This window comes from Peromyscus californicus, unplaced genomic scaffold, assembly GCF_007827085.1.
Source record: "Peromyscus californicus insignis strain IS unplaced genomic scaffold, ASM782708v3 Scaffold_4__1_contigs__length_199733344, whole genome shotgun sequence".
Classification (NCBI taxonomy): Eukaryota; Metazoa; Chordata; class Mammalia; order Rodentia; family Cricetidae; genus Peromyscus; species Peromyscus californicus.
The window spans coordinates 116293108-116365196 of NW_026294562.1; the positions used below are offsets into that span (position 1 = coordinate 116293108).

The 72089-nt window shown below is 37.6% G+C and overlaps 1 protein-coding gene and 1 pseudogene across 1 annotated transcript; both read left to right on the plus strand.

The window, feature by feature from the left end:
• Positions 1 to 7062: 7062 nt before the first annotated feature.
• Positions 7063 to 29857, plus strand: LOC128094099 (vomeronasal type-2 receptor 116-like). Its single transcript, XM_052712198.1, has 6 exons — positions 7063 to 7262; positions 20214 to 20493; positions 20865 to 21671; positions 25501 to 25725; positions 26140 to 26263; positions 28938 to 29857. Exons 1-6 carry the CDS (start codon positions 7066 to 7068, stop codon positions 29855 to 29857), a joined length of 2553 nt encoding a protein of 850 aa, XP_052568158.1. The 5' UTR covers positions 7063 to 7065.
• Positions 29858 to 51255: 21398 nt separating this feature from the next.
• On the plus strand, positions 51256 to 58091 carry LOC128123943 (vomeronasal type-2 receptor 116-like; annotated as a pseudogene).
• The last annotated feature ends 13998 nt before the right edge of the window (positions 58092 to 72089 follow it).

Here is a 72089-nt window from a genome sequence, read left to right on the forward strand (position 1 = left end):
CAGCGAACCTTGCAATCAATATAGATGGAGTAAACAAGACATTCCAAGACAAAACCAGATTTAAACAATACCTATCCACAAACCAGCCCTACAGAAAGCACTAGAAGGAAAATTCCAATTTAAGGAAGTCAGATACACCCATGAAAACACAGGCAATAGATAACACCACAGCAGTAAACCCCAAAGAAGAGAAGTACACACACACTACCACCAAAAGATAACAGGAACTTACAATCACTGGTCATTAATATCCCTTAATATCAATGGACTTAATTCACCTATAAAAAGACACAGGCTAACAGAATGGGTATGAAAACAGGACCCATCTTTCTGCTGCATACAAGAAACACACCTCAATTTCAAAGATAGAAACTACCTCAGAATAAAAGTCTGGGAAAAGTCTTTCCAATCAAATGGTCTTAAGAAGCAAGCTGGTGTAGGTATCCTAATATTCAACAAAATAGAATTCTAACTAAAATAAACCCAGGACCAGATGGTTTCAATGCAGAACTCTACCAGATCTTCAAAGAAGAGTTAATACAAATACTCTTTAAATTGTTCCACACAATAGAAACAGAAGGAACATTACCAAACTCCTTTTATGAGACTAAAGTTACTCTTTTTCACAAGCCAAACAAAGATGCAACAAAGAAGGAAAATTACAGACCAATCTTCTTCATGAACATTGATGCAAAAATACTCAATAAAATACTGGCAAACAGACTCCAAGAACATATCAAAAATATCATCAAGTAGGCTTCATCCCAGAGATGCAAGGTTGGTTCAACATATGAAAGTCTGCCAATGTAATACACTATATAAACAAACTGCAAGAATAAAACATATCATTTCATTAGATGCTGAAAAGGCCTTTGACAAAATCCAACACCACTTCATGATGAAGGTCTTGGAGAGATCAGGAATACAGAGAATGTATCTAAAAATAATAAAGCCAATTCACAGCAAGCCAACAGCCAACATCAAATTAAATGGACAGAAACTCAAAACAATCCCACTAAAATTAGGAACAAGGCAAAGCTGTCCACTCTCCCCCTGTTTATTCAATATGGTACTAGAAGTTCTAACTAGAGCAATAAGAAAACAAAAGGAGATCAAGGGGATAAAATTGAAAAGGAAGAAATCAAACTTCCACTATTTGCTGATGATACGATAGTATACATAAGTCACCCCAGAAATTTCACCAAGGAACTCTTACAGCTGATAAACACCTTCAGTAATGTGGCACAATACAAGATTCACTCAAAAAATCATTAGCCCTCATATATACAAATGACAAGCGGGCTGAGAAAGAAATCAGAGAATCATCACCCATTACAATAGCCACAAATAATATAAACTACTTTGGAGTAACTCTAATTAAGCAAATGAAGGACATGTATGACAATAACTTTAAGTCTCTGAAGAAAGAAATTGAAGAAGATATCTGAAAATTGAAAGATCTCCCATGCTCATTTACATATAGGGTTATCATAGTAAAAATGCCAATCTTACCAAAAGCAATCTACAGATTCAATGCAATCCCCATCAAAATCCCAACACAATTCTTCACAGACCAGGAAAGAACAATACTCAACTTCATATGGAAAAACAAAAAACTCAGGATAGCTAAAAGAATCTTGTACAACAAAGCAACCTCTGGAGGCATCAAAATGTTAGACTTCAAACTGTACTATAGAGCTACAGTAATAAAAACAGCTTGGTATTGGCATAAAAACCGACATGTGGACCAATGGAATCTAACTGAAGACCCTGACATTAATCCACACACATATGAACACCTAATTTTTGACAAAGAATCCAAAACTATACAATAGAAAAAAGAAAGCTTCTTCAATAAATGGTGCTGGCAGAACTGGATGTCAACATGTAGAAGATTATAAATAGATCCATATCTGTCACTGTGAACAAAACTTATGTCCAAGTGGATCAAAGACCTCAACATAAACCCAGTTACTCTGAACCTAATAGAAGAGAAATTAGGAAATATTCTTGAACACAATGGCACCTGAAATCACTTCGTAAATATGACACCAGTAGCACAGACATTGAGAGCAACAATTAATAAATGGGACCTCCTGAAACTGAGAAGCTTTTGTAGGGCAAAGGACATGGTCAGTAAGACAAAACACCAGGCTATAGAATAGGAAAAGATTTTCACCAACTCAATAACTGACAGAGGGTTGGTGTCCAGAATATATAAAGAACTCAGAAAACTAGACATCAAAATACCTAACAATCCAATTAAAAAATGGGCTATAGAGCTAAACAGAGAACTTTAAACAGAAGAATCTCAAATGGCTGAAAGACATTGCTTAACATCCTTAGACATCACGGAAATGCAAATCAAAACAACTCTGAGATACCATCTTACACCTGTCAGAATGGCTAAGATCAAAAACACTAATGACAGCTGATGTTGAAGAGGTTGTGAAGAAAGGGGATCACTCCTCCACTCTTGGTGGGAATTCAAACTTGTACAGTCATTCTAGAAATCAGTATGGTGGTTTCTCTGAAAATTGGGAATCAATCTTCCTCAAGATCCAGCTATACCACTCTTGGTCCTATATCCAAGGAATGCTCAATCATATCACAAGGACACATCCTCAACTATGTTCATAGCAGCATTACTTGTAATAGCCAGAATGTGGAAACAACCTAGATGCCCCTCAACTGAAGAATGGATTAAGAAAATGTGGTACATATACACAATGAAGTACTACTCAGCAAAGTAAAACAATGACATCATGAGGTTTGCAGGCAAATGGGAGGAACTAGAAAATATCATCCTGAGAGAGGCAACCCAGACTCAGAAAGACAAACATGGCATATAGTCATTCATGAGTGATACTAGATGTAAAACAAAGGACACCCAGACTGCAACCCACACCTCCAGGGAGACTAGCTTGTAAGTACAACCCCAGGATAGACAAAGGGATCACTCAGTGATAGAGAAATGGATGAGATCTACATGAGAAAACTGGGAGGCTGGGGGGGTAATGGAGGGCAAGTGTCAGGGAAAAGAGAGCTTAGGGGAGCGGGAGGTCCTAGCTGAAACAGGAACAGATTAGGAGAACAAGGAAAGAGATAACATGATAAATGAAGAAACCACAGGAATGGGGAGAAGCAGGGTGCTAGGAAGGTCCCCAAGAATCCACAAAGATGACTCCACTATAGACTACTGGCCTGGCAATCGTCAACAGGGTGCCTGACCTGACCTACTCTGGTGATTGGATGGGCAAACACCCTAATTGTCATGATAGAACCCTCATTCAATGACTGATGGAAGTAGATGCAGAGATCCACAGCCAGGTCCCAGACGGAGCTCCAGGAGCCCAATTGACCATAGAGAGGAGGGATGCATTGAGCAAGAAATATTGAGACCATGATTGTAAAAAGTACAGAGACAACTAGCCAAACTAGTGGAAACACATGAACTGTGAACCAATAGCTGAGGAGCCCCCATGGCACTGGACTAGGCCCTCTGGATAAGCAATACAGTTGTTAGATTGAACTCTTTAGTGGGCCCCCAGGCAGTGGGACTGGGACCTCTCCTTAGTGCATGAGAGGGCTTTTTGGAGTCTGGTGCCTATGGTGAGACACTGTGCAGCCTTGGTGAAGGGAGGAGGGTTTTGGACCTGCCTCAACTGAGTGTATCAGGCTCTGCTGACTCCCCAGCAGAGACCTTTCTTTGGAGGAGGTGGGAATGGGGGGCCTGTATTTTTGGGAAAGGCTGCGGGTGGGTTGAGAGAGGACAGGGGAATCTGTGGTTGATATGTAAAATGAATAGAAAATCTCTTAATAAAAACATTTTAATTTTTTTAATTTAAAAAAAAGATTCATGTTACATTGGACAATACAAATCAAGAGAAGGAATAAAGTCCAAGAGAAAGCACAAGAATCAGAGATCCATTCATTCAGTCACCTAGGATTCATAGACCTAGGATTCACAGAAATAACACTAAACTGGGAGCCATAATACAAATACAAAGGACCTGGTCCTGATCCATGCAGGTCCTGTGTATGCTCTCTCAGTCTGAGTTCTTATGAACTTTGGACATGTTGATTTAGAGGAGCTTGTTTTCTTGTCTTCCAAACCCTCTGACTCTTACCGTCTTTTTGCTCCCCCCTGTGAGGAGCCCTGAGCTCTGAATGGAGAGATTTATTTAGTGCTGATTGTTTCAAGATCTCTCACCTTCTTTATAGTGTCTGGTGGTAGAGCTCACTATTTGTACTCATCAGCTGTAGGAGGAACCTTTCTAATGACAAGAAAAGAGACACTGGTTTTTAAGTATATCAGAATATAATTAGGAGTCATCTTATCACTATTTTTTTTCTTTTCATAAATCTGTATTACTTAATTTTATCCTATGTCTCTGTGTTATCTAGACTCAGGGTCTTGAGCATGTAAGCAGTGTAGGGTAAGTTCTATCTTGTGGGGTGGGACTTAAGTCAAATTGGTTATCTGTTGGTTACTAGCTTTTTGTCACCGTTCCCCCAGCATGTCTTTCAGGCAGTATAGCATTGTGTGTATAAGGTTTGTCGTTGGCCAAGTGTTTACATTTCACTTTTGTGAGCTTACAGAGTATTTCCTATACCAAATACAGTGGAACATGGGAGAAAAGCCTCTATGCAGGAACTAGCTTGATATCTCCATTTTCAATGAGTTCTGAAGGTGCCCTCTTCGGCAATGGAACCTTGATGTCAGTGTGTGGAGAGCAATTTTTTAGCAACATCCTGGTTTTTTCTGGGTTCCTGTCAGTCACTTTTGGCCAACAACTCAATTAGATGTAACCCAATCCGGGTACAAAAAAGCTTCATTTGGATAAAAAGATGAGCAGTTGGGCCTCTGTTATGGTGATACTTTATTTATGCTGAAATGTGATTTGTATGTTAATAAATAAAATTTGACTGGAGATCAGAGAACATAGCAAGCCAGGAATAGCAGTCAGGCAGTAGTAGCCCATGACGTTAATCCAATCACATGGCAGGCAGAGTCTCTGTGTGGTCAAGGACACAGCCAAACATGGTGAGAAGAGCCTTTGATCCCATTACCAACCATAGAGACCTGGAGATCTGTATAGTCAGGCAGTGACGAGGAAGTCATATGGTTGGGTTTAGAGCCAATGAGAAGGCAGAAGAGAAAGGTAATAAAAACACAAGTCAGGCAGAAAGAAACTCTCTCTCTGGGGAAGCTATGACAGCGAGGTGGTAAGATAAGGTAGTTTTGCTGGTCAGTGGTGGCGCACTCCTTTAATCCAAGCACTCAGGAGGCAGAGGCAAGCAGATCTCTGTGAGTTCAAGGCCAGACTGGGCTACAGTGAGTGCCAGGAAAGGCACAAAGCTACACAGAGAAACCCTGTCTCGAAAAACCAAACAAAAAAAGGTAAGGTAGTTGTGACTCTCTGATCTCTTTGGCTATTTAACTCTGTATTTGGCTCCGTGTTTCTTATTTACTAAGACTGTTTAGAATTTACAGTACACTGTCAACACTCTGTGTACTGTAATATTGACAAATTCTTTAAAATACCTTTATGTACATATGTATTTGAGGAAGTTTAAACTGTAATAGGGTTCTATACTAACCTTCAAATAGCCATTGATTTTAGATATTTCTGTCCATATTCTCTCCCATAACCTCTTCCCCTTTCCTTTCTCCACTTGATCCTCCCATTCTAGCCCACTACACTTAGCCATCCCTAATTGTCTACTCAAAATTACTTTCCTAATGATATCTAACTATTTCCTCCAGTCCCTCATCCTACACATAATCTCTGTGGTTCTATCAAGTGTAGCTTTGTTATCAATGACTTCACTGCTAATATCCATATATAAGCAAATATATGCAATATTTATCTCTCTCATTCTAGAATACCTCACTTGGTATGTTTTTTTCTCATTCCACTCATTTTCCTTCAAAGTTCATGATATCACTGTTTTATCAGCTGAATAGTACTCCATTGTAGAAATGTTCCACATTTCCTTTATCTATTCTTCTGTTTAGGAGAATCTATGTTGGTTTTTAAATTCTGACTATTATTAATGGAGTAACAAGGAGCATAAATGAGCAAGTGTTTCTGTGGTAGGATAAATATCATTTGGATATATGCCCAAGCATGGTTTAGCTAGACCTTGATGTAGACTGATTGCCATCTTCTAGACAAACTGCCGCACTGATTTTCATAGTGACTCTGTGACTTTGCACTCCTATCTGCAATGTACGAGTGTTCTTACTTCACATTCCTGCCAGCTCTACTTTCCCTTGAGTTGTGGATCTTTGCCATTTGGACAGTTGTAAGATGAAATCTCAGTGTAGACTGGATTTGTAATCATATGACTGCTAATGGTGGTGAACTTTTCTTTAAGTGTTTCTCAGCCATTTGAGTTTCCTCTTTCTCATTCTGCAGGCTACTTCATTGTCTGAATGACATTTTCCTTTGACATGCAGAAGCTTCTCAGACAGACAGACAGACAAAACAGCATTCAAGCAGGCAAAGAATATACTCATACAAACAGACAGTAAAGATACTTCTTCCTACCATGAACATTGCAGGCCATATTTCCTGTATGTCTGTAATAAGCTCTGTCTGTGAGGAACTGTTTTTGACACAAAAATCATTTGTGTCAAAATGGAATATTTGATATAATCCAAGTCAACTACTATAAATGGTAATCAGAGCTTGTTAGGAAATTTGCCTAAGAGGAATTGTGTCTGTAAACTTCATGTCCAATTACATAGATCTAATCATAAGGGATATGGAGCAGAAGAATTATCATAAATGAAATTACTATCTCTTAGTTATCCCCTGGACTTAGGAACTCATATGCAGAGCCACAGGCCAGAGAGTGATTATGAAACCCACAGAGACAAACAGTGTACTCAAAAGAAAATTACAGAGTTTTTTGAAAAGTACTTCACTCCTTTGCAGTAAATTTAATAATAAAAAGAGACACCTGGATGTGTTCATGCATAATTGATGTAAGGATTTCTCCATGACTCTTCATGCTGCACTTTGCTCAGGCTCTCTCCTCAGCTACATTACAAAGATGTTGTCTTTGCTCTTTGTCTTCCTGGTCCTGAAGCCTGCCTTACTTCTTTGCAGTTTGTCTGACCCTGTGTGCTTTTTCAGAATTAAAGACAAGGAAAACCCAGAAGGAGATAAAGACATTGATTGTTCCTTTTTCATTTATACAGAGAACGGAAACATGAAAAATGATTATTTCAGTGGAAATCTTGATAAGCAGTAAGTGCCTCTTTCACTTATTAATTTTTGTTTATCATGGTAGATGATACATTCTAGGGCTGCGGATAGTTAGACCATTATTCTGTGTGTCTTCTTTCTGTCTTGTTCTCCCTCTTTTAGGACATTACCCAAATTTATTTCATATTTAATGAAGGTTATTGTCCTGTTTCTTATGGTACAGGAGTTAATTTTTTTGTATTCCTCTCTCTCTTCTCTCTCTCTCTCTCTCTCTCTCTCTCTCTCTCTCTCTCTCTCTCTCTCTCTCTCCTTTTGGTTTTTTGAGACAGGGTTTCTCTGTGTAGCTTTGGAGCCTGTCCTGGAACTCATTCTGTAGCCCAGGCTGGCCTCGAACTCAGAGATATCTGACTGCCTCTGCCCCCGAGTGCTAGGATTAAAGGCGTGTGCCACCACCACCCTGTTAACTTCTTTGCATTTCTCAAGACACAGATTCTAGACTGGAAGCTGATTGATTGATCCATGCTGTCAACTTTGCTTTTAGAGACAGTCCTTTAATATGACAATTCCCAACTGGTATCATGTGATGTCCCTAACAAACATAGTACTAAACACTGCTCTTAGTTTATTTCATAGAGGCTACAATAAAGTGGTCTTTCTTTTGCCTTCTACTGTTTTTTTTTTTTTTGTGTGTGTGTGTGTGTGTGTGTGTGTGTGTGTTTTCATCTGCACAAAATGCCAAATTCCTACACAGTGGACCTTGGTATATTTGCCCTGACTTTTAGTTAAATATATTAAAAAGGTGCAGAGATATTGTTCAAATAATCTATTTGTCATAATTTTACAACTGTTGTATTCTTTGACTCCTGCCACTGAAATCAGGTGTGGAAAATCAGTATCTGTTCCCTATGATAGTTTTGTGCCACCTTTTCCTCCTCAGTCGGTTACATATGCACAGCCGCATTTTTGTTGAATAAACCATGTCAGAACTTTTTTCAAAGTTCTAGGTTAGAACCACATGAATCATTCAATTAGAGTGCCCCAGTAGTCAGTTTGTTCATTGCTAGAATAGAGGGTGCCCCTGCAAGCAATGATTTACTATTTTACTTTAAATGTGCTAGAATATAAGGTGTTGTCTGCGGTACCTGCTAACATTTGAGAGAGAAGTACTAAGGTAATAAATTCATCCAAATTTCTCAGGGATGAAGTCCATTTATTGATTATAAATTGTCATATTTCATATTGCTACATATGCTTTCATTTATTAATTTTACTCCACATTTGAATCTCCTTCTCCCCTTTCCCTAATTATATAAAATAAATTTGTTTATTGCAAGATGAGTACACTACACAATAATTGATTTATATTTTTGACCATAATTTTCCTTCATCAATGAGGATATTGCTTGATATTTCAGCTGAGGAAATTGTTACAATGTCTCTTGGAGTTTGATAGAGAAGTTATCAAAAATAACATTCTAGGCCGGGCGGTGGTGGCGCACGCCTTTAATCCCAGCACTCGGGAGGCAGAGCCAGGCGGATTTCTGTGAGTTCGAGGCCAGCCTGGGCTACCAAGCGAGTCCCAGGAAAGGCGCAAAGCTACACAGAGAAACCCTGTCTCGAAAAACGGAAAAAAAAACAATAACATTCTAAATTTGGGTAAAAACACATCTCTAGGTGTGGCATTGTATATGTTTGAGAATTATCACAGTTTTCAGTTTTAGATAAAGGTTATGTTCAGTTTTTGATAGCATATCTTAGTATGAAATTCTACACAGAGAAGAAAGTTTGTGGCTGTATTACAAAATAGAAAATTTTCAGAAGAATTTAAAAACCATAGAAGAAGTAAAACAATGTGTTTTACTATGTGTTGATCATTCATCTGTTTATCAAAAATATTCTTAGGTTTCAAGGAGAATTTGGAGCAATGAGCAAGTGATCATATAATAATTATAAAAATAATTTTCATGGTAATATGGAATGTGGAGAAGATGACCCAGACATCCAAATGATCAGATACAAATGAGGAAGAATGAGGGCAATTTGAGTAGAATTTGAACAAAAAAAATGTTCACCAATACCTATATCATGTCTTCCATAAGCCTATGATTATCTCCACATTGCAGTCAGGCTGTGCCTTGAAAGTCATGGAGAGGATGTTTTTAATTCATTTCACTCACTCAAATTTCACCAGCTAATGAATTAATATGTCTCAGTGAAGTGACCTCCTATTTTAAAATGATGGGGAATTTTATGTCTGAAATTCTGGAACTTGAAATTGCAGAATCATTCTACATCTATGCTTATATATTTACATGACACAAGATGAGCAAGGTCCAGAGAAATGTTTTAATTTCTCCTCTTATGAGTAATAAAGAAAATGGCAAGGCAAATGTTTTCTTCTTAGACCCCTTTGTCTGGATTTTTACTAATACAAAGTAATCGATTAGTATAGAAACTTTCTCATGGAGGCATAAATGTCTCACTTCTTAAACAATGGTTCTGACAATATCCTGAATTTTCTTCATATACTTGTATCCTCATTACAGACAAGATATTTTGTATCGAAATAGATATTAAGTCTTATTTATTATATAGCAAACGTGTTTCCAGATTACTGTATGTTTCTCTTCCTGTATTGTGATTAAATCGCAGTTTTGTTTTATGGCTATTCAATATGATTTTCTAAGTATTATTTACATGGTTCTACCATGATTAGAAAGAAGATAGCACATTTGTAAAGCAAATGAATTTATAGAAGTAAAATATGTTATTATTTATGCACCTACATGGTTTATTATCTAAATAAATAAATATATAATTTAGATCATTATGAATAAAATATGAAATTCTGAAACATGGCCAGGATGAATGAGATTCAGCAAAACTAAACACATATTCATCATCTCAAATAAGACTCTTCTTTGGAAATATAAATTGATATTACAAAGAGACGTTCTTCCTATGTACCTATTAGTAAAATCTTTAAGGTTATTGTTTAGCTATATGTGAATAGCATGGCTAAGGAAACCTGCACATGGATTTTAATGGAAAACACAATTTCATACATATTTTGTCAGACTATTGCTACTACTAATGTCCTATACCATCACAGTGAACATAGAGGAGAAGTGATAGTCCAGTCATTTGTTTTCATGTGCTTTGTAGAACATCAGGAACTTACTTGTGGCAAGTTAGAGAATTTAATATAAATTAATTGTATATGTATTCACTTTAAAGTAAAAAATGAATAGTATGTTCCATTAATTAGGTAAATTCTATGGATCATCATAGCTGTCATCAGATGTAAATTGTCAGTAGGATTGTTTATTTATACAGTTCCTGGTCATTTTAAAACACTTATTTGATTGAGCACTTAAATGTGTTATTTAACAAACTAAATTTCAATTATTCCAATTCCTCGGTTGACATTCATAATCAGAATTTCTCTATGACTGAGAAAAGGATTCTTCTTGTGGCATCCTTTATTCTTTATAACTTGGAATTTGATTGACATAAGAAAGAAAAGTAAGGTTATTATATGTATATATTCTGTATATTTCCAATGTTGGTGGAGACTAAATGTGAGGGATACACAAATGCTTGTACTGTATATCATGATCTTCAGTTCAGCATTGTTTGTATATAACAGGAAACTAAGTTATTGGTATGTGTACCCTCCACTGGAGTTAGGATCACAATTTTGCCTATAATTTTCTACTATTTGTCCAAACAATGTTGTAAATATTTTAGTCATACATATTTCCTATACATATGGATGTATAGTGATGAGACGGAACCAAAGCAATCAATCAATCTCCATTCAGATTGAGTCAAATCTCCAAACTGTGAGCCTACCTGAACAATGCAGGAAAGATTCACTTATTTTCTCACATAACTACACCAACTGTGTTACATATCTAAAATTTATTACTAAGTTGAGGGTTGTATGAAATGCATTATGATCATATTCACACCCTTCCAACAACTTCCTAAGATCCATGCCTCTTTCTCCAACTACCCTACTTTGTCTCTTTTTTTTTAAAGCATCACAGGTCTAACATGTACCGTCCAATTTATCTTGAAAAAATGGCTTCCACTGGAAAATGTTTAACCATCAAAGTGTGATAATCTTAAAAAAATTAAAAACTGGCTTCCATCTTTCAGTTATCTATCAATTTGCCAATATTGTTTTAATTTCTAGTCATCTGTGTGGAGAAAACATTGGAGTAAGTTCCTTTCTCCTTTCTAAATATAGTGATTTTTTTACAGAATGGTAGGGGGCTTGTGACTCAATAGAACATATAAGTTATAAAGTTCACAATGCCACTTCACTTTCATAGATAATGTGCTGCGTCCCAAAGGAAAACCTTATCTCATAAACTCCAGGTTTTTTAAGGTTAAAAAGAAAAAGAACAACTCATAAGTAGAGGCCTCCCAAGCAAATGAGAAAATGTAGCATCATTGATGATGGCACAAGGTAGCAGTGGATACTTTTTGAAATGCAAAGCAATAAACCTTTGAAGATTTTATATAGAAAACTCTCAATATAAAGTTATTAAATAATAAAATTGTTAATTTAAATTGGACTATGATTCCAAAGGGGGAAAAAACACAAATGTAAAATAGCTAATTTGTTTTAGGCATTTGTTTTTGTTTCTGTGAAGATATATTTTATGGTCTACTTGTTTAAAAGAATGAACAAAATGTAGTACAGATGTGTGCATCCATCACCACAGTCATGTTCAAAATATATAGAACATTTCACTAGGAATCATGAATACTGTACTGCTCAGCTGCCATCATTTTATCCCCTCATTCCTACCTATTCCTGAATCTACATTCTATCCTATAAAGTTCCAGTTGGGCTTTTCATATGAATGAGATAATCTTTTATGTTTTTTTAACCTAATATAATATTTTCGCAGTGCTATCTACATTACAGCATGTATCAAACTTATATCCCCTGCATTTTTTTTGAAAATTTATTTTTCATACATTATATTCTGATTATACTTTTCATTCCCCCAACTCCTCTGAGATCCGTGCACTGCCCCTCCTATCTGAACCCACACCCTTTCTTTCTCTTGATGAAAAACAAGACTCTTCTAAATAATAGAAAATATGATAAAATAAAAACAAACAAATCAGAATAGGTAACACAATCAGACAAACAGAAGAAATAAAAAGAATGAGATGCACAAATAAATAATAAGAGACACACATTCTTACGCCCAGGAATCCCATAAAAACACAAAACTGGAAGACATAATACAAATCCAATGGACCTTAAGGATAACTAATTTTAAAGTCGTGAAAAATATATTATTATACAATGAAGTCTCACAGATACCATTGAGTTTATATTCTTTTGGCCATATACTGCCCTTTGGGCCAGCCCCAAAGGGTGGTTTGTGTCCCCAGGGACACTCTTTTGGAGAGAACTAAATTTCTGTTTGCAAGTAGATATTGATGGGAGATGTCTTCTGAGTTCACGATAGGAGCTTTTGTCCAATTTTCCACTGAGCAAATGGACTCCATCTGGCATTGATGTGTGCAGGTCTTGTGTATACTGCCTAAGCTTCTGTGAGGTCATGTGCATAGTACGCCATATTTATTTTGTGTTCTCAGTCCACTCTAGCTCTTACAAATCTTTCCATCTCTTCTGCCGTGGAGATCCTTGAGCCTTGTGGGATGTGTTGCTGCATTTGTTGGAGACATCACATATAAAAGTGGTGCAAGGTCTCTCATTCTGTGTACATTGTACAGCTGTGGATCTTGGTACATATCTATATATGCTGGAGGATGAAACTTTTCTGACAATGTCTGTGTAAGGAACAGAGCAATCACCATATTCAAATGAAATTAGGATTCATTTTATGTCCTTTACCAGAGTAATTGTCTTTAGTTTTTCCCCTAGGTCCCTGTCCTATCTATTGTGAGGTTCTTAACCAGCATTGCAGTGTCATACATGTATTTGATCCCTTGGAATGGACCTAAACCAAATCATTTATTATTTGGTTACTCCCACCAGCTTCATGCCACTGTTTCACTAGCACATCTTGCAGGCAGTCACCATTGTAGATGTTTAGGTTTGTGTTTACCTTGCTTGTTTTTCAGAGAACTTTGAGTACTATGAGCAGTAGTTAGCAGACATAAACACTCTAGGAAGGCAACAACAACTTGATTTCTTCATCTTTACTCAATTGTGTAGGTGTTATCTTCAGCCATAGGGCCTTATCCCCAGTTTATAAAGAGGAGCCTATAGCCTTGGTAGCAGCCTGTGCTTTTGGAAGGTCCCTTTGGGGCTGATTTGGCTAACTATTCAATAAAATGTAACCCATTCTTGGTGTCATAAGCTTCCTGTGTTTATAAGTCCTGTCTATATAGTTGGTGCTTGATCTCAACTGCTATTTCTCAGTTTCATTCAGGTTGCCTTCATAAATGCATGTTAGGAATGTTACACTATTTTAGATTTCCATCCTATGAACATGGGCCAAAAAATGTCTCTATAATAGGAAGCACAGTCTTTTGGGTGTATGAACAAGAGTGGAATGCTAAAAATTTATGTCAACTAGACACAAGCTAAAGTCATCTAAGATGAGGTACACTCAGTTAAGATAGTATCTCCATGATATTGGTTGTGGGCATGTCTGTGAAAACTTTTCTTAATTAGGGATTGATGGGGGAGGACCCAGCCCATTGTGAGTTGTGCCATCTCTGGGCTCACGGTCCTGGGTCTATAAGAAAGCAGGCTGAACAAACCATGAGAAAAAAGCCAATAAGTAGTACTCCTCTATGGCTTCTTCAACAGCTCCTTTCTCCAGTTTCTAACTCTGTTGGAATTCCTGTCCTGACTTTCTTCTTTTATGAACAGGGATATGGATGTATATGGCAAATATACTCTTTCCCTATTAGTTTCCTTTTTGGTGATGGTGTTTCACTGCAGCATTAGAAACCTTGACTAAGACAGGTCAGATATCTGGATCTTGAAGTAAAACTATACAAAGCTTCCTGAGGAACTCCTGCACTGATCTTTATAATGCTCTACAAGTTTACATTCTCACAAGCAATGGGTGAGTCTTCCCATTAGTATGCATTCTTGCAGCATAAACTATAATTTGTTTGATTGATGTTGGTCATGCTGTATATAATTGGATAAACTTTCAAAGTACATTTGATATAGGTACCCTGATAAGTAAGGATCTTTTCTCATTTTCCAATCTGCCACTCTGTCGTAATGATGGTAGGTGTTTTTGTTTTGATTTGGGTTTTTTTTGCCATACAAAAGGTTTTCAGTTTCATGAGGTCTCATTTACATATTGCTATTTCGGTGCCTTTGCTATCAGTGTTCTGTTCAGAAAAAAAAAAAAAACTTTTATGGTAACCATGAGTTCAAGACTATTCCTCAATTTTCTCTTTTAAGAGAGCTAGCATATCTGGTCTTAAACTGAGGTCTTCTATCCACTTGGATTTGAGTTTTGTGCTGGGTTATAAGTATAGATAAATTTATGTTCTTCTCCATGTATCCATTCAGTTTGGCTAGCACCATTTATTAAAGATGTTTAGTTTTCCACAGTGTATTTCTGGCCTCTTTATCATAAAATAGATGTCCATAGGTGTGGGAGAATTCAATTTTAATAATGCATACCCATCTCCAGTGGAATGGCAAGGGCCTAGACAATGTGACTTAACTTCAAGTCTTTCTGAAAGAGATAATTGTAAGAAATAAAAGAATATGACAAAGCTAAAAAAAAAAAGATTCAAACACAGGCATTAAAAAATTATGAGAAAAATAATCATTCAATCAATTCCATGCTAGTTACTTGAATGTCTAGTTACTTGAATATGTATTCAGTCTAAAGCAACACAGAAAATATGGATGATGCTAACACAACCTGTGAATCCAGCTCCAAGAACTGCTCCAGGGTTGTAAGTAGAATGCCTTCAGACTAGTGGGATTTTAAGAAACTTTTTTATCTGAGGGTCTTTAAGAATAAGTTTCTATCTATTTGAGAGAATGAAACTCACATATAGGATATGAGAGTCATGCTTTTATTTCTCCACAGCTTCAAATCTATATCAAGTTGCAATTCTCTTGCTCTCTTTGTCTTACACAGCTATATACATGTTTAACTCGAGGCTTTTTGCAATAAAAAGTAAAGTTACAAAATCTGCATCTGAAGGTCATAGCAGATCCATTTACCATGGCAATGCATAGGTCCCAAATATAAAAATATATTTCTTTGTCCTATAGCTAGAGAGTTTTCTCTCAGGGTCTCGCCAAGACCCAGCAGTCTGACAGCCCACTTATAAAATAAACACACAGACGCTTATATTTTTTAAACTGTTTGACCTAATGGCTCAGGCTTCTTGTTAACTGTTCTTATATCTTAAATTAACCCATTTCTATTAATCTATAAGTTGCCACATGGCTCGTGGCTTACCGGTATCTTAACATCTTCTCATGGCGGTGGCTGGTAGCATCTCTCTGACTCAGCCTTCCACTTCCCAGAATTCTCCTCTCTGCTTGTCACGTCTATGCTTCCTGCCTAGCTACTGGCCAATCAGCATTTTATATATACAGAACAATATCCACAGCACTTCCCTTTTCCTTTTTTTTTCAAAAAGGAAAGTTTTAACTTTCACATAGTAAAATTACAGATAACAAAATAATTATCAAACAAGAATTATAGTTACATTGTTTAGTCTATTTATAATATCTAATCTATTTGTATATGGCAAAATTAAAGAAGATATCCTATCTTATACTTGTGAGTTAAAGGTTTTATATCTAACTTATCTTTTGTCATAACTAAGGAAAATTGTAACTATCTAGCTTCAAATATATCAAAGACCTCAGAAGGATATAATATTACCTGAGAAACAGGAGAAGGATGCAAGCAATTTTGGTAGTCTTGCAGGATAGACAGAGACAACTGGCAACCTGGACAGTCACCTAATGTTCTTTGGAAAGTTGGGGCATCTTTCTTCAGCCCACAGGGCTAGAGCCGCTCGGTCATTTTTCTCATTGTCCTGTAGAATGTCTGGCAGTGTCCCCTGCGAAGCAGGAACCTGAAGGACCATTTTGCCAAGCAAAGTTCAGTGGTCATCTTTCTATGGGTCCTGCATGTCCAGTCAATAAAGCAGTCCAGGCAAGAACAGTTTCTTGCCCAAATGGCTATTTTTGCCAAGGTGAAGATAAATTCCATATGGAGTGTCTTTGATGTCCATCCACCTCTCTGAAGTAAATCGGTGCTGCCAGGAGCAGATATGTCTCATTGTCTAGAAAGTCTAAATTTTTAAAACATTTTAAATGTCATATTCTGTAGGTCTTTGAAGTATTTGAAGATTACCTATTTATCTGAAATATATCTATATATGCCTAGAAGACTTAACTAACATGTTACAAGTTTAAGTATCATAGAAGACTAATTATTAATCTGTATTTCTTAATTATCCTTTACAATCTAAATGAGTTACATAAACATAATACCTCAAATGAGAATATATATATATATATATATATATATATATATATATATATATATATGCACATATATACAGTATAACAAAATTAAGGTTAAACTTGTATCAATGGACTAAAATCTATACCAATGTAAAACATTTTAAACAAGTTATTGCTCTTTAAAATTAGGCTCAGCGAGAATTGTTGAGACAAAGTTTGGATAAAACACAGGGACAAATAGCCATGCGAATGGAAACACATGGACTATGAACCAATGACTGAGGGGTCCCCAACTGGATCAGGGCCTCTGAATGAGTGAGACAGTTGATTGGCTTGATCTGTTTGGGAGGCATCCAGGCAGTGGGAACTGGTCCTGTGCTCATTGCATGAGTTGGCTGTTTGAAACCTGGGGCCTATGCAGGGTTGCTTGGCTCGGCCTGGGAGGAGGGGACTAGACCTACCTGGACTGAGTCTACCAGGTTGATCTCAGTCCGCAGGGTAGGCTTTGCCCTTGAGGAGGTGGGAATGTGGGGTAGGCTGGGGGGAAGGTGAGGTGGGCGGGAGGGGGGAGAACAAGGGAATCCGTGGCTGATATGTAGAACTGAATTGTATTGCAAAATAAAAAAGGACCCCTTCCACCACAGCAGATTGTCAGTCAGACTTACACTTGACAGATAGAGCTTCTTAACAACTGTAATCACCCATAAATAACATGGCAATTCTCATTTTGTAGTACACTCATTGTGCCTGGGTGGATCCATCAGCTCTCCTTCCTTAAACCTTTGAATTAACAATGTGAAAATTTCCCTTTCCTTATCTGAGGTTGTCTGTACCTTCCACCAAACTTCAGTGAAGACATTTTTTGAAACATTCATTCATCAATTTGCTAATATATTTAGTATTTGTTGTCCAGAAAGTTGAGAAGCTTTGTGTTTTCCAGCCATGAACTAGGAAGAAGAATGCTATAGGCATGACTCCTAAGAAGCTCACAAGAGTAGGGCCTTTGAAAGTATCCTGAATCTTCTATTCAACTACTTTTCCTGTTATGTTGTGGCTAGGCATTCTGACCAGCATCTAAGAATTCATTTACCAAGTGCATCTCAGTGACTCTCAGGGTTCTGCTTTTAATCCTTCAACTTCATGTAGGCACTATGGAAAAAAAGAGATGAAGGAACAGAAAAGAACTGATTAATACAAAATTATAGGACTAGCAGATGTTTATTCTTATGGTAGAAGCCATTGTATTTTCAAAGGAAAGCCAGGAGAAGGAATATCACTCTCATCATTGGAACAGAAAAGTAATGGCATGAATCAGAAGATGATGAAGAGTCAGCTGAAGAAACAGATGAAGACAGTGTGATGAATAGGCAAGAAAATTATACACAGAGATTCAGTAGGGAAGAGTAGACTTTATGCATATTCCACATCTTAGGATAGGGTCTATCATTTGCATGTAATAAAATGTATGGACAAATGCATATGTACATATATTCATATATATATATGCTAATTTGTTTGCATAGTATATGCATAATAGTCATAGTAATAATATCATAAAAAAATAAAAGTAGGCTCAGAAATCTACCCTTTTATCCTATTGTATCTATATCCTATATATCTATATCATTGTTCTCTTTGTAACCCCTAATAACAAGAAAGGGACTTGTAATTCTATATAGAAGGCTGTGAAGCCAGACCATTTTCTGTAGCCCTTGCTAATTTTGAAATTTTTTCCACATAAAGCTGTTTCCTTCATGACTTGGTTAATTGTTACTTGTTATTTGGGACCTAAACAATAAACAATTAGTTTGCTGAAAGTTTAGTTTTATTCATAAATTGAGGTTAGAAGTTTGTACAAAGTGTTAATTACAAAAGAATTTAGTAGGGAGTGACTACTGGACTCTTATCAATGAGGCCTGACTAGAGAAACTAGGATAGTATTTTAGTTTACTTTGTGATTAATAACCTTGGTTAGACTCATGTAACTCTCTGTTTGTGTATATCTATAATGTTTAACTTATGGTTCATTTCCAGAAACAATCAGTCGAGTTTGAATTTGCTCTGAGGCCAAAAATCAGCCAAAAGTATGTGACTCCTCTTAGAACTGAGAAGAAATTGCTGTTTTTTTTAGGTCAGTCTAGCTAGTGATAAAAAAACCAGGGCCTAAGAGTCTTATAATCCTTTTAGAATAATAATCTATTTATGCAGCATATCCTAATATATTTTCTGTATTTTTAAATTATACAACTTAATGAGAAGCCATCTTCCTGACCATCCACAGATATATGTGCCCATAATATTGAGATGGAATCAAGAGATTACATATACACATCAGTTGAAATTATACATTACAGTTCAGGTATTGGGGAGATACCATAGCTATTTATGCACAAGTGAAATTACAGACAGAAGCAACAGTGTCCAGAATCTGTGGCCCTTTAAGCTGTGTCTGAAAAGGTTCTGCCATCAGAGAATTATTTATCTGGTGAGATGATACTTGAACTATGAATTGCCATCTGCTGTATATTCTTGGGCCTCTAGTAAAACCATTGATACTAGCAGCTCTCAGAATGAGGCACTATCTAAAATACTCATAAACAACAAACACACTGAAATGAGATGCTACTGTTAAATAAGATCAAACTCTATATGAAATATATCAACACATTTACATTCAATCAAAATACCTTAATGAAAGTGAGAAGGTAAAGTAAGTGGATTACACAGGACATATCAGGACAAGTCTAAACAACTCAACACAGGACCTGTTCTGTAATACCAAGCTGAGTATATAGGTTGAAAGGCATCAGTACAACCTAAGGGTCCACATATAGAGAAGGTAATTCATTCCTCACTGGAAGTAAGTATAGTTATATCCAGTCTTATATCACTAAATATTGCACATCCTCAAATACAAAATGAAACTAAGAAAGTATGTGAAAGGAAAGAGGGAATATAAGAATTATTATGCTATTTGCATTACCTATTAATCCTTCAGCCTTTTCAGAGCTCTTGAAACAGGAAGGTTTGGCTACCCAGTCTTCACATCCTTAACAAAAACATATCTTTGTCCAGTGCTGCCTTTGTATAAAAGTATAGCATTCCAAATAGCAGATAATACCCATTTATTTTCCACATATGTTCAATGTTAGAAGTACAAGATGATGGCATGAGCAGATTCAATGGTAGCCAGTACAATATTTTCTAGTCCCTGATGGCATAAATACATTTTATGAAGGTTATACAAAATAGGTTGAAACTTTAAGAAAATTCAAAGTAAAAGAATCAATCACATTGGTATGAAATTCAATTCCCACCCCCGTCACCAAAAAAAAAAAAAAAGCCTTTGAGAATCTTAATATTCTCCCACAGGTATCACATCCTCATACATCAAAGAAATAGCACTTATGTGACCTACTAAAGAGACAAAAAACAGACAAGAATTCAGTACTATTCTGACATTGAGTGTGATTTAAAATTGTCATATTGGAACCTAATCTCTCATGAATAGTGTGCTCTGTTTTCAGGTTGACACCGAAGAATGTCCACTTGATTTTCTCTCTTTATTATGCCATGGAAGAAATCAATAGGAACCCTCATATTTTACCAAACATTTCTCTGCTAGTTAACATCAAATGTAACATGATGGAGGAGAAGAATAAATATGGTCTATCTACAAAAAGAAGTGAAAACTTTCCTAACTACTACTGCAAAAATCAGAGAAAATATTTAATTGTACTTGCAGGACCAACATGGGGAGTTTCTGCAAATTTTGGACCATTCCAGTACATGTCTAGAACTCCAGAGGTGAGTTGAGGTGGGATAATTTTAATGAAATAGTCTCCTTCAAGTTGACTTTCTGAGTACCAAAAAGGTTAAAAGGCAGAGACTGGGTTTATATCTATTCAGTTCTATCAAAAATAAATGCTCAGATACTTTCTGCAGAAAGCATAACAACTTAGTCACAAAAAGACAGCAGAAGTCTGAAACATTTTACCAGAAAACTTAGTTTATTTGTAGTTTTTGGACAACCACAAGAAATGGGATATGATTTTAATAATGAGGATAAGAATTCACATTTTCTAACACCCCCAGCATTTGCTTAGTACATGTAGGTCTTAGACCAAACATTATTCATTATATCTTCTTCATTTATGCTTATGTTCTATGTCCTCCAGCTCTACTATGGTTATTTTCAACCTCTCCTGAATGTCCATGAACAATTTCCTCATCTCTACCAGATAGCTCCCAAGGACACATCTCTACCACTAGCCATGGTGTCCCTACTGGTTTACTTCAGATGGAATTGGGTGGGAGTGATCATTTCAGATGATGACCACGGAATTCAGTTTCTTTCTGAATTGAGAGAGGAGATTCAAAGGAACATTGTCTGTTTAGCATTTGTAAGTATTATCGTCCACGGAAATTTATCATTCCTTAAAATGGCTGATAAGTACTTTCACCAGATCATGATGTCTTCAGCAAAAGTTGTGATTGTTTATGGAGACAAAGACTCTACTGTACAATTGAACTTTATACTATGGAACTCTGTAACAGTTAACAGAATCTGGGTCAGTATGTCACAATTTAATAGAATCACAATTAAAGGACATTTCTTGCTTAACTCACCCCATGGGACTCTCATTTATTCACATCAAAATTCTGAGATATCTGGTTTTAAACAATTTATGCAGAGAATGCACCCTTCAAATTACAGTAATGAAATTTCATTGGCTAGACTATGGTGGATTTATTTTAATTGTTCTTTGTCATCATCTAATTGTAAGAAACTGAAAAATTGTTCTACCACAAATGTATTAAAGTGGTTGTTTAGGCACCAGTTTGGAATGTCCATGAGTGACTCAAGTTATAACTTATACAACGCTGTGTATGCTGTGGCCCACTCACTCCATGAGATGCTTCTGCAACAAGTAGACATATGGTCAGAGAATGCTGGAAAAGGACTGGAATTGGACTCCTGGCAGGTATTATTCTTGCACTGAACAGCCTGTATTGTAGCTTGAGTTTTCCTGCCTGGCCCACAGTCAGGACAAATCTCTGTCACCCGCCAGTCCCACAGCCTCTCAGACCCAACCAAGTAAACACAGAGACTTATATTACTTACAAACTCTATGGCCATGGAAGGCTTCTTGCTAACTGTTATTATATCTTAAATTAATCCATTTCTATAAATCTATACCTTGCCACATGGCTCATGGCTTACTGGCATCTTCACATGCTGCTTGTCATTGTGGCAGCTGGCAGTGTCTCTCTCACTCAGCCTTCCACTTCCCACAGTTCTCCTCCCTGTTAGTCCTGCCTATGCTTCCTGCCTGGCCACTGGCCAATCAGTGTTTTATTTATTGACCAATCAGAGCAACAGATTTGACATACAGACCATACCACAGCACTGTATGTCATAGAGATGACTTTCTTGAAGGGAACCATAGTTTTCTAAATGTAGGCAAACTACAAAATATTCTTCCAGATGCATATAATTCTGGACACTTTCAATGCATGTGATGAAGATCATGTTAGTGTCATAAATTTTGTTACAGATGATACTGGTACAAGTCTGCATTTTACATTCTAAGTGAAGAAATTTTTTAAGAATATTTTAAATACAAACATTAATCTTATGTTTTTAAAATTTGGAAGGAAAATATTTTTTTGTGAATGCTTAAATGATGAGAAAATGAATTTAGTCATATGATCAAAAAGTTGCTCCTTAAGGAAGAAGTGAAGCTTTCCCTATTTGCAGATGACATGATAGTATACTTGAGCGACCCCAAAGATTCCACCAAGGAACTGATACAGCTCATATACACCTTCAGCAACATAGCAGGATACAAGATCAACTCAAAAGAATCAGTAGCCCTCCTATATACAATGGACAAAGAAGCAGAGAAGGAAATCAGAGATACATCACCCTTTACTATAGCCACAAATGACATAAAATACCTTGGGGTAACACTAACCAAGCAAGTGAAGGACCTATATGACAAGAACTTTAAGTCCCTGAAAAAAGAAATTGAAGAAGATGTCAGAAAATGGAAAGATCTCCCATGCTCATGGATAGGCAGGACTAACATAGTAAAAATGGCAATCTTACCATAAGCATTCTACAGATTCAATGCAATCCCCATCAAAATACCAACACAATTTTTCACAGATCTGGAAAGAATAATACTCAACTTCATATGGAAAAACAAAAAACCCAGGATAGCCAAAAGAATCCTGTACAATAACACAACCTCTGGAGGCATCATGATCCCTGACTTCAAGCTCTACTATAGAGCAACAGTAATAAAAACAGCTTGGTACTGGCATCAAAACCAACATCTGGACCAATGGAACCGAATTGAAGACCCTGACATTAATCCACACACCTATGAACATATAATTTTTGACAAAGAAGCCAAATGTGCACAATGGAAAAAAGAAAGCATCTTCAACAAATGGTGCTGGCAAAACTGGATATCAACATATAGAAGGCTGCAAATAGATCCATATCTATCACCGTGCACAAATCTTAAGTCCAAGTGGATCAAGGACCTCAACATAAATCCAGCTACCCTGAACCTGCTAGAAGAGAAAGTAGGAAGTAGTTTTGAATGCATTGGCATAGGAGACCACTTCCTAAATAGAACACCAGTAGCACAGACACTGAGAGAAACAATCAATCAATGGGACCTCTTGAAACTGAGAAGCTTTTGTAGAGCAAAGGATACAGTCAACAAGGCAAAGTGACAACCTACAGAATGGGAAAAGATCTTCACCAACCCAACATCTGACAGAGGACTGATATCCAGAATATATAAGTAACTCAAGAAATTAGACATCAAAATGCCCAACAGTCCAATTAAGAAATGGGCTATAGAACTAAACAGAGAATTCTCAACAGAGGAAACTCAAATGGCCGAAAGACATTTAAGGAATTGCTCAACATCCCTAATCATCAGGGAAATGCAAATCAAAACAACTCTGAGATACCACCTTATGCCTGTCAGAGTGGCTAAGATCAAAAACACTGAAGACACCTTATGCTGGAGAGGATGTGGAGCTAGGGGAACTCTCCTCCACTGCTGGTGGGAATGCAAGCTTGTACAACCACTTTGGAAATCAATATGGCACTTTCTTAGAAAATTGGGAATCCATCTCCCCCAAGATCCAGCTATACCACTCTTGGGCATATACCCAAGGAATGCTCAACCACACCACAAGAGCACTTGTTCAGCTATGTTCATATCAGCATTGTTTGTAATAGCCAGAACATGGAAACAACCTAGATGACCTTCAACTGAAGAATGGATAAAAAAAATGTGGTACATATACACAATGAAATACTACTCAGCAGAGAAAAACAAGGACATCATGAGGTTTGCACACAAGCGGATGGATCTAGAAAAAATCATCCTGAGTGAGGTAACCCAGACTCAGAAAGACAAACATGGGATGTACTCACTCATAGGAGGATACTAGATGTGGAACAAGGATGACTGGACTGCTACTCACATCACCAGGGATGCTACCTGGAAAAGAGGACCCCAAGAAAGACACGGGGATCACCCAATGACAGAGAAATGGAATGAGATCTACATGAACAGCCTGGACATGAGTGGGGGTAGTGAAGGGCAAGGGTCGAGGGAAAGAGATCTTGGGGTAGCGGGAGATCCCAGCTGGATCAACAACAGAGAGGGAGAACAAAGAATAGGAGACCATGGTAAATGAAGACCACATGAGAATAGGAAGAAGCAAAGTGCTAGAGAGGCCCACAGAAATCCACAAAGATACCTCCACAACAGACTGCTGGCAATGGTCGAGAGACAGCCCGAACTGACCTACTCTGGTGATGGGATGGCCAAACACCCTAATGGTCATGCTAGAAACTCATCCAACTACTGAGGGATCTGGATGCAGAGATCCAAGACTAGGCCCCAGGTGGATCTCTGGGAGTCCAATTAGCTAGAATGAGGAGGGTTTATATGAGTGAGAGTTGTTGAGACGAAGGTTGGATAAAGCACAGTGACAAATAGTCAAACAAATGGAAACACATGAACTATGAACCAATGGCTGAGGGGTCACCAACTGGATCAGGCCCTCTGAGTGGGTTAGACAGTTGATTGGCCTGATCTGTTTGGGAGGCATTCAGGCAGTGGGACCGGGTCCTGTGCTCATTGCATGAGTCAGCTGTTTGAAACCTGGGGCCTATGCAGGGTTGCTTGGCTCGGCCTGGGAGGAGGGGACTGGACCTGCCTAGACTGAGTCTACCAGGTTGATCTCAGTCTGTGGGGAAGGCTTTGCCCTGGAGGAGATGGGAATGGGGGGCGAGCTGGGGGGAAGGTGAGGGGGGCGGGAGGGGGGAGAACAAGGGAATCCGTGCCTGATATGTAGAACTGAATTGTATTGCAAAATAATAATAAAAAATAAAAAATAAAAAGTTGCTCCTTACCGTAATAAATAGATTCCAGTTCATAGTAGTAGTACTGCTACTTTTTGAACTATTATGGAACACAGTTCCCTAGGTTATGATCAAATAACAATATTGCCAGGAAGAAATAGAGAATTCATCTCTGATCTATAAGCATATAATTTAGGGCGCCTATGTTAGAGTATCAACACCAGTGAGAAAATTTTAACTTTAAGGTGTAGTGTACTTTATGTTTGTATGTAATTTCTTTTATTTACTACTGAGTACTTCTAATAAAGTTACATTTTAGGAGAGGCAAATGAAAATTGCCAGCATTATAAAATTCACACTTTCTGTCCTACTGTGTAGGTATAGTTAAAACTAAAATAACAAATGTATTTTAGATATTCTCTTATCTGAAGAACATTGAATTTGTTAATACTCCTGGAGATCTGGTGAATATGAACCAAAAGACAAAACAGGATACAGAGTATGACATTTTCTATATCACAGATTTTAAACACTTTGGACTTAAAGTAAAAATAGGAAAGTTTTCTGGACAGTTTCCAAGCCATCAACAATTGTACATATCTGATGAAATAATAGAGTGGGCCACAGATTTTAGACAGGTAATTTCATCTTAACTCAAATGATTTATATGTAGCACAAATATTCTAAAACAGCATGCTTCATCATTGGGATAAAATGTTTTGATATTTATTCACTTATTGACTCACTTCCACCCTCTATATTCTTTCTTTCTTCCTTCTCTCTCTCTCTCTCTCTCTCTCTCTCTCTCTCTCTCTCTCTCTCTCTCTCTCTCTGTGTGTGTGTGTGTATCTCTGTCTCTCTCCCTCTCTCCTCTCTTATGGGTTTCACAAAACTTAAATCACCATACATTCATAATATTTGTCATAAAAAACAATGGGTTTTTACTTTGTAACATATGTGTTTAAAAAGAGAATTTTCAGTGCCTCCAAGTTGTGAATCACTGCAGTTTTGCAACTTTCATCTGTCTCTAAAATTTATCTGATTTTCCTCAGATTCCACCCTCTGTATGCAGTAGACCCTGCAGTCCTGGACACAGAAAATCACCTCAGGAAGGGAAGGCTGTCTGTTGTTTTGATTGTAATCCATGTCCAGATAATAAAATTTCCAACATTACAAGTAAGGAAATTATATCAACAGATTTCTTATTTTCTCTCATATTTACATAGTTCTCAAAAAGTCCTTTGGGAAAATGGAAGAGATGAATCTCACTAAGAAGTTGAAAGTATAAGTATCACTGCTATTTGAAATAATATACTCTGTCTTTTGAACTGCATTTTTGTGTCATTATTCTAGAACTCATGAATGTAATATTTTCTTTTGCACATTTCTTTAGAGCACTAACAGTTACTATTGCAGCTCATCTTCATCCTAATAGTCAGCATTTTGTAATAAGTTGTATCTATCTTTCACTTTATTTAAAACTTATACACTGTACATACATATGTTCCTAGTTCCCCCTTCCCAGTGTTTCTAACGAGGAATGGATGTTCAGTGGCATTATACTATGTTTTAGAAACACTCTTTTTTGTACTGTGTGCAAATGTAGATCATGCTAAATAGAAATGTAGAATGTATAAATATAGAAACATTATCATTGGTAGCTTGTATTTTCAGTTTTACTATACTTCATAGGTGAGTTTGGATGCCATCATATTGAACTCTGAAACAGAGTTTATTATAATATTCATAACAAGTAAATCAAAGAGACTTTTTTAATTAAAGGGGGTGATTAATCCAATTTGAGGTACAGAAACTGAAAACGTTTTGGTAGTGTATCAGGTAACAGAAAGGTAGGATTAATAAGTGTAGCAGTGATAAGAAATAGCTAAATACTTAACTGACAGTTTCACTTAGAGCCAGATCACCATGTAAATGATTCTATATGAGTTAAACTTGAGGATTACAAAAAAATTATAGTGCAGGATTTTAAAAATTACACTAAAATAATAAACATTTTTGAATACAAAACCCAGTGAATAATGTGAGAAAGTAAACTACTTGAATAGAATAATGCACAAAAAGAAAATAAAAATTGTTTAATTGAAGTGGTACACACACAAACACACACACACATATACATATATATATGTATATATATTCCAAATTAACTGGTCAAATATTGACTTTTGTGTTGGTTAAATACAAAGATTCTATACTCGATTTTTTAATTCCCCTTCACCTACTTAGAAAAGCATGAGAGGAGTGGAGGAAGGGGAAACTATAGTAAGCGTGTATTGTACAGGAGAAGAATATATTTTCAATAAAAAAATAAATAGAACATTTTATAATTAATTTTAAAAAATATTAGAAATTAAAGTATAATAATGCTCCTAATCAACAGTTTAGATGACACTCCTTAGCAATATCAGAGAGGACTGAAAAGCTGAAGCCAAATAGAAACTTTTTGACAGATAGACTCAGTGCTGAAATGGAATCATCACTTTTCAGTTTGGTCTGTTGTATCAATGCAATTGGAAGAAAAAGAAATATGTTGTGGTATAAATCACAAATTGTCAGCATCATTTAGTACTATCTTTCAAAATCATGCCCTTGAGATATAGAATATTATCTAGATTTAGTTGTTTTCTCAATAAATACTGTAACCTTGGGAGCATTGCACTGTCAAATCTCATAGAAATTTATAAAATTTGCAGATAATGTGCCCAAATAAGTTCAAACATTGAAGCCCAAAAACGAAATGGGAATTGTTTGACATGTAGAAACTTAGATGGGAATTTGTTCATGTTGTTTCTTCATTCTTTGACAGTGATGGATATTTTTTCTGTTTCTTTTCTTTTTTATTTTTGATATAATAATACAATTATATCACTCTCCATTCCCTATCTTTCCTCAAACACCTCCAATAAAGCCCCGTAGAATCTCTTTCAAACCTATAGCCTCTTTTCTCATTAATTGTTGGTATGTGTATTTGTTTTATGTGTAGGGGTATGTAGATACATTTCTAAATTCAAAATCTTCAGTCTGTGCAATATTACTTGTATGTTTTCAGGGTTGATCATTTTGTTTTCCAAAAATAATCAGTTGGTGTGCTTTACTCTGGGAAAGACAATTTATTCTGCTCTTAGATGCCTATAGCTCTCTTTCTAGCATTGTGGCCTGATGGTCTTTCCCCCATCCACTTTGCCATGCCTATTGTTTTTGTACTTGTTCACCTGAATTTTGAGCAATCATGTTGGTGAGACTTTATGACGGTAGCTTGTGACATTTATAGGAGACACTGGCTCACATCAAGTTCCCTGACCCCCTAGCTCTTACAATCTTTCCATCCCACTCTTCTGCAATTTTCCTGAGCCATTAAGTGACAGAGTATTATAATAGATGTACCCATTGTACTTGGTGGCACAATAGATGTACATATTAAGGGGCTGTTATTTTTCCCTAGTAGTCTCTGCCTCAATGATAAGAGTCCTTGATGAGGGGAGAGGAATTTACTAATATGTATGTAAGCACAAATATTTTCAAGATTGTTAGGTATTATATTGTAATCATAATTTAGTACATGTGGATTCTAATATATGGATTGGGTAGAGTTTGATTTATTGTTTTTTTAAATGTTCATGGATAAGTAAGATAAATATAAAAAACCCTTTGCATTAAGAAGAAAGGCAACAGAAAATATAATTAAATTCTATGCATCAAAGGTCTTTAGTTTTCATATAACACAAGATGTAAATAAAATTTAGCTATGACTTCCTAATTCATTAATGTGTCATGTTTAATGAGTACTAGGGAAAAATTAAAACTCAAAATACTTCCCTTCCTATACTAGATATGGATGATTGTGTGAAGTGTCCAGATGATCAGTACAGCAATGCAAAACGAACTCACTGCCTCAAAAAAGTTGTGACATTTCTGGCTTATGAAGACCCCTTGGGAATGTGTCTGGCTGGCTTGGCTCTGTGTTTCTCTTCTCTTACAGCTGTTGCATTAGCTATCTTTTTGAAACATCAAGATACACCCATAGTTAAGGCCAATAACCGAGTTCTCAGCTATGTCCTCCTCATCTCCCTCATATTTTGTTTTCTCTGTCCCTTGCTATATATTGGCCATCCCTATGTGGCCACCTGTATCTTGCAGCAGACCTCATTTTCAGTTATTTTCACTGTGGCAGCATCTTCTGTGTTGGCTAAGACAATTACTGTGGTACTAGCATTCAAGATCACTGTTCCAGATAGAAGAATGAGATGGTCCCTGGCATCAGGTGCACCTAACTTCATCATTCCCATCTGCACTGTATTCCAACTGATTCTCTGTGGAATCTGGATGGGAACTTCTCCTCCATTTGTTGATGAGGATGTACATGCTGAACATGGCCATATATTGATTGTCTGCAACAAAGGTTCAGTTATTGCCTTCCACTGTGTCCTGGGATATTTGGGCTCACTTTCCCTGGCAAGCTTTACTGTAGCTTTCCTGGCCAGAAATCTGCCTGACACATTCAATGAAGCCAAGTTCCTGACATTCAGCATGATGGTGTTCTGCAGTGTCTGGATCACCTTCCTTCCTGTCTACCAAAGTAACAAGGGCAAGGCTACAGTAGCTGTGGAGATTTTCTGTATCTTGGCCTCAAGTGCAGGGCTACTTTTTTGCATCTTTGCCCCAAAGTGCTACATTATTTTGTTCAAACCACAGGAAAATTCTTTTCATAAAATCACCAAAACACATTCTAAAAATGAAAATATCCATTAAATATAATAACTTATTCCCTATACAAGACATGCCTACAATATCACAAGCATCCTTTCTGCTAAGCAAATATGTCAAAGTAAGAAGATTGATCTTATGGAAAAAGTGTACAAAATAAAATGGATAATAAAGTTTGAACACAAAATCTGGATTTTAGTTCTATTAAATCAAACATTATAATAAGCCATTTCTACTTATGTAATTCTGCTTTTTGTTGTTGTTTATTATTGAATTGTGTTGTATCTGAGGATTGGCATAGAAAATTTTACATTATTTCATTTGACTGCAGTATCCCACTACAAATTATTAGTTATTTTTACATTCCCAAAATATTGGGAAAGAGTGTATATTCAAAAATATATTTAATTATAAAACAATTCATATTGATCTAGGACTGTAAAGTAAGATTAAAAAAAGTAATTAAATTATGTTCCATGTAAGGATATAGACTAGAATATGGGATAATACAAATATTGATGCCAGGAGGTATATGATGGTAAATGCTTTCTGACTTCATTTGAAGCTTGAACAATAGGAAGATATTTCATGTCTTAATTTGTAAGGCTGTTGAATATCTCATAGCTGGAAATGGAAAAGGGCTCACAGTATTACAGTCTATTGTTAGTTTCCTAAGTGATCATAGTATCAAATACCTTTTTAAATATTTCTGCTTATATCTAGAGACATAGGCTGCTCTCAACCTTGGTCATAAAAGTTTATCTATATAATAGAAGTCAAGAGAGAAATGCATAATAGTTTGAAGTCCTGAGAAGAACAGACTAAGTGCTCTGACCTAAGTAGGACATCTAACCAAAACCTCTCATCATCATGGCTTAGGGAACATCTTGAAATAGATGACAGAAGGATTTAAGAGACAACAGGTAAGTAGTTCGGGAAAGCCATCTTTATAGCAAGATGTTTCTATTGTATTTCTGGTTACTTGACACAATCTCCACAAGAACAAACTAGTGAAAATCCTGGCAAAGACTCAGTAGATCTTCTTTAGGAACCCACCCCAGCACACTGGTGAGCCATAGGCAGTTGATAGTACCTGTGGGAGGAAAAGTTCTTTTGAGGTTGTGTTTTTTGTTAAAATTCTAATAAATGGCCCTAAACTCATGCACATGTTACCATCACTAATTAAGCTTACTGTGTTATGAAAATCAACAGTCAAAAATTTGGGAGAAGGTTCTCTTTTGATGAGTGGAATATGGTATGGAGAATCAAGTAGATATGATTCTGTTACACTGATCAATGACATTCTCAAAAAGAAAAAAAATTAAAAATGTTCTCTATGAGATTGTTCATCATTCATCTATGAATTGAAGCTGACAGTTCCCAGAGATAAACTTAAGGGTCTGTGGGATTGAAATTAACCTGTGCCCTAAAATATTCTTGGACTTTATAGGAAATCCTAAGGTCAGATGTCCTAGAGCATAGATGATCTAGTAAGTGAAGTAAATAGAGAGTTCCTACTACCTGAATGTTAACAGAACCTGGAAATAGACAGAGAGAAAAGGCAAAGGAATGCTGATTACAACTTGAAATTGGTGGTGCTTTTTGTCATCTTTAAGAACCTGAAGTTCTTAGAACTACATTATAGAATGGGACCACATATCCTTTATAATCCTCTAGGTCTGGATTGTTCTGTAAGATTTTTGTGACATTTTCATGGGCTCGAAATGGCTTAGTCACGAAGTGGGCCATGTGTGTTGTGGCTAGTAGCAAATAATTTAGAAACTGGTTGCTAATCTTTCCTTAATTCATGATTTTAAGTTTATTGTCACTTTCAGGACAGTCAATGGTTTCTTTGAAGGACATTGTGACAGGAAGATATCCTAGGGAAATTCCAGGTCTGGTGACATCCCTTTGAGGTAACATGTTGGACAATGTGAGAAGTTATAAGAAAGACTGATGTGTCTCTTCTGTGATCTCTCCAAATATAAGGAATAATGATAAGAATTTTAATGGGAATTGAAATCTCAAAAAATTTTACATGGCCTGAGTTTTGTTCTGTGACATGGATCTTGTCTGGTCTCAGAGTCTTCTTTGCAGCTTTGATCCTCTGAGAGACTTTGTTTCAGCTTGGCTTAATTTTATCCTAGAAAGTTTCTCATCTTTATTTGATTACAGTGTCAGGGAGGGATCCTGTGAACCTTTTAAGTATCAAGAATTCCCCAAAGCTATTTTGAGTTGTGCATCTTGCTTCTTAGGAGCTACGAGTATTTTAGAAATTTTAATTGCAGAGGAAACTGTTACACAGCATTCCACTCCCTGCTATATGTCTTATATTCTTTCTGTACATGCTTCTGCAGTGATCCATGAGCTTTTGCATCAGTGACTACAAGTGTCCACAAATAATTAATAGCCTACCATGTCCCCAAACAGGCCATTGTTCCCAGGAGATTCACCAGAAGTTGTGAGTTGTGGCTGACAATAACAATGATTTATGGGTAAGAGCACAGCTGTTCATAAGGCAGTTTGACAGGCACATAATGCCTATCAAATAAAACTATAAAAATTGTTCCTTCAACCACAGATTTTTGCTCTGACTTACATTACCAGGCTTGAACTCTCTCTTGTCTAGTGGACTGTCTGCTATTTGGACTGTAATCTCTGTCTGGAAAATGAAGTTTCCAACATGATGAATAAAGATGTGATTTACTAAAATAATCAACAGATTGTTTATTTTCTCCCATATTTACATAGTTCGCAAAGAGTCTTTTGGGGAAAAGTTTGATTATGAGTTTGAAAGCATCAGTCACAGTGCTATCTGAAATATTACACTCACTTTTTATTTATTTTTTTATTAAGAAAATATTTTCATTCAATTTACACATCAATCAAAAGTCACCCTCTTCCCTACTCCCACCCCTTAGCCACCCACTTCCATCCTCCAACCCCACCCCACAAAAAGGCAAGGTCTCCCATGGGGAGGCACATCCAGTAGAGGCAATTCTAAGCCCTTCCCCCACATCAAGCCTGCATGAATTGTCCTATCATAGGTAGTGGGTTCCAAAAACCCCCTCATGCACCAGGGATGCATTCTGATTACATGTCAGAGGACCCCACAAGCAGATCAAGCTACACAGTTGTCTCAACATGCAAAGGGCCTAGTTCAGTCCCATGCAGGCTCCACAGCCATTGACTCAACTTTCATGAGTTCCCACTAGCTTGGTTTTATCATCTCTGCATGTTTCCCCATCATGATCCTGATGCACTTGCTCATAGAATGATTCTTCTCTTTCTCCAACTGGACTGTTGGAACTCTGTCTGGTGTTTGGCTGTGGATCTCTGCTTGTGCTTCCATGAGTTACTGAAGAAAAGCTCTGTGATGACAGTTAAAGTATTCACCGATTTCATGACTGGGGTAAGCCAGTTCAGTTCAGGCACCCTCTCCATTATTTCTAGTAGTACAAGTGGGAGACATCCTTGGGGATTCCTGGCAACTTCCCTACCACTGGGTTTCTCTCTGTCCCCTTGAAATCTTCTTCTATCAATGGATCTCTTTCAATTCTTTCCCATTCCATCCCTGTTCCAGCTTGACCATCCCATTCCCTTATGTTCTCATCCCCTATCACTTACCAACCATCGCCCACCCCTCATCCTGAATATTTTTGCAGATCTCATCTAGTTCCCCTTCACAGGGTGATCTATATATCCCTCTTTGGGTGTTCCTTGTTAGCTAGCTTCTCTGGAGTTGTGGGCTGTTGTATGGTTATCCTTTGCTTTATATCTAGTATCCATTTATGAGTGGGTACATACCACATGTGTCCTTCTGAGTTTGGGTTACCTCACTCAGGATGATATTTTCTAGCTTCATCCATTTGCCTGCCAATTCATGATGTCATTGTTTTTTTTTTCTGCTGTGTATATGTACTACAGCTATACCACTCTTGGGCATATACCCAAGAAATGCTCAATCATACCACAAGGACACATGCTCAACTATGTTCTGAGCAGGATTATTCATAATAGCCAGAACCTGGAAACAACCTAGATGCCTCTCAACTGAAGAATGGATTAACAAAATTTGGTATACTCTCTGTCTTTTTAACTACATATTGTTGGAACAGTCTAGACCCATGAACATAACATTTTCTCCTGGATATTATATGAGAGTACTAAACATTTCTACTGCAATCATTTTCATCATAACATTCAGCATTTTTAATACATTGTATCTACTTGGCAGTTTATTTAATGCTTATATGCTGTGCATCCTAATAGTCCCTGTACCACCCAAGTTCTCTAACAAGAAGAGAATATTCAGTGATGTTCTACCATTTTTTAGAAATGCTCATTTTTATAGTTTGTACAGTGGTAGATCAATGCTATCATTTATTGGTAATTTATATTTCCAGTTCTACACTATTTCACAGGATAGTTTATGTGCCATCATATTGAACTCTTCATTAAGTATTTTCTTATAATATCGATAACAAGTAATTCACAAGTGTTTTTGAATTAAGTAGGTAGTAGAATCAACATTACTGTCCAGAAATTTTAAAAACTGTGTTGTATATAGTATACCAGCTTCTGAAGAATGGAATTAATGGTTATTGTAGTGAAGATAATAGCTAAATAATTAACTGGCAGTTTCATTTAGAACCAAACCAGTGTGTAAATACAATTCTATTTGATTTGAACATGAGGAATGTGAAGCAATAGCACAGGTATTTAAAAAGTTACACTAAAATTATAAACATATTTGACTATAAAACCCAGTAACTAATGAATGAAAATGAAACACTTGATTAGACTAATGCATAATAATTATATTGATTCAAATGATACTATCACATAATTAACAAAACCAAAATTCAAATATATTGAGTTTTGTGTTTGTTGAGCACAAGGTTACTATACTCATATTTACTTAATTCAACTTGCTGCTACTTAAAAAAGCATGTGTGGAGTGGAGGGAATGGGAGACTGTGGTCAGAGCATATTGTACCAGAGAAGAATATATTTTATATAAAAATGAATAAATATAACCTTCTTCTACTTAATTTTAAATACATATTAAAATTGAAGCATTTGAATATTTCCACTCATCAGTTTTAATGACATTGCTTAGCAAAGTCAGAGAGGATTGAACAACAGAAATGGAATATAAACATTCTGATGGATAGACTCAGTATTGGAATGTCATCTTTTCCATTTGATCTTTTGGGTCAATGCAATTGAAAGAAAAGTGAGTATATTTTGATATAAACTACAAAAATATAAGTGGAAGGAAATTCTCAGCCTCATCCAATACTATCTTTCCAAAGTATGCCCTTGAGGAATGGAATGCTCACTACATATTGATGTTTCCACAATAAATACTGCAACCTTGGTAGCATTGAACTATCAAATTTATTGAAATTAGTAAAATTAGAAGATAATGTGGCCAAGCATAGGTCAAACAATGAAACATAAATATATATGTCATATTTTCAACATGTAGAGATAATTTGTTCATGCTGTCTCTGCTTTCCTTGGAATTATCAGTGCAGGCTTTTTTTTTTGGCCTCTTTTCTTTTTCTGTATTTTTAGATTATACCATTACATCATTTCCCCTTTCCCCACCGTTCCTCTAAATCATCCCACATATCCCTTCTTGCTTTCTTTTAAATTTATTGCCACTTTTCTCATTAACTGTTGGCATGTGCATGTATTTTGTGTACATACATATGTATTTCTAAATACTAACTCTTCATGCTATACAATATTAATTGTCTGTTTTCAGGATTGACCATTTTGTTATCCAAAGATAATCAGTTTGTACACCATGCTCTGGAAAAGACAGTTTTCCCATGCTCAATATTCCTCAGGTGCCTATACTTCTCTGTGTATGGTTGAAGCCTGATTGTCTTTTTCCCTACAACTTAGCCACATCTATTATTTGTGTCCTTGTTCAACTTATGTTTAAGCAGTCATGTTTATGAGACTTTATGTTTGTAGCTTGTGACATTTCTATAAGACACCTACTCACATCAAACTCCCTGATCTTCTAGCTCTTACAATCTTTCCATCATCTTCTGTAATTTTTTTCTGAGACTTAATTGTGGGAGTATTATTACAGATGTATCTATTAGATTGTGCTCCAACACTCTACATTTTCACTGGTTGTGATTTTTCTCTACGGGTCTCTGTCTCAAAGATAAGTTTCCTTGATGAGGGAAGAGTACTAATATGAGTGTAAGCAAATATTTTAAACATTGTTAGGAATTGTACTGGATTAATAATCTGGTAGATATAGGTTCCTTCCAAGATATGGAGTGACCAATGTTTGTATGCCAAAGGAACCATGTGAGGGCAATTTTATGTGGGACCTAACTTGCTCCTGATAGATCATGATATGCAAGGAAATAGCTCATTCTCAGTTCTTGTTTGGCAGTGTATGCAAAACTATGAATAACAACTGTGTTTCTCTGAATGACTCATTTCAATATAGGTTACTGAGGCTACCTGAACATTATGTAAAAGTGTATTATTGTCTACAAAAATAATAAAAAGTTCTTGGATACTTAAGATAAATATAAACAGAACCTTTGCATTTAGATGAAAGTCAACGAACTTAGAATTAAATACTATACATCAAACACATTTAGTTTCCATATACTACAAGAGGTAAATAAATTCATCATAACTTCCCAATTCATTAATATAAGTAGCATGCTTCATGGAAACTAGGGAACAATTAAATCTGAAAATGCTTCCATTCCTATTCTAGCCACAGATCATTGTGTGAAGGGTCCAGCTCACTGCCTCAAAAACTTGTGACCTTTCTGGCTTATAAGTAACTTTTGGGAAATTCTCTGGCTGGCTTGGAACTCTTTATCTATTCTCTTACAGATGTTATACTAACTATCTTTTTGAAGCATCAAGATACTCTCATATTCAAGACCAATTACCAAGTTCTCAGCTATGTACTACTCATCTCCCTTATATTTTGTTTTCTCTGTCCCTTGCTTTGTATTAGGCATTCCTATATAGCCACCTGTTTCTTGCAAAAGACCTCATTTACAATTGTCTTTACTGTGGCAGTCTCTTCTGTCTTGGCTAAGACAATTACTGTGGTACTAGCATTCAAGGTCACTTTTCCAGATAGAAGAATGAATTGGCTGCTGGCATCAGGTGCACCTAACTTCATCATTCCCATGTGTACCATTGTCCAACTGATTCTCTGTGTAATCTGGCTGGGAACTTCTCTTCCATTAGTTGATGCTGATGTATACACTGAACATGGCCATATTTTGAAAGTCTGCCACAAAGGTTCAGTTATTGCTCTCTATTGTGTCCTGGGATATTTGGGCTCCCTTCCCCTGGCAATTCTTATTGTATCTTTCCTGGCCAGAAATCTGCCTGTCACATTCAGTGAAACAAAGTTGCTGACATTCAGCATGTTGGTGTACTACAGTGTCTGGATCACCCTCCTCACTATCTACCAAAGCACCAAGGGCAAGTCTACAGTAGCTGTGGTGTTCTACTGTATCTTGGCCTCCAGTGCAGGGCTGCTTATTTGCATCTTTGCCCCAAAGTGTTACATTATTTTGTTCAAACCACAGGAAAATTCTTTACATGAGGTCAAGGAAACACACTAGAAAATATCATCCTGAATGTGGTAACCCAGACTCAGAAGGACAAATATGGTATGGACTCACTCATAAGTGAATACTAGATATAAATCAAAGGATAACCAGACTGCAATCCACAGCTCCAGGGAGGCTAGCTAGTAAAGAAGATTATAGGAAGGATGTATGGATCGCCCAGGGATGGAGATATGGGTGAGATCTACATGAGCAAACTGGGAATGACAGGGGTAACAGAGGGCAAAAATGGGGTTGAGAATGTAAGGAAATGAGACATTCAAGCTGGAACAGTGACAGAGTGGGAGAGAAAGGAAAGAGATACCATGATAAATGAAGACATCCTAGGAATAGGAAGAAACAGGGTGTTAAGGAAGTTCCCAGGAATCCACAAGGATGACCCCATGTTAGACTACTAGCAATGGCTGAGAGGGTGCCTGAACTGGTCTACTCCGGTAACCAGATTAGTGAATACCCTGTCATCATAGAGCCTTCATCCAGTTACTGATTCAAGCAGTTACAGAGTTCCATAGCCGGGCACCAGACAGAGCTCCAGGAATCCAATTGAGGAGAGAGAGGAGTGATTCTATAAGCAAAGGACATTGAGATCATGATGGGAAAATGTACAGAGATGAACAGCCACACTAGTGGAAACCCATGAACTGTGTACCATAGCTGTGAAGCCCCTATGAGACTGGACTAGGACCTCTGGAGATGTGAGATAGCTGTTTAGCTAGAACTGTTTAGGGGGCCACCAAGCATGGGGATCAGGATCTGTCCCTGGTGCATGAGAAGGCTTTTTGCAGCCCAGTGCTTAAGGTGTGACACTGTAGCAGGGAGCTTAAAAGTTCTTATTACTCAAATCATACTTGAGGCCAGTTATTGGGGTGAAAGCTGGAAGATCAGAGAAGCAGAACAAACCACAGCTACCTCACCTTGCCAGTTCCTCAGCTGATCCTGTTTCCTCAGACTGGAAGCCTATGAGTCCTCATCCAGAATGAATCTCAGCTGAACTGAGCTGCTAGAAGCCTAAAATCTTAACCAGCCAGATGCTTCTAGTTTCTGGTCTTCATGCCTTATATATCTTTCTGTTTTTGCCATCACTCTCTGGGATTAAAGGCTCACTTCTTGGGATTAAAGGCATGTGTCGCCATGCCTGGCTGTTTCCAATGTGACCTTGAACTCACAGAGATCCAGAGGGATTTCTACCTCTGGAATGCTAGGATTAAAAGTGTGAGTGCCACCATTTTCTAGCCTTTGTATCCAGTGGCTATTCTGTCTCTGACCCCAAATAAGTTTATTAGGGTGCACAATATTTTGGGGAACACAATACCACCACATGACACCTTGAACAGCCTCAGTGCGGGGGGTGGGGGGGGGGACCTGCCTCAACTGAATGTACCAGACTCTGCTGACTCCCTGTGGAAGACCTTGAATTGGAGGAGGTATGATAGGAGGGTGAATTGGGGAGGTAGGAAGGGAGGCAGGAAGAGGAAGTAGGGCAGATCTGTGGTTGGTATGTAAAATGAATAGAAAATTTTTAACAATAAAAAATTGCTGTGTAGAGAGTATATACAAATAGGATTTAATAAGGAAACACTTCATATTGATCTAGGACTGTAAAAAAAAGTTACAAAAAGATAATTAAATCATGCTCTGTGTGAGGTTATAGGCCATAACATGGGATAATGCAAATAATGGTGTTAGGAGGTAACTAAATGTTTTCTGATTTAATTTGAATCCTAATCAATGGGAAGATGCTTCATCCTGATATTGTAATGTTGTTGAAAATCTGATACCTGAGAATCAAAAAGGGCACATAGTATAATACTCTGTTGGTAGTTTGCAAAGTGACCATAGAATCAAATGCCTTCCTAAATATTTATACTTATGTCCAGAGACATAGGCTGCAGTCAACTTTAATCATAGAATATTATTTATATAATAGAAGAAGTAGGGAGAAAGACATAATTGTTTAAATTCCTGAGAATAACAGACTAAGTGCCCTGATGTAAAAAAGGACATCTAAACAAATTCCCATTCTTCATGGCTTAGGGAATATCTTGGCATAGGTGGCAGAAGGATTCAAGAGCTAACATGTTAGTTCTATGAAGTACCATCTTTATAACATGATGTTGCTATTGTATTTCAGGTTACTTGAGAAAATCCTCTGAAGAATAAAAACTAAAAATCCTGGCATAGATTCAATAGATCTTATTTAGCAACCAGTCACATCACACTTATGAGATATAGGCAGTAGATAATGCCTGTGGGAAGGAAAAATTTTTTGAGTCTGTGGTTTGTGTTAGGATTCTCACTCTCCAGTAAATGTCCCAACCATGCACATGTTAACATCACTAACAAAGCATACTGTGATATCAAAATCAAAAGCCAAGAAGCTGGGAGAAGAGTGTGTTTTATGTATGGAACATTGTATGGAGAAGCAAGGATTATATATTTTTCTGTTACATTGATGAAGTATGATATTTGCCAAAAAAACAAAAACAAAAACAAAAACAGCACAATGTAAAAATGTTGTCTAGGCAATTGTTCATCTGTCATCTATGAATTGAAGCTGATTATTCCTGGTGTTAAAATTTAAGGGTCCATGGTAATGATGTTAAACTCTGTGATAAAATCTTTGGGATTAATAGGAATTCCTAAGGTCACATGCTTTAGGGGCTAGACGATCTACTATTTGACCTAAATGGAGAAATGCATACAAGAAACACCTCAACTTCAAATATAGACACTACCTCAGGGTAAAAGGTTGGGGAAAGTCTTTCGAATCAAATGGTCTTAAGAAGCAAGGTGGTGTAGCTATCCTAATATCCAAGAAAATAGACATCTAACTAAAATCAATCAAAAGAGATCAAGAAGGACATTACATACTCATCACAGGAAAGACCACCAAGATGAAGTTTCAATTCTGAATATACACAGGTCATACACATATGTAAAAGAAACATTACTAAAGCTTAAATCATACATCTGAAAGACCCTAACCCTTCAGGCTTACACCCCCCCAAGCCCCAGGAGAATAAGGAACTAAAGAGAAAACTAGTTCCAAGGGCAACCTGACTCAGCCATTATTCAACCACCCCTGCCACAATGTAACACTGTAAAGAGATTTCTGTTAAGAGATGCGCTCAACTGTGACTGGGAGAGTTGCAAGTGTTCCAGAAAGGACCACTGTGACCTTTGTGTAAACTCCACTCCCACCCTGATACCCCCCTTGAGGTTTCAGGAAGGATGTGCATGCAGATGTGGCTGTACCCACTCTGCGATCACCCTGTGATCAGGCCATGAAATTGTATGGGAATTGTAATCTTATGGCTTTTGTGGGTTTTTCCTTTAAAAGTTCCCATGTGATTGCAATAGACGTGACTCTTGCTCTTTGGAACAGAGGAGCCCCACTGTACAGCCACATTAATAAATACCTCTTGCTATTGCATCAACTGGATCGGAGTCTGGGTTCTTGGGGTGCCCCCTCGAGAAGGTAGAACCCTGGGTCTGGGATCTATCATTTGGAGGTCCCACCAAGATTTTGGGGGTGCCCCGGACCCCCACTCTGCCAGTTGGAGGTAAAAACGAGCTCAATCTATGTTTTATGTTATTGTGTCCTTGTCCTTTGTCTGGTTGATTTGGCATTTGTATTCTGTGCCTGCAGAAGTGTGCAGGACTTGTGTTTGGGACTTGCGTGGGGAGCAGATGTGCTCAGATGTCCCCGGGTCCCCATTCTGGAGGTCTCCTCTGGAGTGATCTGAAGAAAGGAGATGAGGCTGTTCGCGGCCACTCCCATTTGAATTTGTGCTTTTGGTTTGTACTTTTGGTTTTGTAGTCGAATCAACCACCGTGCAGACTGTGTCTGTCCATTTTATGTTTTATCTGTCTTTGTCTGTCTCTGCTTCTTAATTCCCTCTACCCCACTTCCCCTTTATCCAGGTGCCCCCTCCCAACCTTCCAGCAGCCACCACAGGCCATGTGTCCCCCCCCCCCCCCACTGCCCCTGCCCTGAGCGCTGCACTCCCACGGCCCAGCGTGCACACAGCGCGGGCACGAGCTACCGTTCCTCCATGCACAGGCCCTTGTTCTCTGTGCCGCCATGGCCGCCACCACCGCCCGGCACGGCTGCAGCAGGACTCGAGCTTCTGCTGGCTTGTGGGTGGGATTCACACTCCTGCTGGCACTGCTTGTGGCACTGAAGCCTTCCCCTTGACCTGCCCCAACTGAATTCTCCTGGCAGGTCTCAAAGAAGCAGGTAGACGCCCCACCAATTTGGCCAAGGTAAAATGATTTTCACACTGGGACTTCACAGGTTTTTCCCCTCTGCTCAGTGGGGCGGCCAAACCCAATACTGGCAGGAACTAACCAAACTCCTCTATTGCTTCCTTGCTCTCTCTCTGACCAGAGCACAGGCAGCGGCTGCACAGCTGCTACTTTGGGGACCCAGGGCATCGCTGAGAGTGCTAGGCAGCCTGTGAGCATTGGGGCAGAGCTGGCGGGAGCCAGCTGGAGCCTCGAGGATCTCAGAGTGTGGGGGCTGGTGGAGAACTAACTGCCCTTCCAGGGTCATAACTGAGGAATGGCCTACAGGTCTGTGGACCCATCCAGGGCATAGAGTCACTTTCAGTCTGCCGCTCTCGTGTACTTGAAAATCTGAGATTAACAACAATCTTTTGTCCTCATGGTGCATGCCTTCCCATCCTCTTCATCTCCCATGCTGTTGGGTGGGGCTCCCAAGACCTGCCCTGGGGCTAAAACCTGATCAGGGTCTGGCTCCAAGAATGGAATGTCACTTCCTATGTGAGGCTAACCAACAGTTTCTTGTCTGTGGTACAGTGCTGATGCAAATTTAGATTTATTCTTGTTAGGATATAGAAGGTCAGTAAACTGTTTGTTATGGTTTCTTATACCTGCAAATACTGAATTTGAAAGTTAATTCTTTGGTTGGTTTTCATCTTAAAAATGGCTAATGATTCTGCAAACTGCTATGTGTGTATATGGACAGGTATATGACTTGGAAATGTAAGCAAGCTTTAACTGTATGTATGTATGTATGTAACTTGGATCCATCTGTGTGTATGTGTGCAAGTAATCATTGTTTTTAAAATATATATATAAATAAATATATATATGTAACACCTAAGTACTTATGTCTTTACCAAGTGTTCAACAGCATGTGTCTAGAAAATTTAAATAGATAACAACATATGTTTAATAACTAAGATATTTGATAAATATTAAAGCTGCACATCAACGCTTATATACACAGGAATATACCTTGCTCTGGCAGCTAAACTTTGTAATTTAAGATTTACCCATGTAAAATGATGATTTTAAAGACATATAAGGATCATAGGAAACAGCTGAGGTTTGCAAATATATGGCAGGACTAGAGTTCCAAAGAGTCTGGTTGCAGTGGTGGACCTTAGCAGTTTTAAAAATTGCCAGTGTCAGGTGATGATCACCGGAAACACCAGCCATAATAAAATAGAGCAGACAGGCTATGTATGTTCTGCCAAAGGTAGGGTCAAAGAAATCATCCATGCCTCTAAGTAAAGGAACCAGAAAGATTATAAATGAATCCCAGATATTGAACTTTGGGATTGTTTGTACTCTGGAGCTTGGTTTTACTTTATACAGATTATGATGATGCCATGTTTTCTCCCCCTTAAAATAAAAAAAGGGTACTTTATTATTGATATTGCAAAAGACATTTGAGAGATCTTAATCTTTTAAAAACAATTTTTATAGTTAAAAACCAATGACTTAAAAATGTTTCTCCTTACCCAAGGTACATTCAGGCTTAAGAATGTTGTCTAGCCTCCTTGTATTTGCTAAGCTTGTAAAACTTTAGTTATTTAGATAAGCTGATACATATATTGATATTTTGTTTTGGTTTCTTTACTGAACCTGTATTTGATGCTAGAAGAGCCTCAACTTAAAAGCATTGTTTTTAGTAGTCAGTCATGAGTAATCAAATTTCTTTTTAATTGTAGTCAGGGTAAATAAGTACTGATGTAATATTACAGGGATAAGTGTACTCATTTACTCAGTCCCTTGTATATTTTTCAGGGTTGAGCTTGAAACAAGTAATCAGAAACAAAGTTTGTCTATTCAGACACCTGGACAGCCCTCATACTTCAGAGATCTGCAGAATATGGCATTTAAATGTTGATCTAAAAGCCTATTACATTAAACAGGCTTCCAGATCCTAGCAGTGACCCAAGGTCTCCAAAGAAGATTATGTACAAGGCACCACAACGTCTCTGCCTGGATTATGACAATGCTGACCACAGAGCAAGATGCCCCAATGCAATGCCTGCTGCCAGGACCCAGCCCAGACTGTGTACAACCAGTAGGACACTAAAATTGATTGCACCCCTTTGCCTGGTCAAGGTCAGTCTTCCGTGTCCCTATTCCACAGGAAAAATACTCTGCTTTATGGGCCTGATGGAGGAAGAAGATTGATGCTGTTCTAACTGGTGCCTCCAATGCTATGGAGACCTGGGTAGGGATTGGTCCCTGTAATTTATGGGACTGGAAGCTTCTTGGTCTGCACTTAGATATGGTTTATCCTTCTTAGATCTCTGACAGTACTGATGGCTAGGCTAGCTCTAACTTTGTCAGCATGGCAGCATCAGACAACCAGATCCTTCTGCAAGGCCATAGCTAGCTTGTTAGCTCACTTTTAAGAAAATGTTCTAAGATATGAAAGTTTAAATAAATCATAAAGGTTCAGATATGAGTCTAAAATGAGATATGTTTCAGATTACTCTCCTGTTCTATGGTTCAGAGCTTAACATTTAGGAGTCCTGATGAGCTGGTAGAGCAATGACTACTTACTGTTCAGTCACAAGCTCAACATTTTGGATTTGTTTTAGATGTCATCTAAATATGTCTAAATGTAAACCTAAAAGTGCTTCTCACCAGGCCAAAAATCTCTGTCCAATTTATACCCAGCTTTCTGGACAGAAAAAAAATGCCCAAATCTGTAGTTCTTGTTGGGACTCAAAGATAGGAGTCCACTTCTGCTGTTTTATAGATACCCATTACCTGCTTTGTCTACAATATGGATTTCAGTACAGATTGGTAATACTAATGTATCTAAAACTTTTATGTCATTTTGTAAGTAGGCCTCAAAGGATCAAAAGAGTCATAAAAACCTAGACCCACCCCACAGAGGTCGAAAGGACCCCAGATGAATATTCCTAAAGATGGTATTTTTCCTCTCTCCTGGTCTTGGGACTACTGCTTTTCCCATTACTAAGTATGGACCTAAGGGTTCCAAATAAGTTCATAAATTTTAACTTCTGTTCCTAGTTTAAATTTGTCTCAACAGATTTCTACTTGGCTGGCAGACACCTCCAAGTTTCAGTTGCTGATCCACTGCTCCAGACGACTGTAGGCTCTGGACTTGCTAAAGGCCAATGTGGACCAGCCCAGTTGGTTCTTGTCTGTCCCTATGTGGTCAGGCAGCTACATGCTACTGACAAATGCCCTCTGCCCAGTCTTTGACTAGCTTTTCAGCCTTTTGGGGGGGCCCTGACAACGGTGCCCCAAAGCCAGCTCAAAGCAGTTCCAGAAGAGAATACGTGGACCCATATTCCTTGTTCAGAAAATGCTGAAATGCAAGGTCAAAAGAAAACTCCCTGGCATAGAGACAAGATGGCTAACTATACATGGACTATGCATGGTCATTACAGGCCATGAGTTACTAGAATAGGCCACGAGTTACTAAATTCCAGAAACCGGGAAATTAATATCATAATTTTAAGATTAAAATTTGCAAAAAGAAAATGGGGGAATGAAAGACCCTAACCCTTCAGGCTTATACCCCACAAGCCCCAGGAGAATAAGGAACTAAAAAGAAAACTAGTTCCAAGGGCAACCTGACTCAGCCATTATTCAACCACCCCTGCCACAATGTAACACTGTAAAGAGATTTCTGTTAAGAGATGCGCTCAACTGTGACTGGGAGAGTTGCAAGTGTTCCAGAAAGGACCACTGTGACCTTTGTGTAAACTCCATTCCCACCCTGATACCCCCCTTGAGGTTTCAGGAAGAATGTGCATGCAGATGTGGCTGTACCCACTCTGCGATCACCCTGTGATCAGGCCATGAAATTGTATGGGAATTGTAATCTTATGGCTTTTGTGGGTTTTTCCTTTAAAAGTTCCCATGTGATTGCAATAGACGTGACTCTTGCTCTTTGGAACAGAGGAGCCCCACTGTACAGCCACATTAATAAATACCTCTTGCTGTAGCATCAACTGGATCAGAGTCTGGGTTCTTGGGGCACCCCCTCGAGAAGGTAGTACCCTGGGTCTGGGGTCTATCACATCAAACCTCACACATTAATAGTGAGAGACTTCAACACTCCCCACTCACCCCTGGAAAGATCTGCCAGATTGAAACTTAACAGAGAAATAAGAGACTTAACTGATGTTATGAATTAAACAAACTTAATCTGTATATACAGAATATTCCACCCTAACAAAAAAGAATATGCCTTCTTCTCAGCACCCCATGGATCCTTCTCTAAAATTGACCACATACTGGGTCACAAAGCAAATCTCAACAGATACAAAAAAATTGGAATAACCTCCTCTATTCTATCAGACCACCATGATTTAAAGTTAGATTTCAACAACAACAAAAAGTACAGAAAGCCTACAATCTCATGGAAACTGAATAATGCCCAACTGAATCAGCAATGGGTCAAGGAAGAAATAAAGAAATAAATTAAAGACTTCCTAAGGATCAGTGAAAATGAATGTACTACATACCCAAACTTATGGGACACCTTGAAAGCAGTGGTAAGAGGGAAATTCATAGCACTAAATGCCCACATAAAGAAGTGGGAGAAATCTCACACTAGTGATTTAACAGTACATCTGAAAGCTCTAGAACAAGAAGAACCAAAGTCACCCAGGAGGAATAGACACCAGGAAATAATCAAATTGAGAGCTGAAATCAATAAAATAGAAACAAAGAGAATAATACAAAGAATCAATGAAACAAAGAATTGGTTCTTTGAGAAAATCAAAGATAGATCAGCCCTTATCCAGACTAACCAAAAGGCAGAGAGAGAGAAAGAGTATCCAAATTAACAAAATCAGAAATGAATAGGGAGACATAACAACTGACAAGGAAATGCAGGAAATCATCAGGTCATACTTCAAAAACCTGTACTCCACAAAATTGGAAAATCTAAAAGAAATGGACAATTTTCTGAATAGATACCATATTCCTAAGTGAAATCAACACCAGATAAACTTTTAAATAGACCAATAACCCCTAAGGAAATAGAAATGGTCATTAAAAGTCTCCCAACCAAAAAAAAAACAAAAACAACAACAACAACAACAAAAAAAAAACAGGACCAGATGGTTTCAATGAAGATCTTCAAAGAAGAGTTACTACCAATACTCTTTTTCTCAGGATAATTTTTTTATTTCAAAGTCAACCTGGGCTGCATAACAAGACTCATAGTGCAAAACAAACAAATAAACAAACAAACGATACATTAAAGTTTGAAGATTATGTAGACACACTGGAACTTTCCAATGGTAGCATAAAATGATACAATCATTTTGGAAAAGTATATCAGTTAAAATTGTTAAACACATCTTCTTATAAGATACAATAATTCCATTCTTGGTATTTTTCCAAAGTGAAATTAAGATGGAAAAAACATGAGTGCTCATAGCAGCTGTATTTATTAGTCTTTTACTGAAAACAACTAAGATGACTGTCCATAGATAGATGGAAGAACAGTTGTGACATAATAACCTACAGTTCCAGGGAACATCCTACTGTGATATGTAATAGCAGATGGATCTCAAGAACATTCCATGTTAAAAAAGAGTAAACACTATGTGACTCATTTATAAGAAATTCTAGAATACATAGAACTTGTCCATGGCAATAGAGTATCAGTGATTGCCTGGGCTGGAGAGTACTCATCTCAAAATGTACTCATTTCAAAGGAGTATAGAATTCCAGGGTGCTGGAACATTCTATGTATTAAAGAGGGTAGTTACTACTCGGAGAATCCAATTGAAAAACAAAATGCCCCCCAACTCAGAGGAATAGAAAAGAAAAACAGTTGCATCGCTGAATAAGCATTGACTCAGAGCAAGTGAGAAGCAAAGATGGGGAGAAGTCCAGGTCTTGTACAAGTCCATCAGATGCAGCCCATTGTGTGTGTTCTCAACATCAACAGTCCCCAGTCACTAAAGAGAGAGGTGCTGCATTTGTCTCACAGGGTTCATCCCAGGTTCCAGGTTCTATTGGTAATTGAGGTGGCCATCTGCATTTGCTAATTGGTTCCATCAAAGGCAAAACATACATCTCACATGACCATGACAGGAGGCAGTTTTGTGACTTAGAGCTAGGTGATAGATGTGACTTGGATTCCAGTTCTTGCTCTCCCACAGGTAGTCAGAGGTAAGATTCTGGCTTCTCCTTGTGACTGTGTTTCAAACAAATGGCTCTCATGTCTCAGGGGAAACATCTCTGGGCCCTCACATGGAAAAGGTGTGATCAGTTCTTTTTTAAGATATACATAAATTTCAGAGATAGGAAGGACTGAAGATTATTTGGTCCTCTGTGTCTGCATGGTTCATGTCTGCAAATTTAACCAACCATATGGAAAATATTTGCAAAGAAGGTACCTGAATATATACACATTTTTTTTCTTGCTGTGATTCTTTAAATAGTAATGTAGGCAGCACTTTGGCAGCATGACCATTTAGAAAAATAGCAATAGCAAGTTTATCCTAGGGCCCATGGCCTCTCTAGCCAAGGCCTTTCACCAGAATTACAATACCAGGCATGAAATTTCTTACTGTGTAGCATATGTCAAATCCTATCAGAAATCAGTTAGTTGCCTATAACAGTCATGCCAGTATTACACTAGTGGACCAGCTTGTCTGGAAAATTGATATTGTAGCATTTGAGGGTCTAGTGCTGGATAAGACCATGGATGTTTTCATTCTCTCAGCAGTCCATATTGCACTTCCTGGCACTACAAAAGCATGTAGTTATGATGGGTAGCCAAGGCCAAAAGAGTAGATAATCTTCACACCTACTGCTTCCTGAGGATCTATTGGTAGTTGATAGTTCCTGGGAAAGAACAATCACTCTTTTTTTGGAGGATGTAGCCAATAATAGGATTCCCATGTTTCAGTGGATGGCTCCACCTCCTTGGACATATGGTTGGCAGTACGTGGGCTTCAGCATGGAGTGTGAAGCTTCTTATTTTTTGTTTGTGTTTGCCTTCATAGAAGTTCATATATGAAGTCCATGTTTCTCTGTGCCTCTTCATATATGAATATTATACCTAAGAAACAGGAGAAGGATGCAAGCAACTTTCAGGAGTCTTGCAAGAGTAAATAGAGACAGCTGGCAGCCTAGAGAGTTATCCAAATTTCCTCTGTAAAGTTGGAGCATCTGTCTTCAGCCCACAGGCCTAGAGTCTCTCAGTCACATCTCTCTGTGTCCTGTAGAATGTCTGGTATTTACCTCTGCAAAGCAGGAATCTGAAGGACCATTTTGTGAAGCAAAGTTCAGTTATCACCTTCCTATGGGTCCTGCAAGTCCAGTCGATACATTTTTTCAAGCAGTCCAGGGAAGAACAGTTTCTTGTCCAAATGGCCATTTTGCCATGAAGAAGATAAACTCCATATGGAGAGTCTTCGATGCCCATCCTTCTCTTTGAAATAAATCAGTGCTGCCAAGAGCAGACATGTCTCACTGTCCAGAAAGTCTTTTAGTTCAATCAGGTGCTGGCGGGCTCTGCTCAGGGAACAGTTGCAGTCTCCAACAATACTCTTTAAATTGTTCCACACAACAGAAACAGTAGGAACATTGCCAAACTCATTTTATGAGGTTACAGTCACTCTGCTTCCCAAGCCAAACAAAGATGCAACAAAGAAAGAGAATTACAGACCAATCTCACTCATGAATGTTGATACAAAAATACTCAATAAAATATTGGCAAACAGATTCCAAGAACACAACAAAAATATCCACCATGATCAAGTAGCCTTCATTCCAGAGATGCAAAGTTGGTTCAGCATATGAAAATCTGTCAATGTAATATACCATATAAACAAACTGAAAGAAAAAAACCACATGATCATCTAACTAGATGCTGAAAATGCCTTTGACAAAATCCATCATCCCTTCATGATAAAATTCTTGGTGATATTGAGAATAAGGGACATACCTAAATAATATAAAGGCAATTTACAGCAAGCCAACAGCCACAATCAAATTAAATGGACAGAAACTCAAAGCGATCCCACTAAAATCAGGAACAAGACAGGGCTGTTTGCTCTCCCCATATTTATTCAATATAGTACTTGACATTCTAACTAGAGCAGTAAGACAACAAGAGGAGATCAAGGGGATACAAATTAGAAAGGAAGAAATCAAACTTTTGCTATTTGCAGATGATATGATAGTATACTTAAGTGACCCAAAAATTCTACCAGAGAACACTTACAGCTGATAAACACCTTCAGTAATGTGGCAGGATACAAGATTAACAAAAAATTCAGTAGCCCTCATATATGCAAATGACAAACAGGCTGAGGAAGAAATCAGAGAATCATCACCCTTTACGATAGCCACAAATAATATAAAACACCTTGGAGTAACTCTAACTAAGCAAGTGGAGGACCTGTATGACAAGAACTTTAAGTCTCTGAAGAAAGAAATTGAAGAAGAAATATCAGAAACTGGAAAGATGTCCCATGCTCATGGATAGGTAAGAATAACAGTAAAAGCCGGGCGGTGGTGGCGCACGCCTTTAATCCCAGCACTTGGGAGGCAGAGCCAGGCGGATCTCTGTGAGTTCGAGGCCAGCCTGGACTACCAAGTGAGTTCCAGGAAAGGCGCAAAGCTACACAGAGAAACCCTGTCTCGAAAAACCAAAAAAAAAAAAAAAAAAAAAAAAAAAAAAAAAAAAGAATAACAGTAAAAATGGCAATCTTAAGCAATCTACAAATTCAGTGCAATCCCCATCAAAATCCCAACACAATTTTTCACAGACCTGGAAAGAACAATACTCAGCTTCATATGGAAAAACAAAAAACCCAGAATAGCTAAAAGAATCTTATACAAAAAAGCAACCTCTGAAGGCATCACAAACCCTGACCTCAAGCTCTACTATAGAGCTACAGTAATAAAAACACCTTGATACTGGCATAAAAACCAACATGTGGACCAATGGAATGGAATTGAAGACCCTGACAATAATCCACACACATATGAAAACCTAACGTTTGACAAAGAAGCCAAAACTATACAATAGAAAAAAGAAATCATCTTCAACAGATGGTGCCTGAGTTGACCTACTCTGGTGATGAGATGGCTGAATATCCTAACTGACATCATAGAATCATCATACAGTGACTGATGGAAGCAGATGCAGAGATCCACGGCTGTGTCCCAGATGGAGCTCCAGGAATCCAATTCACCAGAGAGAGGAGGGATGCAATGAACAAGAAATATTGAGACCATGATTGGCAAAAGTACAGAGACAACTAGCCAAGCTAGTGGAAATGAATGAACTGTGGACCAACAGCTGACGAGAACCCATGGCACTGAACTAGGCCCTTTGGATAAGTGAGACAGTTATTTAGCTTGAACTGTTTAGGGGGGCCCCAGTTAGTGGGACTGGGACCTGTACCTAGTGCATGAGCCAGGTTTTTGGAAACTAGTGCCTATGGTAAGACACTGTGCAGCCTTGGTGCAGGGAGGAGGGGCTTGGACTGCCTCAACTGAATGTACTAGGCCTGGTGACTCCCCATGGGAGATCTTGCCTTGAAGAGATGGGAACTGGGGGTGGAAAGTGAAAACTTTCCTAATTACTACTGCAAAAATCAGAGAAAATATTTAATTGGACTTACAGTACCAATTTGGGTAGTTCCTGCAACTTTTGGACCATTCCAGTACATGTCTAGAACTACAGAGGTGTATTAAGGTGGGATAATTTTAATGAAATACTGTCTCCTTCAAGTTGACTTTCTAAGTACCAAAAAGGTTAAAAGGCAGATACTGGGTTTATATCTACTCAGTTCTATCAAAAATAAATGCTTAGATACTTTCAGCAGAGAACAGAACAACCTTATCACAAAAAGGCAGCAGAAGTCTGAAACATTTTACCAGAAAACTTAGTTTATTTGTAGTTTTTGGACAACCACAAGAAATGGGATATGATTTTAATAATGAGGATAAGAATTCACATTTTCTAACACCCCCAGCATTTGCTTAGTGCATGTAGCTTTTAGACCAAACATTATTCATTATATCTTCTTCATTTATGCTTATGTTCTATGTCCTCCAGCTCTACTATGGTTATTTTCAACCTCTCCTGATGTCCATGAACAATTTCCTCATCTCTACCAGATAGCTCCCAAGGACACATCTTTACCACTAGCCATGGTGTCCCTATTGGTTCACTTCAGATGCAACTGGGTAGGAGTTATCATTTCAAATGAAGACTGTGGAATTCAATTTCTTTCTGAATTGAGAGAGGAGATGCAAAGGAACATTGTCTGTTTAGCATTTGTGACTATTATCGTCCACGGGAATTTATCATTCCTTAAAATGGCTGATAAGTACTTTCACCAGATCATGATGTCTTCAGCAAAAGTTGTGATTGTTTATGGAGACAATGACTCTATTGTACAATTGAACTTTATGCCATGGAAATCTATAACAGTTAACAGAATCTGGGTCAGTATGTCACAATTTGATAGAATCACAAGTAAAGGAGATTTCTTGCTTAACTCCCCCCATGGGACTCTCTTTTATTCACATCAGAATTCTGAGATATCTGGTTTTAAACAATTTATGCAGACAGTGCACCCTTCAAATTACAGTAATGAAATTTCATTAGTTAGACTATGGTGAATATATTTTAATTGTTCTTTGTCATCATCTAATTGTAAGAAACTGAAAAATTGTTCTACCATAAATATATTCAAGTGGTTGTTTAGGCACCAGTTTGGAATGTCCTTGAGTGACTCAAGTTATAACTTATACAACGCTGTGTATGCTGTGGCCCACTCACTCCATGAAATGCTTCTGAAACAAGTAGACATATGGTCAGAGAATGCTGGAAAAGGGCTGCAATTGGACTCCTGGAAGGTATTTTTTCTTGCATTGAACGGCCTGTGTGTCATAGAGATGACTTTGTTGAAGGGAACCATAGTTTTCTAAATCTAGGCAAACTTCAAACTTTTCTTTCAGATTCATATATTTCTGGACTCTTTCATTGCATGTGATGAAGATTGTATTAGTTCCATAAATTATGTTGCAAGTGATATTGGCACAAGTATGCATTTTACATTCTAAGTGAAGAAATTTTTTCCAGAATATTTCAAACACAAACATTAACCTTATGTTTTTAAAGTTTGGAAGAAAAATATTTTTCATGAAATTTTTAAATGAAAACAAGAAAATGAATTTTGTTATATGTTCAAAAAGTTGTTCTTCATTGGAATAAATAGATTCCAGTTAATACTAGTAGTACTGCTACTCTTTGAACCATTATGGAACACACTTCCCTAGGTTATGATCAAATCACAATTTTGCCAGGAAGAAATAGAGAATGCGTCTCTAATCTATAAGCATCTAATTTAGGGTGTGTGTGTTAGAGTATCAACACCAGTGAGAAAATTTTAACTTTAGAGTGAATGATTATATGTAACTTCTTTTGTTCATTACCGAGTACTTCTAATAAAGTTACATTTTAGGAGAGGCAAATGAAAAATACTGGCATTAAACAATTCATGTTTTCTGTCCTACTGTGTAAGCATACTTAAAACTAAAATAACAAATGTGTTTTAGATGTTCTCTTATCTGAAGAACATACAATTTGTAAATACTCCTAGAGATCTGGTAAATATGAACCAAAAGACAAAACGGGATACAGAGTATGATATTTTCTATATTGCAGATTTTGAACACTTTGGACTTAAAGTGAAAATAGGAAAGTTTTCTGGACATTTTCCAAATGATCAACAATTGTACATATCCGATGAAATGATAGAGTGAGCCACAGATTTCAGAGAGGTAATTTAGTCTTAAATGATTTACATGTAGAACAAGTACTCTAAAACAGCATGTTTCATCATTGGGATAAAAGGTTTTGACATTTACTCATTTGTGGACTCATTTCCACTCATCTATATTTTCTCTCTCTGTCTCTCTGTCTCTGTCTCTCTGTGTGTGTGTCTGTCTGTCTGTCTCTCTCTCTCTCCCTCTCTCCTCTCTTCTGTGTTTCACAATACATAAATGACCATACATTCATAACATTTGTCATAAAAATATGGATTTTTACTTTATAACATATGTGTTTAAAAGGAGAATTTTCAGTGCCTCCTTGTTGTAAAGCACTGCAGTTTTGCAACTTACATTAAATTATGTCTAAAATTTGTCTGATTTTCCTCAGATTCCACCCTCTGTATGCAGTAGACCCTGCAGTCCTGGACACAGAAAAATCACCTCAGGAAGGGAAGGCTGTCTGTTGTTTTGATTGTAACCCATGTCCAGAAAATAAAATTTCCAACATGACAAGTAAGGAAATTATATCAACAGATTTCTTATTTTCTCTCATATTTACATAGTTCTCAAAAAGTCCTTTGGGAAAATGGAATAGAAGAATCTCACTAAGAAGCTGAAAATATAAGTATCACTGTTATTTGAAATAATATACTCTGTCTTTGAACTGCATTTTTGTGTCATTATTCTAGAACCCATGAACATAATATTTACTCCTGCACATTATTTTAGAACACTAATGGTTACTATTGCAACTCATCTTCATCATAATAGTCAGCATTTGTAATAAGTTGTATCTACCTTTCAGTTTATTTAAGACTTATATACTGTGCATACATATGTTTCTTGTTCCCCTGTTCCCAGTGTTTCTAACAAGGAGTATATGTTCAGTGATGTTGTACTATGTTTTAGAAACACTCTTTTTTGTACTGTGTGCAAATGTAGATCATGCTACGTAGAAATGTAAAATGTAGAAATGTAGAAACGTTATCATTGGTAGTTTGTATTTTTAGCTTTACTAAACTTCATAGGTGAGTTTGGATACCATCATATTGACTCTGAAATAAAGAGTTTATTATAATATTTATAACAAGTAAATCAAAGAGACTTTTTTAATTAAAGAGGTTGTTTAAACTAATTTGAGGTAAAGAAACTTGGAAAACTTCATTTTGGTAATGTATCAGGTAACAGAAAGGTAGAATTAATAAGTGTAGTAGTGATAACAAATAGCTAAATACTTAACTGACAGTTTCACATAGAGCCAGACCACCATGTAAATGATTCTATATGAGTTAAACTTGAGGATTATGAAAATATAGTACAGGTTTTTAAAAATTACACTAAAATAATAAACATATTTGATTGCAAAACCCAGTGAATAATGTGAGAAAGTAAACTACTCGAATAGAATAATGCATAAAAAGAAAATAAAAATTGTTTAATTCAAATGATATACACACACACACACACACACACACACACACACACATATATATATATATATATATATATATATATATATATATATTCCAAATTAACTGTTAAAACATTGACATTTGGGTTAGTTAAACACAACTCGATTTTTAAAATTCCCCTTCACCTACTTAGAAAAACATGAGATGAGTGGAGGAGGGGGAAATTATGATAAGGGTGTATTGTATATGAGAAGAATATATTTTCAATACAAAGAAATAATTAGAACATTTTATAATTAATTTTAAAAGAATATTGAAAATTTAAATATTATAATGCTCCTAATCAAAAGTTTAGATGACACTCCTTAGCAATATCAGAGAGGATTGAAAAACTGCTGGCTGTTTGGAACCTGGGGCCTATGCAGGAACACTTGGCTCAACCTGGGAGGAGGGGACTGGACCTACCTGGACTGAATATACCAGGCTGAGCTGAATCCCCAGGGGAATCCTTGTCCTGGAGGAGATGGGAGTTGGGGGGGGGGCTGGGGGGAGGGCTGGGGGGGGGGCGAGAGGGGGGAGGACAGGGAAATCGGTGGCTGATATGTAAAATTAAATCAAATTATAAAATTTAAAAAAAGAAACTTTTTGATGGATAAACTCAGTGCTGAAATGGAATCAGTGCTGAAATGGAATCATCACTTTTCAGTTTTTTTCTGTTGTATCAATGCAATTAGAAGAAAAAGAAATATGTTGTGGTATAAATCACAAATTGTCACCAACATGTGGTACTATCTTTCAAAATCATGCCCTTAAGATTTAGAATATTATCTAGATTTTGGCATTTTCTCAATAAATGCTATAACCTTGGGAGCATTGCGCTGTCAAATCTTACAGAAATTTATAAAATTTGCAGATAATTTGCCCAACTAAAGTTCAAACATTGAAGCATAAAACTAAATGGGATGTTTTTGACATGTAGAGAATTTAGATGATATTTTCTTCATGTTGTTTCTGCATGCCTTGACAGTGCTGGATATTTTTTCTGTTTCTTTTCTTTTTTATTTTTGATATTATAATACAATTATATCATTCTCTGTTCCCTATCCTTCCTCAAACACCTCCAATAAAGTGCCCCAGAATCACTTCCAAATCTATAGGCTCTTTTCTCATTAATTGTTGTTATGCATGTTTGTTTTATGTGTATGTAGATATATTTCTAAATACAAACTCTTCAGTCTGTGCAATATTACTTGTATGTTTTCAGGACTAACCTTTTTGATTTCCAAAATTGATCAGTTGGTGTGCTTTACTCTGGGAAAGACAATTTCTTCCACTCTCAATATTCCTCAGATGCCTGTAGCTCTCGTTCTAGCATTGTGACTTGATGGTCTTTGCCCATCCACTTTGCCATGTCTATTGTTTTTAAACTTGTTCACCCTAATTTAAGCAATCATGTTGGTGAGACTTTATGACTGTAGCTTGTGACATTTATAGGAGTCACTGGCTCACATCAAGTTCCATGATCCCCTTAGCTCTTACAATCTTTCCATCCCACCCTTCAGCAATTTTTCCTGAGCTTTAAGTGACAGAATATTATAATAGATGTACCCATTGTACTTGGTGGCACAATTCAACATTTTAAGGGGCTGTTATTTTTCCCTAGTATCTCTGCCTCAATGATACGTTTCTTTGATGAGGCGAGAGGACTTTACTAATATGTGTGTAAGCACAAATATTTTCAAGATTGTTAGGTATTAGATTGTAATCATAATTTAGTACATGTGGGTTCTAAGATATGGATTGGGTAGAATTTGATTTCCAAAGAGCCCCATGAGGTCATTTATTTGTGAGACCTTATTTGATGAATTATAAGATACAGTGAACTAGCTCATTATCAGTTCTTGTTTTGTATAGTACACAAAAATATGATTAACAAATGTGTTTTTCCATGAATGATTTAATCTAAAGTTGGTTACTGTGACTATCTGAACATTATTTAAAAGTGTATTATTGTTTTTTTAATGTTCATGGGTAAGTAAGATAAATATAAAAACCCTTTGCATTAAGATGAAAGACAACAGAAAATAGAATTAAATCTTATGGATCAAAGATCTTTAGTTTTCATATAACACAAGATGTAAATAAAATTTTGCTATGACTTCCTAATTCATTAATGTGTCATGTTTCATGAGTACAAGGAAAAAAATTAAAACTCAAAATTCTTCCCTTCCTATACTAGACATGGATGATTGTGTGAAGTGTCCAGATGATCAGTACAGCAATGCAAAACAAACTCACTGCCTCAAAAAAGTTGTGACCTTTCTGGCTTATGAAGACCCATTGGGAATGTGTCTGGCCAGCTTGGCTCTGTGTTTCTCTTCTCTTACAGCTATTGTACTAGCTATCTTTTTGAAACATCAAGATACACCCATAGTTAAGGCCAATAACCGAGTTCTCAGCTATGTACTACTCATTTCCCTCATATTTTGTTTTCTCTGTCCCTTGCTTTATATTGGTCATCCCCATATGGCCACCTGTTTCTTGCAGCAGACCTCGGTTTCCAATTGTCTTCACTGTGGCTACCTCCTCTGTCTTGGCTAAGACAATTACTGTGGTACTAGCATTCAAAGTCCACTGTTCCAGATAGAAGAATGAGATGGCTGCTGGCATCAGGTGCACCTAACTTCATCATTCCCATCTGCACTGTGATCCAACTGATTCTCTGTGGAATCTGGATGGGAACTTCTCCTCCATTTGTTGATGAGGATGTACATGCTGAACATGGCCATATTTTGATTGTCTGCAACAAAGGTTCAGTTATTGCCTTCCACTTTGTCCTGGAATATTTGGGCTCCCTTGCCCCTGACAAGTTTCACTGTAGCTTTCCTGGCCAGAAATCTGCCTGACACATTCAATGAAGCCAAATACCTGACATTCAGCATGCTGGTGTTCTGCAGTGTCTGGATCACCTTCCTCCCTGTCTACCAAAGTACCAAGGGCAAGGCTACAGTAGCTGTGGAGATTTTCTGTATCTTGGCCTCAAGTGCAGGGCTACTTTTTTTCATCTTTGCCCCAAAGTGCTGTATTATTTTGTTCAAACCACAGATAAATTCTTTTCATAGGATCAGGAAAAGACATTCTAAAACTGAAAATAGACATTAAATATAACAAACTTTTTTCCTATACAAGATATGCATACAATATCACAAGCATCCTTTCTGCTAGGCAAATATGTCAAAGTAAGAAGTCTGATCTTATGGAAAAATATACAAAATAAAATGGATAATAAAGTTTAAGCACAAAATCTGGATTTCAGTTCTATTAAATGAAACATTATAATAAGCCATTTCTACTCATGTAATTCTGCTTTTTGTTGTTGTTTATTATTGAATTGTGTGGTTTCTGAATACTGGCATGGAAAATTTTACATTATTTCATTTGACTGCAGTTTTCCACTACAAATATTGTGTTGTTTTTACATTCCAAAAAATATTGGGATATAGAATGTATATACAAAAAGATTTAATTATGAAAATCTTCATATTGATCTAAGACTGTAAAGAAAACTACAAAAAAGTAATTAAATTATGTTCTATGTAAGGGTATAGACCAGAACATGGGATAATACAAATAATGATGCTAAGAGATATATAATGCTAAATGCATTCTTATTTAATTTGAAGCTTGAACAATAGGAACGTATTTCATGTCTTAATTTGTAAGGCTGTTGAATATCTCATGGCTGGGCATGGGGAAAAGGGCTTATAGTATAACACTCTACTGTTAGTTTTGCTAAGTGATCACAGTATCAAAAGCCTTTTTTAATATTTATGCTTATATCTAGAGTCATAGGCTGCTCTCAACCTTGGTTATAAAAGTTTATTTATGTAATAGAAGTCAAGGGAGAAATATATAATAGTTTACATTTCCTGAGAAGAACAGACTAAGTGCTCTGACCTAAATAGGACATTTAACCAAATCCTCTCATCATCATGGCTTAGGGAACATCGTGGAATAGGTGGCAGAAGGATTTAAGAGCCAACAGGAAAGTAGTTCTGGAAATGCCATCTTTATAACAAGATGTTTCTGTTGTATTTCTGGTACTTGACAAAATCTCCACAAGAACAAACAAGTGAAAATACTGGCAAAGTCTCAGTAGATCTTCTTTAGGAACCCACCCCAACACACTAGTGAGGTATAGGCAATTGATAGTGCCTATGGGAGGAAAACGTTTTTGAGGTTGTGTTTTCTGTTAGCATTCTAATAAATGACCCTAAACTCATGCACATGTTACCATCACTAACTGAGCTTACTGTGTTATGAAAATCAACAGCCAAACATTTGGGAGAAGGGTCTGATTCGATGAGTGGAATGTTGTTTGGAGATGCAAGGAGTAGATATGATTCTGTTACATTGATTAATGACATTCTCAAAAAGAAATAAATTGAAAAATGTTCTCTATGAGAGGGTGCCTGGACTGGTCTACTCTGGTGACCAGTTTAGCGAAAAACCTGTCATCATAGAGCCTTTGTCCAGAGACTGATGGAGGCAGATGCAGAGATCCATAGCCAGGCACCAGGCTGAGCTCCAGGAATCCAACTGATGAGAGAGAGGAGGGATTCTTCAGGTGGGGGCCATTGAGATCATGATGGGAGGTCATACAGAGATGACGGGCCATACTAGTGGAAGCCCATGAAATGTGGACTGGTGGCTATGGAGCCAACATGGCCATCTAGGCCATCTGGATATGGAAGACCTTTGTTTGGCTTGAACTATTTGTCGGGGGGAGGGCACCTAGTCAGGGGGGATCGGGATCTATCTTTGGTGCATGGGCAGGCTTCTGGGAATCTTGAGCCTGTGGTGTGATGCCTTCCACAGCCTTGGTGCAGTGGGAAGGGGCTTTGACCGGCCTAGGCACAGTGTGCCAGGCTTTGCTGACTCCCCATGGGAGATCTTGATTTGGGGGAAGTGGGGATGTGGGATGGCTTGAAAGAGAGGGCTGGGGTTGGGAGGAGGGAGGAGGTGGGATCTGTGGGTGGTATGTGGAGTGAGTAGAAAATTTCTTAATAAAGAAAAATGAAAAAAAAGATTGTTCATCATTCATCTATGAATTGAAGGTGACTGTTCCCAGTAATAAACTTAAGGGTCCATAGAACTGAAATTAACCTGTGCCCTAACATGTTCTTAGGCTTCATAGGAATTCCCAGGGTCAGAAATCCTAGGGCCTAGATGATCTAGTAAGTTAACTAAATAGAGAGTTCCTACTACTTGAATGTTAAGAGAACTGGAAATAGACATAGAGAACAGGCAAAGGAATCCTAATTACCACTTGAAAATTGGTGGTGCTTTTTGTCATCTTTAAAAACCTGACATTCTTAGAACTACAATATGGACTGGACCACATATCCTTTATAACCCTCTAGCTCTGGATTGTTCTGTAAGATTTTTGTGACATTTTCATGGACTAGAAATGGCTTGGTCATGAATTGGTCCCTGTGTGTAGTGGCTAATAGCCAATAATTTAGAAACTGGTTGCTAATCTTTCTTTAATTCGTGATTTTAAGGTTATTGCCACTTTCAGGAAAGTCATTGGTTTCTTTAAAGAACATTGTGGCAGGAATATATCCTAGGGAAATTCCAGATCTGTGACATCACTTTGAAAATAACACTTTGAGGGTAACATGTTGGACAATGTATGTCTATATTAGAAGTTATAAGAAAGACTGATACACAGAGAAACCCTGTCTTGAACAACCAGAAAAAAGATAGAAAAAAAGAAAGAAAGACCAATGTGTCTCTTCTGGGATCTCTCCAAGTAGAAGGTATAATGATAATTATTTGAATTGAAATTGAAGTCTCAAAAACTTTTACATGGCCTGAGTTTTGTTTCTGTGACATGGATTTGGTCTGGTCTCAGTCTTTTTTGTGGATTTGATTCTCTGAGAGACTTCTTTGTAGCTTGGCTTACTTTTATCTGAGAAAGACTCTCATCTTTCATTGCTCACAGTGTCAGGGAGGGATGCAGTGAACATTGTAAGTATCAAGGATTGCATGAAGCCATTTTGAGTTGTTTATCTTCCATCTTATGAGGTCCGAGTAGTTTGGAAATTTTAATTGCAGAGGAAACTGTTAACCAGCACTCCACTCCCCGCTATGTCTCTTACACTCATTCTGTACCCTCTTCTGCAGTGATCCATGAGCTTTGGCATCAGTGACTACAGATGTCCACAGATAATTAATAGCCTACCATGTCCCAGTAACAGGTGATTGTTCTCAGGATATTCACCACTAGTTACGAGTTGAGACTGACAATAACAGTGAGCTATGGGTAAAAGCATACCTGTTCAGAAGGCAATTTGACAGGCCCATAATGTCTATCAAACAAAACTATAAAAATTTCTTCTTCCACCATAGAATTTCATTCTGACTTACATTAACAGCTTGAACTCTCTTTTGTCTAGTGGGCATTGCATCTTATTGGAAGGCTGTTGTTCTTACCCCTGATAATTGAGCAACTATGCTGAAGAAATCATATTTTTCCTGGAATGTTGTTGGAATAGCTTGCAGGGTCCATAGACAAACAGGAATGTTGGTGACAATTCTCCACCGACAGTTTCACATCACCCCTCTGACATTCCATTAGGCAGCTAACATGGTGAGAGTTTCCATTCTAGTCCCAGGTTAATTTCTCGGTGTCTTGCAGTCAAAGTATGTACATTCAGTGTTTTTAGCCATAGATCATACCAACCAGTCCTGCCAAATTTCAAGAGCATAAGCAATGACTTTTATAATTTGTGGGCCTCAGAGTCTTTCCTAGACTAAAACACATACACACTAATACTACTACCAATAAAATTTTCAGTTAATAATTTTATGGCTTCTTACAGTTTCTCTTTACATTTTATAAGATCAAAAACTTGTTCATCATTGTAACAAATAGATTCTAGGTAATACTAGTAATATTGCCATTTTCTGAACTATTAATAAACCAAAATTGCCTAAGTTATGATCAAAACATAGTGTTGCCAGGAAGAAATACAGCATTTGTCTCTACTCTATACGCATATAATTTAGGTGTGTGTACTTTAGAGTATCAACTCCAGTGATAAAATTTTAAATCTAAGTGTAGTAAAATATTATGCCTGTATATAATTTCTTTATTTACTATTGAGTACTTCTAATAAAGTTACATTTTAGGGCAGGCTAATGAAAATTATAGGCATTAAATAATTTATATTCTCTGTCCTAATGTGTAGTAATTTTTAAACTTAAAATGTCAACTGTGATTCAGATGTTTCTTTTCTGAGGAACATACAAATTGCAAATCCTGCTGGAAACCTGATGATTATGAACCAGAAGCCAAAACATGATGCAGAGTATGACCTTTTCTATTTCACAGATTTTAAGCAACACTTTCAACTCAAAGTGAAAACAGGAAAGTTTTCTGTACATTTTCCAAATGATCCACAATTGTACATATCTGATGAAATGATAGAGTAGGCCAGAGATTTTAGACAGGCAATTTGGTCTTAACTCAAATGATTTACATGTAGCAAAAATACTATAAAATAGCATGCTTCATCTTTGGGATAAAAGGTTTTGACATTTTGACAATTACTCATTTATTGACTCATTTCCACTCTTCTATATCCTCTCTCTCTCTCTCTCTCTCTCTCTCTCTCTCTCTCTCTCTCTCTCTCTCTCTCTCCCTCCCTCCCTCTCTCCCTCCTTCTCTCCCTCCTTCCCTCCCTCTCTCTCTATTACTCATAAGATCCCTGTAAATTCATAATATTGATCTTTAAAAAATGAAATTTTAATTTATAATATGCTACATGGGTTTAATAGGAAGATTTTTCACTGGTCCCGTGCTGTGAATCACTGCAGCTTTTGCAACTTACATTAAACTCCCTGTGTCTAAAATGTATCTGATTTATTTTCCTCAGAGTCCACCCTCCATATACAGTATGCCCTGCAATCCTGGACACAGAAAATCTCCTCAGGAGGAAAAGCCTGCCGTTTTGACTGTACTCCCTGTCCAGAAAATGAAGTTTCCAGCATGAAGAGTAAAGATGTGATTTACTAAAATAATCAACAGATGGTTTATTTTCTCCCATATTTACATAGTTTACAAAGAGTCCTTTGGGAAAAAGAAAAGCTTCATTAAGAGTTTGAAAGCATCTGTCAGAGTGCTATTTGAAATACTACACTCTTTTTATTTATTTTTTATTAAGAAAAATTTTTCATTCATTTCACACACCAAAGATCCCCTTCTTCCCTTTTCCCACCCACCAGCCACCCCTTCCATCCCTCCATACCACCCCACAAAAAGCAAGGCATCCCATGGAGAGGCAATCCAGCAGACACAATGCCAAGCCCTTCCCCCAGCCTCAAGGCTGCACGAGTTGTCTGATTACAGGTAGTGTGCTCCAAAAATCCTGCTCATTCACGATAGATGGATTCTGATTCTACTGCCAGAGGACCCCACAAACAGATAAAGCTACACAGTTGTCTCAACATGCAGAGGGCCTAGTTTAGTCCCATGTAGGCTCCACAGCCATTGATCCAACTTTCATGAGTTCCCACTAGTTTGGTTTGGTCATCTCTGCAGGTTTCCCCATCATGATCCTGATGCACTTGCTCATTAGTCAGACTTCCCTCTCTCCAACTAGACTCCTGGAACTCTGCCTGGTGTTTGGCTGTGGATCTCTGCTTCTGCTTCCATCAGTCACTGGAGAAAAGCTCTATGATGACAGTTAAGGTATTCACTGATCTCATGACTCTGATAAGCCTGTTCAGTTCAGGCACCCTCTCCAATATTTCTAGTAGTCCAAGCTGGAGTCATCCTTGGGGATTCCTGGTAACTTGAAATCTCCCTATATCGTTGTATCTCTTTCATTGTTTTCCTATTCTATCCCTGTTCCAGCTCAACCATCCCATTCCCTTATGTTCTCATTCCCTATCACTTACCCTCAATTGCCCACACCTCATGCTGTATATTCATAGAGATCTGATGTATTTCCCTTTCACAGGGTGATGTATACATCCTTCTTTGGGTCATCCTTGTTAGTTAGCTTCTCTGGAGCTGTGAGTTGTAGTCTGGTTATCCTTTGCTTTACATTTAGTATCCACTTATGAGTGAGTACATACCATGTTTGTCCTTCTGAGTCTGGGTTACCTCACTCAGGATGATATTTTCTAGTTCCATCCATTTGCCTGAAAATTCATGATATCATGTTTTTCTCTGCTGAGTAGTACTCCATTGTGTTTATGTACCACAGCTAAACAAGTCTTGGGCATATACACAAGAAATGCTCAATCATACCACAAGGACACATGTTCTGATCAGCATTATTCATACTAGCCAGAACCTGGAAACAACCTATATGCCCCTCTACTGAAGAATGGATTAAGAAAATGTGGTACACTCTTTGTCTTTTTAACTACATATTGACGAATAAGTGTAGACCCATGAAGGTAACATTTCTCCTGGATGTTATATGAGAGTACTAAACATTTCTACTGCAACTCATCTTCATTATAACATTCAGCATTTTTAATAAGTTGTATCTACTTTGCAGTTTGTTTAATGCTTATATGCTATGCATTTAATGTACTCTGTACCACCCAGGTTCTCTAACAAGAAGAGAATATTCAGTTCTACCATTTTTTAGAAATGCTCATTTTTGTACTTTGTGCTATGGTAGATCAGTGCCATCATTGGTAATTTGTATTTCCAGTCCTACTCTATTTCACAGGTTAGTTTAGATGCCATCATATTGAACCGTGAATTAAAGATTTTCTTATTGATAACAAGTAATTCACAGAGAGTTTTATAATTAAGTAGGTAGTAGAATCAACATTGATGTACAAAAATTTTGAAAACTGTATTTTAAGTAGTATACCAGGCTCTGAAGAATGGAATCAATTACTGTTGTAGTGAAGAAAAATAGCAAAATAATTAAATGGCAGTTTCATTTAGAACCAGACCAGCACATAAATATAATTCTATTTTATTTGTACACAAGGAATGTGAAGAAATATTTCAGGTATTTAAAAAGTTAGACTAAAATTATAAACATATTTGACTATAAAACCCAGTGACTAATGCAAGAAAATGAAACACTTCAAAAGACTAATGTATAAAATTATATTGACTCAAATGATACTATCACATATATAACAAATGCAAAATTCAACTATATTTACTTTTGTGTTGATTGAACACAAGGTTACTGTACTCAAGTTTACCTAATTTCCCTTTTTCCTACTTAAAAAAGCATGTATGAAGTGGAGGAAACAGGAAGCTGTGGTCAGAGGATATTGTACCAGAGAAGAATATATTTTCTATAAAAATGAATAACTATAGCATTCTTCTACTTAATTTTAAATACATATTAAAATTGAAGCATTTGAATACTTCCACTCATCAGTTTTAATGACATTTCTTAGCAAAATCAGAGAGGAATGAACAACTAAAATGAAATGTAAGCATTCTGATGGATAGACTCAGTATTGGAATGGCATCTTTTCAATTTGATCTGTTGGGTCAACTCAATTCAAAGAAAAGTGAATATATTTTGATATAAACTACAAGGTAAAAATGGAAGGAAATTCTCAGCTTCATCCAGTACTATCCTTCAAAATTATGCTCTTGAGGAATGAAAAGCTATCTACATATTGATGTTTTCACAACAAGTACTGCAACATTAGGAGCGTTGAACTATCAAATCTTATAGAAATTAGTAAAATTTGCAGGTAATGTGCCCGACCAAAGATCAAAGAGTGAAACATAAAAATAGATGTGATATTTTAAACACGTAGAGAATTTGGGTAATAATTTGTTCATGCTGTCTCTGCTTTTTTTGGAATTATCAATGCAGGGTTTTATTTTTTGCTTCTTATCTTTTTTCTTATTTTTAGTTTATAATACCATTACATCATTTCTCCTTCCAACACCATTCCTCCAAATCCTCATACATATCCCTCCTTGCTTTCTTTCAAATTTATTGACACTTTTCTTATTAAATGTTGGCGTGTGCATATATTTTGTGTACATACATATATGTTTCTAAATACAAACTCTTCAGACTGTTGTGGGAGCCCGTTCTCGGGTTCCTCATGGCTTTACCCAGCAGGTCCGCATAGAGGATGATTATACCACGGGCCTAAGTGCAGGTGTCTGGGATGGTCTGCACTTGGCTGTGCTGGGGGAGGAGGTCTTTTGCTCCACCCCTTGGCGTCTCTATAAAAACCCTGGGGCAGAGACAGTCAGGGCCCATTGGAATAGGTTCCAGGCCCTCTCGAGGCTATCCTTTATTTTCTATCTGTTTATCTCTGCGATATTCTCCGCAATAAATCCTTCTATCTAATATTTCCTGCTGCTCGCACTCAAGAAAACTCTGGGGAACTGTGGGGGTGGTTGGGTAAACTCCCCACAGAATGGCGCCATGAACAGGGACTAAAGAAAAAAGAAAAAAAAAGGGACTAAAGAAAAAAAGGGGGGACTAAAAAAAGGGGGACTAAAGACAAATGAACAGGGACTAAAGACAAAGTAATAGGGACTAAAGATAAAGGAAAATAATAGTTTTATTACAGAGTTTTTGGCGAAAGTGCTGAGTCAGCCCTGCCAGTGGAAAGGCATGCCGGTGTTATGGAAAATATATATTTTATATATATATGTATTATTGAGAGGCAGGGGTTTTATCCTCGAGAGAAAAGGAAGCGGACTGGAAGGATGTCCGATGCTGCAGCGAAATTCTCTTCTGTCAAAATTTTCTATCTTGTATCGCTTTCTCAATTTCTATCTGTGAAAAATAAGTATAAGGCATAGGGTAGTAATATAGTATAGGAAAAACTTAGAAGTGCAAGATTGTGTAGGAAAAAATAAGTAAGGCAACTAGACAGGAAAACTCTTCAATTTTCTAACTTTGGGGGCTATGAATGCAAACTGGGGGAAAAAAATCTTTCTTTGGGCTTTACGGGTAGTAAAAAAGCTCTTCTCTGAGCTTATGGGGAAGAAAAGGTTTCCTATGGAAGCTTTTGTCCTGGGGACAGCTGAAGTGCTAAGTCCAAGAGGCAGGAGAAAGTGATTTCTCCCTGAGGCAAAAATGGGGGTGTAAAAAGCCAAAAAGTTTAAAGTTGGGAAGTTTTGGGAAAAGTTGGTCTTTCTCCTGGGGAAAAAAATCTTTCTCTTAAACTATAAAGCTTTTCTTGGAAAATTTGAGGGAAAAATCTCTCTAAAAAGACAATCTTTCTCAAAAGCTCTCAAAATTAAAAACTAAAGCCTTTAACTTTCTCAAAAGGTCAAAAATTAGAATCACCTGAAGATATTAGTATGGGGACCACCTGTGATTAGCTCTAAGGGAAAATAACAAACCTCTTAAGACAGCAAAGCCTAAGTTCTTTCAAGCTTTAAAAATCCTTCCTGCAGTGCACGAGGCAGGGACGAGTTCCTAAAAACCTCTAAGCTCTGTCTCTTCAAGCTAGTACAAGACAGTGGGTCAGAGTACCCTGAAGGAAATGCTGGGAGAGTGTGGGTAAAAAGCTACAGAGCCCAAAGGGCAGAAAACCTTACCTGAGAAAAGCAAAAAAGCCAAGCTTTTCAGTTACAGCTGAGCTGAGGCATCAAGGGTTTTGTTTCTGAGTGAGCGTCTTTGAAAAGGTGCTCCTAATCTTCCTAATGCAAAGATCCCCTGAAGCATTGTATCCTCGCTTCTGACCAAAAACCCAGAGGCGACTGGCCAGCGTCTCTGAGTTGGAGTGCATTTCAGGGATACTAGGGTTCCTGCAGTGGTAAACTTCCTGGAGCACAGAGCTGAGGCAGGAAGGTGCAGGACCCAGGGGAAGATTGCTAATGAACAACCAAAGCTAAAGTCAGTGGGAACAGCACAGTTGTCTGCTTTCCTACAAGTCCCAGGTTGATAGGTCCACAACTGCAAAAAGACATCTGAGAAAACCTTTCCTATCAGAGTAAGGACCTTTCTGGGAAAACAGTAAAGCTAAACTGTGTCTGAAGCAGTTGTGCTGCTGAGTCAGAACGCTGTCTGGGGAAAGAGCCCAAGCCAGGGCAGAACAGAACTATCCAGGAGTAAAGCTTTCTTTTCTGTCAGAGAAAGCACCTCTTTGAGAAAAGCTTTGTTTCAACTGACTCCCTGAGATGAGGGAGTGTAGCCCTGAGGGGTGATTGTCTCTGCCATAAGCTCTGTCCTTGAGCACCCAGACAAGCAAATGCAACCCACTGGGGGATTGGGCCAGGTGAAGGCCTGATGAGGCAAAACACCTGTCCTAATGGGAGTTTAGAAATGGCAAAAACCTCCCTTGTTAATTTTCAGTCTGTACGTAAACCACACAGACCCTGAAAACAGAAACGGACAAAAAAGCCCTACCTTCAGTAGCAGGGAAAGCCGCCACTGTAGTGTCGGAAACTGTTTCTGGGGTTGAGGGGATAAACTGAGACCAAACTGGGAACTGTCGGGAGAAAGGCTCTGAAGAAACAGAAGGGACATAATCCTCCCCAGAAAATATATGACCTGAAAAAGCTGCTAGAATTTGAGGCAGATTTGGGGAGGAAAAAAGCCCCTACCCCCAAAGGCAGCTAGCAGAGGAACAGAGCCACAAACAGATAGCTGAAGCTCTGCATCTGGGGGGGAAGGAACAAGCAAAATGAGAATAAAGTCAGTGGGAGAAAATCTCTCCGAAGGAGCTATGAAAAAACTGTTGTAAATGTTTTTCACTGACTGGCTAAGACAAACACAAGCCCCGAGGAAAGTTGCTATCAGAAATTGCCCACCTCAATGCGCGCTAACGAGGTGCAGTTCTGATCTGGGGCCAGTGTCAAATGAAGGAGAAACACCTGTTGAAGCCAGCTGAGGAGAGAATGGGAATCTCCCAACGTGCCAAAGCTGAAAATGTAAAATGCTTGTTCAAATCTCCTGTTGCAAAAGCAAAAAACTTTGTTCAAACCTCCCGGGCAAGAATTTGTAAGCAAGTCTGGTAAAAGAGAACCAGTTGACTCTCAGACCCAAAAAAATACGGGAAATGACTGATATAAGGGAAATGATATAAAGAACTGATGTAAGGGACTGATATTATTATGGACTGATATAAGGGAAATGCATTCTGGGAAAGGTAGTTTTTCTGCTAAAGATGGCGACATTGCCCTTGAAACACTTTTTGTCAGCTCGAAAATACGTTCATGGCAAATTTAAAACACAGCTTTTAAAAGAATAAGGAGGAAAATCGTCTAAGAGTTTAAGTGTCAGTTCCATTGGAAAAATTGAAAGGTTATGGAACTAGGTGCTTCGCGGTTTGGGGCTCTGTTGGTAAAACACCTTATTTACCCGAATAGCTGTGCAAGTTTTTAAATGATAGTTGGATGACAAAAAGCTACCTTTAAGAGCAAACAAGCCACTTTAAAATCCTTAAGAAAGCAAGTAAGCAGTTTATACACTGAACGTTGTCTTAGATATGAAGAAACTTATGTGAAATTAAAAATTATTTACCTCTTGAACAAACAGTCTGCAATGAGTGATTCCTTTGCAAATCTAATTAAGGGGATAAGAAACAGGCATTCAAAAAGAAATGACTGCTTTATAGATGGGAAACAAACTTCAGAAAATCTAGCTCTCTTACAAAAGAGTTGCTTCACCTGAAAGTTCCTTATAAAAAATCAATGCTAAATATTACAGCTGCTAATAACATCAGGAGTTAAAGCTAATGAAGTGAAAATACTAAATACAGTTCAGAGCTATGCCACTTGTGGCTTTACTAGCTCCTTTAGAAAAATACTTTATATCACCTAATAGCTGTGCAGTATTTTGCGAAGAGCTTTACAGCAGCTAAATGCGATCATTTCACCCTCAGTGTGAAGTGAAGTTTTTCGGTAAAACGAACCAAATGTACTGCTGTAATAGAAACGTTTGTCTGAATTGAAGCACTTATGGGAGCTATTATGAATTTGGGTGAAGGAACAAACAGCCTCTAGTTGAAAACTGTCTACCGCTGACAGTGCATCTCTGCCGGTTCCGGAACGGCTGAGAGAACTGGCAACTTTGGAGTGTGGCTTCATCCTGGGAAGGTTACAGTCCCCTAGCAACAACTATCACAATTCTATAACAACAACACTCACTAAATCCCAGTGCTTTATATCAAAGCTGACTATAAACTCTAAACTTTAGCAATGATGTACGTACTTCCTGTCTAGTTAAGAAAATCTTTCTAATAGAGATAGTAATAATAATTAAGAATAAGAAATAGAAAAAGGCCCATCTTGCTCCAGACGTCCCTTTTGGAACACTCGTGAGTACCCTTCCTTGCCCCAGACCCCATCCCTGGGCACCAGCCACTCCAGGGAAGACCTGCCCAACTCAGCCCCAGGTTCTGGCCACCGGGCAGGTTCCCTGCTAGCCCCACCGGGAAGGATCCCCTTCTCCAAGACCCCTGGCAGACCCTGCAGTCTCCACGCCCTGCCCCCACGCCCATCCGCCTGAGCCCCAAGCCTCTTCCTGAGACTTAGAGGCTGGCCCCCAGCTCCCATCTTGCTCCGGACTTCCCTTTTGGAACACTGGTCTGGCTGAACCAAGTGTGCTGATAAGGCCAAGAACGAACCACAAGGAGATGGGCAGACGTCAAGGCAGAAACATATACAACAAAATGAATAGCAATACAGCATCACCAGGCCCTAGCCCTCCTCCAACACCTAGACCTGAACATCAGAAATTGGAAGAAGCAGAAGAAAACAGCCTTATGAATGACATCATGAAGTATCAAGAGGCTTGTGTAGAGGAAAAGACAAAAAAATGGGAAGAACGCTGTAAACAACTAGAGGAAAGGTCAAACAAATTAGAAGAAATCAATAAAGTCCTGGAAGAAAACAATAAAATACTGAGAGAAAATCAAGAAAAATCAATGAAACAAATGAAGGAAACAGTCCAAGACCTGAAAAGGGAATAGAAAAAATGAAGAAGACACAAACAGAGGGAATGCTGGAAATAGAAAATCTGAGAAAACGATTGGGAACTTCAGATGCAAGTATAATCAACAGAATGCAAGAGATGGAAGAGAGGATCTCTAGCATTGAAGATACAGTAGAAGAAATACATTCATCAGTCAAAGAAAACACTAAAGCCAACAAAGTCATGAACCAAAATGTCCAAGAAATTTGGGACACCATGAAAAGACCAAACCTAAGAATAATAGGGGTCGAAGAAGGAGAAGAATACCAACTCAAGGGCACAGAAAATATATTCAACAAGATCATAGAAGAAAACTTTCCCAACTTAAAGAAGGAAATGCCTATGAAGATACAAGAAGCTTATAGAACACCAAACAGACTAGACCCCCAAAAAAAGTCCCCTCGCCACATAATAGTTAAACAACTAAACGTACAGAATAAAGAAAGAATATTAAGAGCAGCAAAGGAAAAAGGCCAAGTGACATATAAAGGCAAACCCATCAGAATAACACCCGATTTCTCAATGGAGACGTTGAAAGCCAGAAGAACCTGGACAGATGTAATGCAGACACTAAGAGACCATGGATGTCAGCCTAGACTAATATACCCAGCAAAACTTTCAATCACCATAGATGGAGTAAACAAGACATTCCATGACAAAGCCAGATTTAAACAATACTTATCCACAAACCCAGCCCTACAGAAAGCACTAGAAGGAAAATTCCAACCTAAGGAAGTCAGATACACCCTCGAAAACACAGGCAATAGATAAAGCCACAGCAGTAAACCCCAACGTATAGAAGTACCCACACATCACCACCAAAAAATAACAGGAATGAACAATCACTGGTCATTAATTTCCCTCAATATCAATGGACTTAATTCACCTATAAAAAGACATAGGCTTACAGAATGGATACGAAAGCAGGACCCATCTTTCTGCTGCATACAAGAAACACATCTCAAATTCAAAGATAGACACTACCTAAAAATAAAAGGCTGGGAAAAGACTTTCCAATCAAACGGTCTTAAGAAATAAGCGGGTGTAGCCATCCTGATATCCAGCAAAATAGACTTCAAACTAAAATCAATCAAAAGAGATCAAGAAGGGCATTACATACTCATCACAGGAAAGATCCACCAAGATGAAATCTCAATTCTGAATATTTATACCCCAAACACAAGGGCACCCACATATGTAAAAGAAA

Excerpts from the sequence above, each read along its gene's own strand:
- LOC128094099 (XM_052712198.1), top strand. The coding sequence starts at position 7,066 with ATGTTGTCTTTGCTCTTTGTCTTCCTGGTCCTGAAGCCTGCCTTACTT. Across the intron at positions 7,263-20,213 it reads AGTGGAAATCTTGATAAGCA|GTTGACACCGAAGAATGTCC; the intron begins GTAAGTGCCTCT and ends CTCTGTTTTCAG. Across the intron at positions 26,264-28,937 it reads TAAAATTTCCAACATTACAA|ATATGGATGATTGTGTGAAG; the intron begins GTAAGGAAATTA and ends TTCCTATACTAG.